Source organism: Schistosoma haematobium, chromosome 2 (genome assembly GCF_000699445.3).
Source record: "Schistosoma haematobium chromosome 2, whole genome shotgun sequence".
Classification (NCBI taxonomy): Eukaryota; Metazoa; Platyhelminthes; class Trematoda; order Strigeidida; family Schistosomatidae; genus Schistosoma; species Schistosoma haematobium.
Genome location: NC_067197.1, coordinates 35303276 through 35375364, shown reverse-complemented (window position 1 = coordinate 35375364; position 72089 = coordinate 35303276). Strand labels below are relative to the sequence as shown.

The window sequence follows — 72089 nt, the reverse complement described above, 5'->3', positions numbered from 1 at the left end:
TTCTTTTTAGAATAATAAGAAACCTGAAGACATTTTCCGAAAAAGGTTTCACCTTATCCCAATTTATATAGAGTTAAATAAGTTGGCTTTTGTTTACTACTTTCAGGAAACTAAAATCTTTGAAACCTTGGTAACAATGTACTTTAACCGTTAGTTTTTTTTTACCTCAATTACTGAATGGGAAGTAAGAGAACAAATGAAATTCATTTGATTTTTATTTAAATGGCCAATATCCTATAAAGTGATTGATTATCATTTGAATAATCATTTTAAAGGAAATAATCTCTGGAAAAAAGATAAATAAATACATGCTAAGCAAACAAAATCGAACAGGAAATTTATTACAGCTCCCAGATGAATTTTTCTTACTTAAATGCTATACACTCATTGATCATTTCATTCATCTATCACCAAATATACTTATTTTTGGATGTGATTTACGTATTCTTAAGTATCTATCTAGTGAGATTGAAGTGTGCTACACTAAAACGTCATTGACTTATTAATACCAGATTATGATATTGTATAGACAATGTTAAATGTGTAAGGATTAAAGTTATTTATCTTACCAAAGTTCCAATACAAATAAATATAATTATAATGCAATATTAATCGTCAAAAATAGAGAATATACTTCATTCAGTACTCTGTAGCAATGTTTGTTATCAATGCACTTCAAGACTATAAGGCAAGGAATTAACCTCAGAAAAGAAAGTGGCATATACTGACAGAGTGGACATCTCTAGTGGACTCAATTTCATAAATCATAACAAATACTATGTATAAGAGTTGATACAACTGTATCAGTTCGAACTTAGTGCTTCTAGTTAAAAAAAATATTTTCATAGCAATCAATGCGAATAAGCAGTTAAATATATAAATATATTTAGTAAATAATTACAAAATCCATGCCAATATACAGGTATACAAAGGTTGATACAATAAAGAAAGTAACACGTTATGGAAAAGATGAGACTATAATTTATCGACAACCATTAAGCGATGCAAAAGTGGTTTTGAAAAATTTTAGCCACTTACTAGAGTCAAAATAAGATTGTAAATGAGTGTGAGGAATTAGGACTAGAAGTTTGAGTTAGAACTTAAGGTTATGGATAAGAGTCAGGGTTTTCATAGTGAATTGACATCATTGATAATATTAAAATGTTAGTTAACCATATGGATGAATGAATTTCATGCCGAAACCCAAGAGTCACTATTTTATATCGGACTGGTTTGTCCAATAAATGATAGCACTGTCATTGAAAATATATATGAGTAACTAAGTTAAAACAATGTGTAATAAATTGTCTTGACAGAAAATTTATCAAAAGGATTTTAATGATACGTAACAGCAGTTAAGATCCAGATTTTTCTCAGCAAGCACAGTTAGGGTGCCTTTTTTCTAAAGAGGACTAATGTACCAAAGGGAGATTCCAGTATCCTTACAAGATATTTACATAAACTAGAATCAAACATTAATTTGCTAAAAACTGCTTCAATTATTATTGCACATTGTACAAACAAAATAATTATCAAGTGACTATGATTTAGTGTAGAATTCTGTTTAGTTTATTAAATAAGAGAACTAATTGATTATTTTGTGTAAGTCCGGAACAAATCAGAAGCGTTTATATGTATAACTCAAACATGGGATAAAAACGTACAATATTTAAAACGCGGAGAATGCTACAATATCGTGTATAATATAACAAAAATTTATTAGGTATCCAGAAAAATGAGCTTATCGAGAATTATCAGATTATATTATTTGGTATGTTTATTACAAATGATTAAATATACGTGATAGAGATTATCCATTATTATTGTTATTAGTAGCCGAATTAATACCACCCAAAAAACAAAAACAAACGTTTTTCACCAACTTATCAAGTGTGTAAATCTTATACCATTTATAAACAAACAAAACCAAACTTTTTAAAAGTCAGTTAAACGAGAACAAGTGAGGAATAAACAAATAAGAAAAAAGGATCTATACATGTATGCTATTCATAAATTGCGAAGTGACCTAGTTGAACAACAGAAGGATGAATTAAAAAATGAATTTCATATACTTTCACTAAGATAAAAATAAATTAATTTATTTAAATCGAATAAATGAATATAGAATAATACCATTCATAACATACGTGGGGGAGAGAGGGAGAGAGAGAGAGAGATAATACAGGTCATTTTTCTCATGAGTATCAAATTACTTTAAGCAGTACAAAACAGTGGTACAATAAAAAATAAGTTGCTTAATAACAAGGATTAAAGTGACTTTTAAGCAAATGTGAGAATCTCATGATAAAACTCTTTTCATTTGTCATTTGAAAAGAGAACGTTCCGCTGTATTGAAAGTGACAGTAATCTTACTATACAACATTTTTGTATAAATAGTTGACAAATAATGATAACGTAGTAAATAATAAAGACAGAAAGAGAAGAAGCGAATATGAACTCTACAGTTTACCATACTAAAAAGAGGCTTAAATCACACTATCTACCTCATATCAAACCCTTATCCTAGATCTTTTCTCTTTTATAAGAATACTAGTCAGATGCCATAAATATGGTATAATATGAAGGAACTTCTCAACTGGTTATAAAAAAATCAATAAGCCGAAAAGAACTGAAGCTAATGAATAATACATTCTCTAAAATTCAAGTATTCATATCTCAACAGACCATAAATAGATAAATGTGAAGAAAAAAACTAGAATGTAAATAAATCTTAAAAAGCTATTTGAATTTATGATTAGAACATAAATTTTAATATATAATTCATAAGAAATAACAGACTATAGTATATTGTAGCCTGGTTTCACGTTTCCATCAATATATATATATATATATATATATATATATATATATATATATCATTTAGCTTTTCATCATACTACTTATTTATGCAAGTTTTTTTGTCATTTTCGTTGCTTTAATCCAACTTGATTAAGTATTAAAGTAATTAACCAATGGATTAGTCATAAGATTATCTAAAATAGTCTTAATTATGAGATTTATTATTGGTTAAGTTTATATTCTAATTAGACGAAAATACAAAGTGAAACATTTGGGACTTCAGCAATTAATATGACAAAACAAAAGAACATAATTTATGTATATATATATATATATATATATATATATATATATATATATATCCTATATTCAATGACAACTAGGTAGAATGTTCAATAAATTTTTCTTTCAACTGTTTATTCATTTATTTTAACATAGAGGTAATTTAAAATTTACATTGGTATAAATCAAACGCATTGGAAATGAACTCAATCAACAATGTTATTAGTTATTATATACAAATCTATTATGCATTAAAACAATAAATGATTATATACATATATATATAAACATACCAAAAATATATGAATAAACTATTTTTCTTTAAAAAAAGAAAACTTTGCATTTATTGTGTAAAAACTAGTTGAATAAGTTAACAAAACTGTTTTTCTTTTACTAAAATTCTTTTTAGATAAAACTACCTGGTCTCTCATTTGAAAACATGGTATAAACTGGTTAAGGAAGAAAAAAAAGATGAACCTTCAAATACTATATATATATATATATATATATATATATATATACTGATTTCAGAGTATAAAATCAACACAGATCAGTAACAACAAAACAAAACAAGAATACCGCTTTTTATAAGTCTGTTGTTATGTGCAGATAAAATATAATCTATTTCATAAACCCAAATGATGTACACATTTTTACAATATATTGAAAGACAACCTAACAATAATAATAATAATAATAATAGAGCTGTTGTTAAACAGTTCAAATAAAAAGCAAATAATATACATGACGTTGTGTTTTTACGTGTCTGAGATAACATTAAATATGTAGTAAACGAATTTAGATTATGTCTAATTAATTCAATTTAACTACAACACTAAAATCTTATAGATTGTACTGAAGAGGAAATAAAGTTACAAATTCATTTTTGTACCATATTTATTTTATTTATACACTGTGTATGTGTGTGTGTAATTTCACTTAAAGCTAATACATATTTCTAACAAGATAAGTGATCTTTTTATTTGGCTAAGTTTCAGTTGAGAATCACGTTTTGTTTTCTGACGAAAATGTGAATATGTAAATTCTAGTAATTTGCCTGAATGTATTTCAAGAAAAAATGTAGTAATAGGGTCATGTAATGTGTTAAAATTAATGCATCATAAATGTAGCTTGCTTTCTTTCAGTTTGGAATTTTGTACACTTTTATCGCTTAATAAATTAAAATGAATTCATTCTGTTTCTTGGCTTTTGATTAGCTAAAAGTAACTTAGAATTACAAACAGTAATATTATTAGAAACGAAAGGTTCGACATACTCCATTTTGTATAAATGAGATAGATAATTAAAACGGCAGTAATCTTTAATTGGTTCATAGACCTACCTGGCTTTCTGACTTCCGAATATAATCTTAGAAACCTATGTCAGAAAAGCAGTAAATTCATCACGAGTGAAATCATCCAGCTCCTGATGAATAATGGACATAATCTAGACATCTGAAAAGAATTCAAAATCATTAACAAACAGCTAACGCCATTTTTACTCCGTTTCGTAGAGACAATTTCTATCAAATGTGTTCGACTTGAGCTGTGTACAGAAGTGAAGTATGATAAATCACTTTATCCCATGATAATTGTAATCCAAATGACTTTTTATCTCTGATATGATTTTACAGAAATTTGTACAATAATTTAATCTTGTCTCTAACCGTCCCGAGTAATTATCCAATGTTTTTTCTCCTCTTTATTATGATTATTAGTAGTTATAATATAACCTCCTCTATACTGTATTAATAATATTCAATAAATAAATCATGTGTCAATCTTATCTACGCTTATATATCACCAAATCTTTGATTATAGTTATGTAAATCTTAAATTGTTTACAATTAATGTAAAACTCTATGAAATTAGAATGAATTTATTTTAATTTGTAAATTGTATTATGCATATTTAATTGAGAATATTAAATAAACAATCAATGGATTTCACTGGTTGAAATCATGAGCCAATTGAAGCTAGACCACCATGGGAAATCTGGAAGCACTGAACGGCCGTTTCGTCCTAGTATGGGACTCCTCAGCAGTGCGCATCCACGATCCCGCCCCCCCCGCGAGATTCGAACCCAGGATCTATCAGTCTCCTGCCAGGCGCTGATAATCAATGGATTAATAAATGTTTCATAGTTTAATAATATTCTATTGAACTTTGTACAATTAAATGATATTATTTAATACAGTTGTATTACGTATGGAAAAAAAGAAGAAGAAGAATACACGCAAATACAATGATTATATGATTGTATATATAACTTTTATTTGAATTGAATTAATTAATGTTGTACCACATTAAAAATAAAAAGAAAAAGAAAGAAAATAACTGATTGTAAATAATGATAGTGAAAATATGAGTTAATTAATTAAAACAATAAAACTAAAAAGTATTTGATTAGAATGTGTATTATAGTTGGTTTTAAAATAAAACAAAAAACAACAATAACAAAAAATAAGAAAACATTTATCAAATTGTTATTCTTTTCTATTAAACTATAAATGAAATGTCATTAAGTTATTCCATCTATATGTAGGGTTATATATATATACATTGGACTGGTTTTTGGACGTATATTTAGTTAGACGTTGTTTTGTTTTTTTTTAGGAATTTCTCTTATTTTGTTTTCTATTTTTATATGAACTTATTTCATAACGTTTTACTACACATTATACTAATTGTAAATTATTCTTATTAAGCACGGATTAATGGATATACTGTAACCAAGGTGATCTCACTCTAGTTCTCTAAAGTTTATCGATTACGTAATTCGAAACAATGATCAAGTGATAAGTAACATGATGCTTTGGCATTTGGTGGTGGGAATAAGTTTGATGGGAATAAATGATCCACCCAGGAAATGAGCATTATTATAGTAAATTAGATAGAAGGCGATCCATTGATAACCATTTAAAATTTAACAAGTAGCTACCATATATATCACCTTATATTCACAAGTTCAATATCGGACTTCTTTTAAAGGAACAATCAGAATTGAGGGAGATCTAAAGATCTTCACAATATTGCTTCGCAAAGAGCTAGCTAAGATGAAAAAATGGTATAAAATGCTGAGGAAAAACGCCCAGCTCCAGACTCTTGAAAACAGTCTTTGAGATGAGGATGTTGAATAAGTTAAATTACTCTACGGGCGGTTGAATACATTCGTTGATATCACCATGTGAACATTGGTGCGACTCAACAACATAGCTTTAAACACAGCGAAGACCATGACTCAACAAATATTCCTAGTCTAAAATACCAACTCTCATAAACTGGACATATTTTACGCATAACTTTTCAACGGATTCCTTACACGTAGAAACATTTTCTGCATTGAGTGGTTACTCACTGTGCGACATTGTGGTACATAGTAAAGAATAATTGTTCTTCATTGACTTATTTAGACTAATTGGTACATTCTAAATGAAGTTCCAAAAGTCAATAGCCGTATTTACGGCTGAAGATACTAACAAACATTTCTCGAAATAGAAGTCCTTAACGTCTAGTTATATCGTTCGATTATTTCTTTGCTCACATATAAAACTATGCCATAGAAATGACGTAGTTTATCTTAGGACTTTTGTCATTCATTCTCCAATATTCTCATATATTTTGTAACTGTAACATGATCTTTGCTTTTATTTCTTTGCAACATTTTCATTTTATTCTGCGTAAAGTAGTTTCAGTTGTCCCAGTCATCCAGGTTTTATTGTTTTAATAAAAGGTAATATAAACACCAGGTACACAGAAATTTCAAAAACATGATTTCAAGGAAATCTCCTTCATTGATTAAAAAAAGTTATTTAGAGCATAAGCTGATTGTAATAAAAATATTTATACATATTTGTCAAACGATCTCTGATATAATTAACTAAGTGAGGAATTTCCCTTAAATATTCGAACCGATATATACTTAGAACCTAAGCTTAAATTGTGAGTAGACAAAAGTTGACAAATCAATCATTTTATACTAACTGAATTTTCATTAACACGTTAACAACGAGTTCACTAAACTAATGGAGTATACATCTTATTTATTAAAAAGTTGAAGCTTAAATAGAAATGCAGAAGCTTTAAAAGTTGATATATTCCAAACAGGATCCATTATCATTATTAATTATTAATAACGGCTTATGGAGAACTGTCATCAGAATTGATTACCTCTAGTGGCGTTCGTCAGGGCTGTCCACTCTCTCCATTCTTGTTCAACTTTATCGTTGACGTGCTTCTAGAGATGACACCTTCATCATCTAAACTTCCAGGCGTTGAACTTCCACGGGGAGATTTACTTTTTGACTTAGAATATGCCGATGACATAGTTCTATTTGGTGAAGACGCTGACAAAATGCAGAGTCTTCTGATCACTATAAGCAATAATGCAAGCATGTTCAGCATGCGATTCTCTCCCTCGAAATGCAAAATGTTGCTTCAGGATTGGGTTACATCGACACCCGAACTAGTGATAGGGAGTGAAGTAGTTGAGTGTGTCGACCGCTTCACTTATCTTGGAAGTCTTACCATCCCTTGTGGTCTGGTGTGTGACGAAATCTCAGCACGGATACAGAAGGCTCGACTAGCTTTTACCAACTTGCGTCATTTATGGAGTAGGCGAGATATCCGTCTATCAACCAAAGGACGGGTTTACTGCGCAGCGGTTCGTTCCGTCCTACTTTATGGCAGTGAAACATGGCCGGTAAGAGTAGAGGATATTCGTAGGTTACTAGTATTTGATCATAGGTGTCTTCGAAACATTGCTCGTATATACTGGGACCATCGAGTAAGTAACACAGTTGTTAGGAAACGGGTACTAGGTAAGGATGGCAAGTCAATTGATGAAGTAGTGAAACTTCATCAGTTGAGATGGCTGAGACACGTGTTACGTATGCCCAACGACCGACTGCCCCGAGGAGCGATGTTCAATGGTATAAGAGTAAGTTGGAAGAAAACTAGGGGAGACCAGACCAAAACATGGCACAAGTCCATGAAGTCACTGACAAGTGGGCTGAGCCATGTTGGTAGTTGTAGACTACCTGGTTGTGGACCGCGAGATGATAGCAACCGATGGTTAGAGACCTTGAATGACATGGCTCAAAATCGTTTGCAATGGCGCAAGTGCATCCACTCTTTGTGTTCTCCCAAATTCTAATCTTCTGAATCCTTCATGTCCCTTTTTTCCTCTTCCTAAATTTATTTCACTGGATTATACTCCTTGAATAACATCTTCAAACCCTAATCTTTCCGATTACTGCTTACACTCTTACCACCTCTACCAATACGGGATTTGAATCGACCACTGCATCTGTGTGCTAATGTGGTGTGGCAACTCGAACTGATGTATGTACGTACGAAGTTCTACGTTGTTACTAACTGAATGACTGAATGGTTTTATGCAATATTATATTTTTCGTACAATATAGAATTCTCAGCACAAAGTGTTTCAACAAATTCCCCTTTCTTATTTCTTGATCGATCCTGATGATAAATATTGAAATCTTGTACTGATAGTGAGCAGTCGTCTTGTCAATCATTTAACCAGGATTCTTGAATTGTGATTATACCACACCCATACATGTTTAGAGTTAGTAGGAACTGAAGACAGTTCATCTTGGCAATTAGTCATTGCTAGTTTGATGTTAGCAGTTCAGGAACTGACATCTTGATAATGTTCATTCTTTTCAATGCATAATACCAATCAAGACGATGCCGTTGAATGCACTTTATTGTAACTTGTACAGCGAAAGGTCGTTAATTTTCATAAAAAAGCCTGAATAGGTTGCGTTATTAATATGCATGATGATGTGTTAAAACAAACAAAAACAGATAATTTGTTGAAATATCTAGATGGCAGGAACAGGTAACCCGGAAATTCAAGCAGGCCGCCAGTGCACTATGGAATGCAGAACCGTTAACTACTAACAAGTAATAACACCCTAACAGTTACAGAGAAAAATTACTGTAATTGACGTACGAAAAAGTATATTTAAATTTCAAAATACCAAACTAATAGAAATGTTTATTGAAAAGATCATTTAGATATAGTCCATTAAAACAAACTAACTATAAAAATTAACAATACTATTAAGGAACTTATATGGTATTTTGTATACCAACAATACTGATTATATCAATCGACCTCTAAATGTTTTTATAAATGTTTACTGTCCTGATAAAAACAGTAAGGCCGATTATCGAAAATAAATCAAAAATAGAAAAGATAGAGGGTTACCGATTTAGTTTGTGAACCATAGAAACTTCACTGTTATAATTATGATAGTTGTCATCAGAAGAGAGATTAATAAAGTGAGGCGGTAGAGAGAGAAGTGGAGACAAATGAACACCGACATATGAGTTATGATTCACGAATTGACTATTGCACATGAATTTGACTAGGTTACAGATTCTAATTCGGTCATCCCTAAAATAGTATCATGAATCCTAATTTGTACATCTTTTCACAGCTATATTCTTATTTTTTATGAAAAATGAATTTATTTAGAATTATTTATTTCATTACGATTCAAAAGCAAAGCATTTTGTGACGATTTTAATTTGCTTATTAGGTGATCTAATCGTTAAGATTATTGACTAACCTTACTTCAATAAACATTGAAGACAAAGAAGCGCTGAATAGTTGTTTTATTCTCATATTGAACATCTCAGCAGAGCACATAGATGATGTGTAAAACATTAGATTCTGACTCAAAGGTCCAAAAATTAGGTGCTCGTTATGAGACTAAAAAGTCCTGGGTTTGATTCCCAAGTACGGTCTTAAACATAGATTATTCAGTGAACAGTAATACGTTAATCTCAGTTTGGTATCTAAAAGTTTTCATATTAGAATTAAGTTTCTCGATTTCAAGGAGAGACAATTATATTAATTCAGTCATGTAATCCACTAATCACAGAAGGCCCATCCAATTCTCAGTGAGAACCTAATCTCATACATAGTATTAAAATACATATCACCTGAATCTAAATGTTAACAAACTAAAAAGACGTTACTAGTATACATTGAACAGTACTCAGTGCTTAGAAACCAGCAGGTAATTATTAAGAGTAGCCAATGGACATCTATATTTCATTTACCTTCACAAAAACGTCACCATATTTGCATTTTTCACAACAGAAAAATCAAACTAATTACAAAGAACGTAGATATAATGGGCACCGATAGATGGAATTTTTCTTGAACATTATGTACGACAAAATAGATCATCTTTTTTCATGGGTAAGGTTCGACTGAAGTTCTCATGTTATGCATAATGTATTAGATAAGCGTTTTAAATCGTTTAATGAAACTGCAAATAATAGGATATCTTTAAGGTATGTCACAAAACTACTTATTAGGTCACTTATAAACACTGTAACTCCATCTGGAGCTCTTCTAAGGTTACCGCCAGACCAAAGGCCGGATAGAGCAAGAGAGTCGAGCATGGAGTCAAAAGCCCCATCACGTAAAAAACAATCTTTCTAAACAAACACCCATCAGATTAAACAAATTAAACCATTCAAACTCTGCTCTCTGAGATGAAGAGTCTTCGTTCAGAAGAATTATGATGCCTCATGATGAAAGCCGAGATTATTCAGAAGTCACAAGGCCGACTAACCTTCAAGCAACCACAGTAACAATTAATGTCCGAACAACGTGGGTAACCAAAAGGACCAATCAAATAGCCACAGCAATGAGGAGATACAACCTAACTGCACTCAAAATCAGCGAAACCCATTGGACTCAAGCTCAACGGAAAAAGACAGATTCGCGAGAGATGCTGCTGTACTCCGGTCACGACATAATGACAAACTCAACCAATTCAAGATAACTCTCAACAACAGGTCTCAAGCCTTACAAGATCTACTCACAGAAGAAGAAACTTCAATGGAGGAAAATTGGAAATGGATCAACGAAGCACCAACTTCAACGTGTCAGGAGGTTCCGAGCTGCAAGAAACATCATCATAAGGAATGGATCTCCTTGGAAACACTGCACAAGATTCAAGAAAGAAACAACAAGAAGATAGAAATTAGCAACAGTCAAACAAGAACAGAGCAAGTCAAGGCACAAGCTGTATACACAGAAGCGAACAAGCAAGTGAAGAGGAGCGTTAGAGCTGACAAGCAGATATACATAGAAGAGCTAGAAACGACAGCAGAAAAAGCTGCAAGAGAAAGAAATATTAGACAGCTATATGAAACGACAAAGAAACTGGCAGGGAAATATAGTGAACCAGAGAGACCGGTCAAGGACAAACAAGGCCTCTCAATCACTGAGATTCAAGGACAGGAGAAAGGATAGGTAAAGTAATGTGAGGAACTCTTGAATGTTCCAGCTCCATTGAATCCACTGAACATCGAAGCAGCACACATAGACATTCTTATAGATGTCACTCCACCAACAATCGAAGAAATCAGGATGGTCAGCATACAAACCAAGAGTGTGAAAGCAGCAGAACCTGACAATATACCAGACGAAGCACTGAAGTCAGGAATAGAAATAACTGCAAATAAGCTCCACATTCTATTCAGGAAGATTTGGGAGGAAGAACAAGTGCAAACGGACTGGGAAGAAGGATACCTCATCAAAATACCAAAGAAAGGAAATCTGAGCAAATTTGAGAACAACAGAGGAATCACACTACTGTCAGTACCAGGAAAAGTTGTCAACAGAGTGCTGCTAAACCAGATGAAAGATTCAGTAGACGTTAAGCCTCGAGATCAACAGACCGAATTCCGTAAGGATCGGTCGTGCATAGTTCAAATCAAGACACTACGGATATTCATTGAGCAATCAGGTGAGTTGAACTCGTCATTATACATCAACTTCCTTGACTATGAGAAGGGGTTTAACAGTGTGGATAGGAGAACATTATGGGAACTTCCTTGACCCTATGGTGTACCTGTGGGAATCGTCAAAATCATCCGGAACTCACACGACGGACTACAGTGCAAAGTGGTGCTTGGAGGACAGCTGACAGACACATTTCAGGTGAGGACTGGTGTCAGACAAGGCTGCCTACTCTCCTTTCTCTTTCTTCTGGTGGTTGACTGAATTATGAAGACCTCTACATCTGAAGGGAAGAACGAAATAAAATGGGAAGGTGAGATGCAACTGTACAACTAAGACTTCGCAGATAACATAACCCTTCTATTTCATAGACATCAACAAATGCAGGTCAAGACAAACACTGTATCAGCAGCAGCCTCTGCATCAGTAGACTTCAACATACACAAGGGAAAAAGCAAGATCGCCAAATAAAACACCGAGAACACGACCAAACCATCCAGCTCAGAGGACAAAAACGGAGAACACCAACACAATCACACTTGGTGAAGAAGCTCTGAAAGATGTGGAAATTTTCATGTACCTAGGCAGCATCATCGATGAAAGAGGAGGATCCGATGAAGACGTAAAGTCGAGGATTGGCAAATTAAGGACAGAATCCCCACAGTTGAAGAACATATGGAACTCAAAATAACTGTCAACCAATAAAGTCAGAATTTTCAATACGAACGTCAAGAAAGTCCTACTGTACAGTGATGAAACTTGGAGAACTACTACAACTATCATCAAACATGTACAAGTATTTATGAACAATTGTCTATGCACGATACTTAGTGTCCGTTGGCCGGACATCATCAGCAGCATCCTACTGTGGGAGAGAAAAAACCAATTTCCAGCTCAAGGGAAATTAAGAAAAGATGATGGAGGTGGATAGGACATACATTGCGGAAATCATCAGACTGCATCATGAGGCAAGCCCTAACTTGGAATCCTGTAGGGAAACGGAAACGAGGAAAGCTAAGGAACACACTATGTCAGGAATTGGAATCAGACATTAAAAGAATGAATAGGATTGCCCAGAAGAGTTCGCTGGAGAATCCTGGTGGGAAGCCTACACTTCTCTACGAAAGGTAACAGGCGTAAATAAGTATAAATAATGTATTTCAGATTCACATGTTAACAGACCTAGAAATATGTTAAATAAGGACTAATAATGATCAAACAGTGGAATTACATCGACTTCTAAAACTGCTAACAGCCCGTATTACGTATGTAAAACACTACAGTTTTCTTAATTAAGCCAAATGAAATTTAGACAAACTGATGGGTTAAATCCTGGAGTGATTAGGATGTTATACCTCTGCAATATTACTCCCTTCATATTACTTATTTTTCGCAACTTCAAATCAGTCTTTGTCAAATATTACAATACAAACTAAGTACTGAACAGGAGACATACCTCTGTAGTATGATGTAGTTTTTTTTCTAAATTATTCGCTTATCATCAATGCCCTACCTATTGAAATTGATGCAGTGATGGAAGAGCACGCTAGATCAGTAATCTATGTCATGTAAACTAATTGTTGATGAGCAAAATTGTTAGTAAGCTCGGAGCAGGATTTAATCGAAATTTATCAGTAACCAATACTTGATTTTTCTGTCTTCTAATTCTCTAGTTCTGATCACGTCAATCCTTTGTAATTGTCCCTTTGTTTTGATTTTTTTCATCACACTAATTGTAAAATATGACAAATCACACTAGTATACGTTTAAGTCATTTAAATTGTTTCCTTGTCTGGTTACTCTTTAATGCATCATGACACCACTTAAGTTTAAAACTGTTTACACAAATTTATCTTCTGTTATTTGATTCAGACTCTGATTCTTTCTTTGAATACTTGAAACACTAACAGATTACAGGCTAATGTCTACAGAAAATTATCAAAAAATTAAAAATAATACAGTCTTTATATGCATGAATTTTATGTTAAAATTATTTTATCGATGGTTATGAGAATTAATTTTAAAAAATTCTGTTTCACATATAACGTCCTGTTTTGATTTTTGGACGTCTTAGAACAAAGTAATTCTGTGTTATGTAGAATCTTAATTGATAAATTTAGTGAGAAATCACTTTGAGTCTACTACGAATAAAGCTGTGAATAAACATTTAAAATCCTAGAATAACCTGGTCAGTGTAATTATTATCACATATAAATCATTTACTTCACTCACAATTTTCTCTTTGCTTATTCTCTAGAAATATGAGGTAAAAGGATGTTTGAATAAAAACAAAATGTACGAAAGACTCCGCAACATCTTATCCAGTGTAAAAAAAATCATATGATGAAAAGACTGTACATACAAAAATGCAGCAAAAATACCTTCCTGTTAAAGGCACATAGTTATTAATCAATATCGTAAAAACCACTTTTCAATACATTTTTTGGTTATTGCAAACAATCTATATTTCATTAAATATTATAACACCATGCCATTATGATTAGATCTTTGAATTATCCTGTGGATGATCATGATTCAATTTTGATCAGTCTTTATTGGAACATGTTCATATTATGGGTTAGGGCCTTAATGTGAACATCAACACTGAGAAGCACGTACACTCGACTGACGAGTGTCAAATATGATAAAACGTACATCATGAATTTTCTACCAATCACAATCCACATATTCAAAATTATAACCTTATATCTATTTTCACTCTATCACTTTACACATTAATATTATATTGAAACATTATAAAACATAATAGTGTATAAAATGTCTATTTAATTAAATTTAGGTGGTTCGCTGTTTTATAACATTTTTATATAGAACTAATAATGAGAATTTTATGTGAATAAATTGTACATGAATCAATTCAGTAAATGAAACCCTAGTGTAATAGGATTTTAAGTATTCAAATTTCTGCTATTGAACATCGAATTCAAATCTAACATGCCTCAATTTGAAGTGTAAAAAAGAGTTCACTATAAAACTTTTAATATCAAAGATATGCAATAAGAATAACAGTTAGTATTATATATATTTAGTTACCTTAGGTTTTGTCCCAGAACGAACATCACTTATTTGAGAGAGTTCAAGCTGCTGACTATCCTATAAATGGGAATTAAAAATGTAAAAAAATAAAAACCAATTGAGATGTCTTTTTGTTTTAATTTAAAATTAAAAAAAAAAACAATAACTAATCTCTTATCATAAGTTATCCAACTATGATTTGATAATTTAACAAACAAGTAACTAAAAATATAATTAAAAAAAAGAGTTTTCAAAAAACTTTACAAATAAAATAATGAACTACCAAAGAACATTTTTAGTTATAATAGGTCATTCAAAAAAATGGACGAATATCATAATAAAGGTGGAGACATAGGATTAGTTAAGATTCTTCTACCCAAACAATGAAAATAATTTCATCAGTATCCTTCTTTTTTATTTCATTTTTTTGGCAATTTATGAAACCTTTCTACTATCAAACAGTTATCTAAATCTTAATGCGTCCTCATTTTCTTAGTCACTATTAAATGTTGTCTAGATCATAAGGGTTTACAGTCGGAAATAGATTAGTCAGTCAGTCATAGGTAATGTAGTGCCTGGTTCATATGTATGCCTATTCGAGTTGCCAAAGTACATCGTTATAGCAAGATGAAAACATTTCAAGACAAATGAAATAGTAGTAGAAGTGATAACAGTATCATTTGTAGTACAAAACATTCAGCATCGACATTGAATTTGTGAATTAAAAATTATAAGATCATTTTAAAACTCTGGATCTAAGTAAAAAGACAAAGAGTGAATGTATGTAAATCATTTCTCCACTCAACATTTTTAACCGTTGATTACGATAATCGAGCAGATCTAAACCTAGTAGTCTACATCTACCAACATGGTCCAACTCAGTAGTCAATGACTCCATAGACGAATACAAAATCATGGTTCGCGCCTCCCTAAATATTCATTTACCTTTCTACAGTTATTTTTGTTGTTTTAAAAATGACCAAGAGTACCCAATAAACTATGACACAATTTATTTCTATTACCTTGTTAAATTATTATTATTATTACACTCAATTACCATAATTATCACTTTATAATTTTTCATACCGGCAGATTTTTTTTAAAACTTCACTTAAATATCAAGATTTCCATTTCATAAACTATTTATTTGGCGACAAGTTTTCAAATGATTTCTGTATTTTAATTTTAATATAATTTCATTATATCTAAACAGTCAAAGAGCGACTTTTCAAGTTCCTTCTAATAAACAAATGTATGACTCTTTACTTTACCATCCAACTCGATTACCCAAACAAAAGGATAAAAATAGGTGACAGGAAACAATTCGTTTCGTCGTACACGTTTTCTTACCTTTCGCGTTTGGGAAATATTACATGTTTGAATACATATGTAATCATAAAAACCTTAGTAAAACTAACCATATATCCTTAGTTATTTAGTATTAATTAGAATAAAACCGACACTCTATAGACATTATTAACCTTACATTGTTTTCACTTTGCCAGTATATGAAAAAACCATCTTTATCTACTCGAACGAAACAGTTTGGTTCCAGAATTCCTGTTTCCTAAATAGTAAATAGAAAAAAAGTGTTAGTAATTCACAGAGCTATAAGTCCAAGTTTATTTAATTGATAAAATATTAAAGATAGTTATGCGCTTAAATTTGTATATTTTATAGCTAACATGTGAATTCCCCCGGATTGTAATCACATAATGTTTACACATTTATACACCACAGTATTGACCGAGTTGCATCTTGTGGTTATAAGTCATCCAAACGTAAGGAATTTTGGCGATACAGTTTTAATTTAATACATTTATTTCAGTTAATTAGAATTTTCGATAATCTTCCAAGGGTTAACAACTAATTTATATCAACTAACTGCATTGAGGCAATCAGGAAGTTCATATAACTTCAATGTAATTATTTGAGTTCACTGCTAATCAAAGTGAAAACCAAAGACACCAACATCTTGTTAGGAACAAGTTTATGAAACTTAATCGGTCACGGTAGTTTTGTTTAGTACATGACGGACTACAAATTAATGAGTGAACCAGTGGATATTTACTTACTGGCTGAGTTACGAGTCTAAAAATACTTCAGCAATTACATTTCGAAAACTAGGTGCTTATATTACGCTTAGTTCATAGCTTCCCTGAAAAAAGTTGGATACGAATTCAGTTACCGGCTACAAAGCTAGATAAATAAAGAACAGAACACTTAAAGTCAACTATACATCCCTTTTAACTTTATAACAACAGAATACAAAAATAACATAATGAACAGAAATCAACACACTAGATATAGTTCCAAATTACTAACTACACTTCAATTCCATAGTTGTAGCTCAAAAACAGCGTAAATTCATAACCAACTAGAACTACTAAATTTTAAACTGGTGTTAAATGAACAGACAGAGATCTCAAATTGTAATATTTAGTAAAATTCGTATCCTTTCAAAATACGGTCAAATGTTACGGATGGGATGATAGTCTGTTATACTTAAAAATCTGTAAAACTTCGTCGTTTTACCTCGACAATACGCAATGCGTTACTACACATAAGCATTACTGTATGCAATGAGATCTACTATGTTCCTAGTACGAGATTTCCACAAAATATTTGTTATTATCCGATAACATTGAGCTAAAATGTAAAAACGTAACGACAAAACTAGATTGGCGATGGTTTAGTTTTAAGTGGAAATAACTAAGAAATGATTGGTAATAATATAAGTCACAATGATACATTCGCACGCCATTATCCATTAGTAAGAGCTAGAGATCATCTCAAAAGAAATAGAGCTAGCCATAAATCCTAACAATTTCGATCCACGGATAACAAATCCCACATCTTTAAAGCTGTAAAATCAAATTTGTTTTATTACACAGACTATAAGACCTAGCAAACTAAGAAAAATATTGGGAAGTCCTTTTACATGTTTAAATTACTTATACACACATAAATCTTCAAGAGCTAGGAGTTGTGTTTAAACAGTAGTATTACTGCGACGACTAGGCCACACGTGGATATATAGCAGAAAGGTTTAATATGGCAACATAAAAGTAATGATATCAACTAAAATATGACTAAAATTATAAAGCATTAAAAATGACAAGCTCATAATGATATTGGTTGTTGATTTAGATATTATAGGGAAGTACAAACTTCATTGAGGTCATTGAGATAACAAAAATAAGCGGTCGAAAGCGCCAGGCGAATTGGTTAAAAATCAACCACAATGTGGCGGATGTATTCACTTTTTATTTTCGCCAAATTACTGAACATACATCCTATTTGCTGTTAAAATATCTTTCAGCTTTAGTTGGTTTTCTTTTCTGCTTCTACTGTAGTGTAGAGAATCTTAGAAGAATGCGCACTTCTATTTCGATACTTTTATCTGCTTGGTCCACGGAAAGGCCTAGTAAATTGAATATAGGACAGCTGCAGCAAGTTTTGACATTGTTGAATAACAAGTACTCTGGTAAAACACTTCAACTTTTGGCAATCATGCAATAATATGACATCGTAATAAAAGCCGGAGTTACTAATACTGGTATGAATAAAACACGTAGAAGAAAAATAGACATTCTGAACAAAGCAATTTGTAAACGAGCAGTCATAAAATATAAAATACTGCCTAAATATTTCTGAAATTTTGTAAGAAAACAAAATACTAGTTGGTAATTGTTTAATCTAAGACTAGGTTTTTAACAGAGCACTAATGAACGTTTCCAATTGCACTGCTTAGTTACCCCTAAGTGAAAAAAGCTTTTCAACATACTTAGTTTCATTAAAATAGAAAATTAATTGTATGTTGGCATATAAGCCCGGCATTATTTACATAATAAATACAGTCCGAGTGAATTATTGATCAAAACTCGTTTTTCATCTACCTTGGAAGTACCGCTTTTAACATAGTAACTCAGTTTTCACTTGGTCTGTAAGAAGCAAATCAGTTTGGGATACAAAGCACTAGCATCCTATGAGTGATAGGTTGGTGGTCAAATAACTGAGAATTCAACAAATATTAGGGTGTTTGAACCCGTTTCAATTATTGCAGTAAGATCAGCCAGGTAGTATAAGTAGCCCTCACACAGAAAGGCTCAAAGCCAAATACATAAACGCGGATCTTGTATATGAGTTAAATCAAAATCACAACAGATGAAATTCGATGTGGATATTTACCTCATCATATCGATCAAAATGCTCCCCAGTCTGCAAAACTTCAGGAACCGGTCTTTTCCAGATAAATTCAAATGCTTTGGCTGATGGAACAGTTCTCTGACGTTTAGCGATATCTGACGTCATTTATAGGTGCCTGTCACGGATTGTGCACCGATTTATAGATTATCCTGAACAAAATGTGAGAAATTATTAAACTAATCATAACCATAATGGCAATGCAGCTTTATAAATAATTTTATCTTTGAATTCAAAGCTACCAGCTTCAAAACAATAAACATTCTATCTACAAGATCTTTATACAGTTTTTAAGAAACTACTGCTAAAAGCGAGAAGTTATTATCGATGGACTCCAAGTCATAATTGATTGAATGAAGAAAAGTATCAAATTAGAAGATTCATAAGTTACATTTCAAGTTTATCAACAACTGAAATTATTCCTGTTATTAGCTAGTCAACCAGTTATGTTCAGTATGGAACCCGACACAAATATGTATGGACTAAACTGAACTTATTTTAAACCACCATACAAAGCATAAGAAGATTAGAGCAGAGTGAACACAACCTAATCCATCGGAAAGTTGAACATTAAAAGCGTTATTCAGTGAACATATCAAAATAGTAAGATGAGTGGTGTATCGAAGATATTTTTCAAAGCCCAAGAGTGACTTTACCGCTTTGAGCTACGTTTAAGATAATTAAAATAAGATTTAATGCACTTAAGACATCTTGACAAGGTGATCAAAAAGACGGATAATAGTAAAACTGATAGCGCGTGAGATACGTCAACAAAAAATTAGAAAATCAGAGAAAACAATCATTCAATTCAAAACCTGAAGGTTTCACGCTATTAGCAATATCAATGGGGAAAGAAGTACTTAAATCACTGAACTCAGTCTTCATACGATCCAAGGCTTCAATGATAAATATGAAAAATCACCTTACACGAACTCATATAGTGACGGCTTTATACACTGGAAACTAAAATTATTCGTAGTCGGACATAAAATTTAACAGCTTCAAGCAATTTATCATAATCATTTTTGTAACATTGAAAAATGTTAATCAATTACGTTTCATGAAGTGTCATGACAGATATATCAAAACCCATGATATCAAAAGCTCCATAACTGCGAATTTTAGAAATCATTGGAGACTTTAATCAGAAGGTAAACATTAAAGGGTTAACTAAACTATTCCTGATAGAGTGGGCTACAAACTAGTTCACTATGCTCTGATATGTTTGTTATTTTACAGAGGGAAACAGTCATGCATATGGATTGTGAATGAGAAACCCAAAGAGTGATAAGTAAGCGCGATGAAAATCTAGTGATACTATCATCTCTTTGAATGAACAGTGTATAAATCATATCTATCATTTTTTCCAAATCACAGACAATGCTATTCTTTCACTAGACAGTGGTAACAGCAGGAACATACAGTTAGTTATAGTACAGAAATGGTATGCACGTATAATGATAAAAAATAAACCGCACTAATCTTTACTCCTAATACGTGCGACCAGATACTTTTAGTTATTATTTGTAACACCACAGCTATGGTATTACGCTTCAAAACACCTACCGCATAGCTAAAAGATGTGAGACCCTCTTCGGCATATATATTCCAGATACCACGATAAACATCATTGAAACCTACGCTAAGGCTCATTTTCAAAACTCCAATGTAGTCCTATCACCAACTTCGTAATTAATAAATGGAAATTACACAGTACAAGGCAGTTTAACAAAAAAACGTAGTTCGAACCACTTTGTGAGTTACTGAAAATTATTTACCATTATTTCTTGAATTAAAATTATGTCTGAAACAGTAACAGTAAACATTATCGTAATTAGAAGAGGCGACGTAGAATAACTTGACAATTGAATACATCTTTGCGAACACAACTCCCAAAAACAAATCACAATATGCTAGTGTTACAGCTGATAGCCCTCCAAAACATAATTTGAGAGTCATTGGACATAACAAGAAACTACATAAAACACAGTCGACTTACATCTGGTTAGAAACAGGCGCCAGAGTACAATGAAAAATCTTGACGCACTTAGTACCGCTAAACATGAGATTCAATGTCGAATTACACGTAGGTTTTGGCATCAGAAGTACTTGTTAATGACTTTTCAAGTGGTTTGTCCTCATATTCTGCACCAAATTTAGATGATTCAGAAAATGAGGGAATATACGATGTTCTATGATTATCAGCACGTTTGGAAGAGATTTGTATAAGTTACTAAACCTTGGGACGCCAGTGAACTGACACTGAGCCGTAGCTAAATCATCCATAATATCACTGTATGTCGAACAGTTCATTGAGCCTCCTCAGTGACAAGGATGATTAACTTGCACCAATCGACTGCACGCATACACTGAGGCATTCAAAGTTCTTACTGATACATCTTCTTCTAGCAGTAATACTATCTATTCTACCCAGTCATCACAGTAGATGACTCACCTGACTGTCAGAAAACGCTAATCTGTGCTAAGTATTTGCCACTAGACGTGACCTCGGAGTTATTCAGGAGGCCTCAGCATTCCTGTCCAAATCAAGTAACCATAACAATCGACACAGATTATTGAAATTCATGAATAACAAATTTTAAATGAATAAAACAATAAATGCCAAAAAAATCGTAGAAACAAAATCAGCTCTTGTTGATTGAGTGAATTTAGTCCTATAAACTCATTATGGAATAAACGAGCTCTAGTCTATTCAGCATTCTGGTTTATTTTTTCGATTAGCATTTGTAGTCTGACGGGATTGACGTCATTATCCAAAATTACTACTACGAATGTAATTCATATCTGTATTATACAGTGTCTGTAGGATACTGTCTCTTATTTCAAGTTACATCATACCTCTTCCTTTCAGAATTCGATATGCAAGTAGAACGTCATTTATTACGTAAAAGTGTATAAAGAAGGTTTTAGTGCGTGATACATTCAGTTTCAGTGCGTTAAAAATCTAGAACGTTTAAGGTCGTGGTAATGGTCATCATGATGTGATATATCTCGCTACGTTTAAAGCAAAGTCTCTTCAAAAACGTTCTCAAAGCGTCTTCAGATTTACGACGAGCTGGTCGTACATACTATGCACCTACTAGATGAAATAGTGTGAAGGATTCTGCGACGACTTACACGTGAAAAGTTCAGCTTGTAATGTGATTAGTAAGCTCCAAAGAACGTTGAAAGTTTTCTATCAAAACACACTTTACCGTGCATACAAATATGGCGTGTTTATCTTAAAAACTCCGTGAAGGTTGAAGTATGTAATGGTCATGATCTCAAGAGTCATCAAGAACCTTGATCGTCTGCTGCAGTTATTTCTGCTGCTATATTTCAAATGCCTTAGAAACTGTTACTTTCTACCAATATCTTCATGACCTCACCGAATGATGAAGTGGTATCTTACAAGGATTCGAAAATATACACTCTTCTATCAGTAGAAGTCAGCATAGAAATTCGTAATCAACTATGAAAAGCCATGTCACCTCGAGTGACAGCAATTTTTGCATTATGCGCAAGACATATTCAGCGTCGTCAGTCTCTAGCCGGCTAATCAAATCGTTCCTACTCCCGAATATGAACTGTGAGCCTATTGAGAGACTGTCAATATTCGTCATGATGTAAATTAACTTTTATAACATGATAGTCAAATATTTTAAACATTTGAAAAGTTTGTTTCTTGTATCATCCAAGTGTTGCTATGATCCACCATTGAAGCACTTTTAGCTTAAGACCCAGCTAACAAAAGTACGAAGATCAACTCAAGGTGCCAAAATTTGTTCGTAAACTGCAAGCAATCAACCCAGGAATGCTTCCAAAATAACAAACCAGATTCAGACTGAAACCAGAAGTGTTCGCGATACAATTTATGGACAATCAAACTCAAAATCCCAGTAGAACAAATTTATTCACAACAGTGAGGTCAGGGATGACAGTTGTCACTCAATCAAATGCTTTCAGTTATTACTGTAGAGATTTTCATAACATTTAGTGTTGCCTCAGTGTGTAAATATATCCTTCAAATAACATTACGAAGTCAAACGTCTTACTACATCATCGGTCATAAGATAAACATGTTGATTAATTATCTACGCATAAGCGACGTTGAACAATTGAATTTTAGTTTCTAGTTTTTTTCATAACGGCAGCTATTGTTCAGCAACCACCAAGTAATTTCAGCTGGTGATTGGTTGGAACGTGAAAATTATAAAGTGATAAGTTGAACGGTAAGAGAAGACGGTTATCTGAAGAAAAAATTTAAAAGTTAGTTAATTGGTATTGCAGACCGTGGGAAAAGACGAAACTGACAGAAAACGGAAATGATCATAAGAGAGGTCGGAACTAGTTACTGGTTGTGCCGTGACGAAAACTGGGGTAATTTTTGAAACATGCAAAGGACAGAGCTGACGCAAGGGAATCTGTATTTTGCGCTTTGTACCGCGAGAAATTGATCAGATTCAACTAATGCCAAGGTGAGTTTGATAAGCCTTCTTGTTGTTACCTTGTAATGTTATTGGATCGTGACTACATGATCTTTGAAGCTGAACATATAGATACTGAAAAGATGTAAATTCAACATGCAACTGTAGCGGTAAATAAATCCCCAAAATAAATAGCACTAAGTTTTCGACATTGGATGCTGACCATATGTTTTAGTAGACTCATCTAGCTGAAGGCGCTCGGTCAGGCATCCGCACCAGATCACGTGTGGTAACGCCGTGCTCAACATCAACCGCAATCGCTAGCCAGATTAGATCAGAGAATTCCGATATATTGGTCATCGCCAAATATACTCTTCCGATCTCCTCGACTCTGTCTTTTGATTTCTCTGGGTGGGAACGAAATATATTAGAAGGTGTTACTGGTAGAAGCGTTGTCAAACACTGAATACCTGTGACATCATCATTAGTGAGACCGTCGTGATCTGGTACACCTTATTGCAACTGTGAGTCTGTTCCTTTTTGGGATTTTTATATATCATCGCCTTATTTATTATTTTTTTTTGAGCATTGTGATTTTATTTCGTGTTTTTTCTTGGATATATATATTTTTTCCCCTCGTTCATTATCGTACTTCATATTTCATCATGACTGAACAGACACCTAAAGTACTCAAGCTTAAGACCTTGTCCCCGCCTTCGTTTCAACTCATGCCTTTCTGGCCCGACAACATCGAAGCCTGGTTTTGCTATGCAGAAGCCGACTTCTCCGAGCACGGCGTGATCGACACACGTGCACAATTCCTCGCAGTAGTCAAGGCACTACCGCGCGAATTCAACAGGTACGTAACACCTAGTATGTTTACTAGTGATGTTTCCGATCCTTACGGAATCTTAAAACGCTCGATTCTTAAACGAGGAGACCTAACCGATCGACAAAGGTTAGATCAACTCTTCAACAATATCGACCTGCAACACGGTTCTGCGACGGACATGTTGCAACGGATGAGAGAGTTTATAGGCCCAAGAACTTTCGACGAAGGTCTATTCAAACAACTCTTCTTGTCAAAACTTCCCCAACAGGTGCAAGCAGTTCTGGTCTCGTTCCAGAACAACGCCTTAGACGAGCTAGCTGCATCTGCCGACCGCATTCTAGAAATTACGAAACCTTCTACTACCGAGGTATTTTCAGTCAAAGAAAAGCCTCACACGACTCAGAATGATATAACCAAGTTATGTCACACACTCACGCGTTATCTTAGTTTTCGTACCGACCGTAAGAGATCGCGCACACCACGTAGAAGCATTTCTCGTAAGCGATCTGTCTCTAGACCACGAGAGACAGATAACCCCGACTGGTGCTGGTATCATAACCAGTGTGGAAAGTTTTCCAGAAATTGCAGAAAACCCTGCAATTTTCCCAACACGAAACCGACTGATTCGAAAAACAATTCGGGAAACTTCCAAGCCGGCACGCGTTAACGGCAACCGTAGCCGGCGAACATAGCCGTCTGTTATACGTCACAGATGTGACAACGAGAGTTCGCTACCTCGTCGACACTGGCGCAGAAGTTAGCGTTCTCCCAGCGAATCCTAACGATCGACTTCACGAATCGACTCTAAACTTACAGGCGGCAAACGGAAAACCGATCGCTACGTATGGCAAAAGGTACGTTTACCTTAACGTGGGTTTACGCAAACCCATCCACTGGATTTTCGTCGTTGCAGATGTTTCTATGCCAATCATTGGTATGGACCTTCTACAACACCACAATCTGATCATCGACACTCGCAAACGGAGGCTAGTAGACGGAAACACTAAGTAGTCCGTTTGCGTAACTTCCTTTTCTGGTTACAGATTATCCCCAGTCACAGTTAAGCATAGGATAGACCCACTCTATCAACCATTACACGATAAGTACCCTGGGATACAACAAACTCAACCGAAACTACCATGTGTAACCAGCAACGTTACACATCACATCACGACTACAGGACCACCTGTATTTTCTAAAGCACGCCGACTAGCTCCCGAAAAGCTGAGGTTGGCGAAAAACGAGTTCGACCATATGATAGACTTAGGAATCGTACGACCGTCAAGTAGCCCATATGCATCTCCGTTGCACATGGTCCCTAAAAAGGACAGCAACGATTGGCGTCCAACTGGTGACTATCAGCGATTGAACGCGAAAACCATTCCCGATCGTTACCCGTTGCCTCACATTCACGATTTGACAGCTACCTTGAAAGGTACAACTGTCTTTTCGAAAATCGACTTGGTTAAAGCGTATAACCAAATCCCTATGGCTACTGACGACATACCGAAAACAGCTATCATAACTCTGTTCGGACTCTATGAATTTTTGCGAATGCCTTTCGGTTTAAGAAACGCTGCTCAAACATTCCAAAGATTCATAGACGACGTTTTTCGAGGTCTCAACTTCGTACATGCGTATGTTGATGACTGTCTAATCGCAAGTCCGGACAGAGAAACACATCTCAAGCATCTGGATCTTGTTTTCGAACGACTTCAAAAACATGGCATTACTGTAAACGTTCAGAAATGCCAATTCGGAACCGACTCGTTAGACTTTCTGGGGCACACTATCGATGCTCAAGGCATTCGACCTCTTAGGACCAAAGTGGCGGCCATTCTGGACTACCCAGAACCGACCACCGTCAAGCAATTACGCACGTTCAACGGCCTCGTAAGTTTCTATAGACGTTTCATACCCAAATGCGCATTACTTATGAAACCTCTGACCGACCAACTTCGTGGAAATGCGAAATCCATTAATTTGGACTACACTGCACGAAAAGCATTCTCCACAGTTAAGGAACTGATTGCTAAAGCAACAATGCTCGCACATCAGGACACCGAAGCACCCATTAGCATCGCAGTAGACGCATCCGACTCAGCAATCGGAGGAGTCTTACAACAATGGGTTAACAACTCCTGGCAACCCTTGCCATTTTTCTCTAGAAGGTTGCTAGACACCGAATCGAGGTACAGCACATTCGGTAGGGAACTCCTAGCTATGTATTGTGCTGTACGGCATTTCCAACACTACATCGAAGGCCGTGAATTCACTCTTTTCACGGACCATAAACCGCTCACTTTCTCGTTAAGCTCTCCTTCGGACAAGTACTCTCCCCGTGAGTCTCGACAACTGGACTACATTTCGCAGTTTACTTCAGATATTCAACACATCTCTGGAGCAAACAATGTAGTTGCAGACGCCTTATCTCGCATAACTTCCTTGAACAGTTTCCAAGGCATCGACCTTCTTAAACTCGCCCAGCTTTAAAAAGAAGACACTGATCTTCAGCACGAGTTATCGTCCACAACACTTAAACTACGCATCAAACAGATGGGAACAGGTAAGGAAACCTTACTTTGTGACACATCTACAGGTAGGGATCGCCCAATCGTGCCGAAACATTATCGACGCAATGTCCTCAATACATTGCACAAACTTTCTCATCCAGGTGTTCGTGCAACCATCAAGCTTATAGCAGAACGATTTTGCTGGCCTGGAATGAATAAAGACGTGAGGGAGTGGACACGCTCCTGTGTAAGCTGCCAAAAATCTAAGGTTATCAGACACAATAAATGTCCCCTAGGCTCGTTTAAAACTCCCGATGCTCGTTTCGACCATGTTCATCTGGATTTGGTAGGACCTTCACCAGATTCAAATGGATACGCTTACCTCTTAACCTGCGTAGACCGTTTCACTCGATGGCCAGAAGCAGTACCTATCAAGGACATCACTGCTGAAACAGTGGCCCGCACCTTCGTCGAACGATGGGTAGCAAACTTCGGCTGCCCTTCAACCATCACTACAGACCGCAGACGTCAGTTTGAATCTGAACTTTTCCGTCGTCTGACCACAATACTAGGAAGCACTCGCTTCCGAACGACCGCCTACCATCCACAAGCAAACGGGTTGGTAGAACGTTTTCACCGACAACTAAAAGCTTCACTATCAGCTGCAAACATTTCACAGTGGACCGACGCTCTTCCACTCGTCTTACTAGGTATCCGCAATGCAGTGAAAGCTGACATTGGATACACTGCGTCTCAACTCGTTTATGGAACGACACTTCGACTTCCAGGAGAATTCGTGGATCCTTCATCCTTTTCAATGAACATGGATCTAACCCCCTACACGAACAGGCTTACAAACGCAATGCGTTCAGTTAAACCTGTTTCCACTCGACCTCAATCAACTGATGTTTTCGTCCAACCTGACATACGATATAGTACACACGTTTTCGTTCGTCGAGACTCGCATCGACGACCATTCGAATCAGCGTACGAAGGACCTTTCAAAGTTCTTCAACGTGAATCTAAGTACTATATAGTCGATAAGAACGGAACAAACGATAGCATCAGCATCGATCGCTTAAAAGCAGCGTATTTAGAAGGAAAGCCTATTCACGTCGACTTTCCTTTGGTACAATCGCACAACACGACTCCTGGACTCATAATTCCTCAACCGACAACGAACACTAGCGATGATACTCCGAATGTATCTGAAAATATACCTAAAACGACGCGTTCTGGAAGAAGAGTAAGATTTCCAGAACATTTAAACGACTACTGCACGTAAGACACTACTCGACATTTTATATTATCTCGATTTTTCTTTTGACAATATATAATATTTTTAAAAAAATTTTAATATGCCTATATGTTTATATTTTTATTTAAAAAAAAACAAAAAAACATTTTTAACGCTATTACGTGTGCTTGAGTTTATTTTCCATTTTTTTTCCGCCGACATTGTGTTTTTACGCACATACGAGTGTATTTCGACATGCACTGACACTTTCTTTTTTCTTTTCCAGGACGGCTGGAAAAGAACGATTCAGTTTACGAGGAGTCGAAATTTTCGTTGTAACTCTTTCTTTTTTTACTATGTTGTACCTCGGTCCCATATAGTAAGGAAAGACGACCAGACGCTGCTACACTTAGTAAGCTATCAGAAGAGTGTTTACCAACGACAAACTCGTTGGGTTTAAACTTCTGGCTGGCCACGTCTTAGGGTCGTCACTGCCCCACTAGGGGGGAGTGATCTGTAGCGGTAAATAAATCCCCAAAATAAATAGCACTAAGTTTTCGACATTGGATGCTGACCATATGTTTTAGTAGACTCATCTAGCTGAAGGCGCTCGGTCAGGCATCCGCACCAGATCACGTGTGGTAACGCCGTGCTCAACATCAACCGCAATCGCTAGCCAGATTAGATCAGAGAATTCCGATATATTGGTCATCGCCAAATATACTCTTCCGATCTCCTCGACTCTGTCTTTTGATTTCTCTGGGTGGGAACGAAATATATTAGAAGGTGTTACTGGTAGAAGCGTTGTCAAACACTGAATACCTGTGACATCAACACAACTATTGGTGAAAATCTAAAATGGTGAACACGAGAACACAGGATTGAGGTGGCATGGTCCTGCTATGTATATGTAGTCATTTTGTAACTTATGCCTTTTCATAAAAAATCCACTATTCCATCCTCAGCCAAAAAACGTCCTCCAGAAATGATAAACAATTATTTGACTTTCACGTAAAACCTCACAGATTAGGTATTCACATCACGAGAACTCCACTGTTTCGGAGTTATATTTATAATGAAAAGAGTAAGAACAAAGACTATAGCAGAATAGCATGAATTCATTTTATTTTGTAGGTTCTCGTCAGCTGCCTACATCCTGTGATATTTAAAATCGTAGTTGCCTAATGTATTTAAATAATTTAAATGGAAGAGTTTGGTTGGAAGTTATATTGTAGGCCATATACGTATAGTATAGTAAGGGAATAAATAAAATTAATAGACTGAATATATTGAATATATTGAAAGAACATTCTACAAGATTGATTGTGACAACCGTTCAAACGGCTAGAAACAAGTGATTACTTGTTGAATAAACATTGATAGTAATATGGTGAGTAGACCTCAGATGATAAGATAAGATTATTAATTTGGAAGATAGTTGAAATAAAATCCAATGATGTATTAAATGCAAGGAAAAGTTTTAAGAAAAATAAAGAAAATTGAGACGCAGTAAAAGAGTATTTGTCACCAAGGCAAGGATAGATTAATAACCGTCTTCTTTCGAACACATAGGTCAGGTTTTTGACACCTGATGGCAACGGCTTCAGCAGACTTCAGAAGACTGGGGTTTGACTGCTTACTAACCGTCTTAAAGGATTGCAAGTTATCTACCTTGTGCTGAGAATTCTATATTGTACCAAATCATATTATTGAATAAAGCCATTATTAATAGTAATAAATAAATAGCTATCCGATGTCCTGTATTAGGGAGATGTTTGGTGATTGCACCGTTTGGAGCCCTTCTTCCTCTTGTTCTGAGACTTTCTGAAACATGATCAGAAAATATAAGATATGCCCTCCTTTCTATTTGACCGATGTAGCTGCTTTGGCCAGTACACGTAAGTTTATAAATACAGTTGGCGGTAAGATGAAAGGGGTGATTGTCGACCTTTGATTGAGTTATTGAACATGTTGTTTTATAGAGAACTGAAAGTTCAGCCGCCGGATAAGTTCTGGCTATCTCAGCATTCAGTCTCCTGTTGATTATGTGTGCGACATCATCACCTTTGAAGTTAAGATGTTTGGAGTTAAGCTTTGGACAATTATCCTTACAATGCCCTCCCATCCCTCTCTCTAATTCTATCATATGTAGCAACATTAGCAACAGTCAGTAATTTCGTGAGTGATTATACTTGAGTTTTGGCTTTCATAATCAAGCGTTTGACTGAGCCTGTGTTGAACGAATTTAGCCTACAGGTGGAGATAGCTTCGCTTATTTTCGATGGGGTCTTATCCTTCGCCTTTGTCATTTTACTTGATATAACTTATACACAGTTGATAAACGAACCAAGACTGTGGACAAGGCTGATTTACATGCACATGTAGTACCACCTAGGCACCGAAATTTCATCGATAGTGAACTCAATCGCTAAAGAAAAAACATTCAAATATTGAGTCTCCGGTTTGAACGAGGGACAAGGATGCGATACAGTTATCACTTTTGTGTTGTTTCTCCCCAATAAACGGCACAACGAGCTGGTGGCATTGATATAAATACTTATACTACTTGATGGGCTAAGAAGTAAAGTGTGAAGGAAGAACGCGAGGCGGAATTTTCAAAAAAATAATCTAGATAACTGAATATGAGCTACGAGAGAACGAAACCTGAGAGACAGTTAAAATTGCATTGTTACCTCCAACCGGCCTAGCAAGCGAATTCACATGGATCCAGTAGCTTATCTACAAGTCATATATTTGTAAGAATATAAATGTGTGTAATTGATTGAGATGGCTCGACATTCCGCACAGAGGTTCACCCTTGATATGATTATGGTCAGATTGCAGTGAGATTATAATTTACGAACAGCCGGGATATTCGATGTTTACTGAAAGATAAGAAAAAATGTTAGAATGTCGCGATCAGCCTTAGCACAGCAGGTACGATGGAACGCTACAGGTCGGTTAGAAACACGTGTATTGATATGTCTTGTGGGATTGAATGCTACTTGTTATATCTGGTCGTGGCTGTTTGTTGAAATGGAACGCTTATCACTCAAACTCGGAACGAGGGATCTCTGAGATCCCAACAATGTGTGCGTAAGAACACACAGAATGGTTTGAATAATGATTTATTAACCATCAAAACACGACAACGACGACAGTAGTCAAAAATACACTCATTTATATATTGATACGTACACTCATTTTGATTAGTAATCAGGATGAAATCGCATATATAAAAAATACTCAGTTATAACAAATCATATGCTGACCATAGTTTTTGTCATTTGAACACACAAATATCGTGTGTTATACAAAATAAAATATCATATAGTGTAAGATCCATTTTGAATGTTTTGTGTGTGAAAATCCTTCCATGTATACACTTGCAATTTGTTCCTATTGACCTCTTTAGTTGTACATAGTTAGTCTTTTTGATTCCGTTTGAGTTGTTAGTATTTGTATTTTATCATAGTTTATATTTTTCTTACGCCTTCACTAAGTTTCCGTGTTTCCCCCTGAACTACATTTGTGTTGTTCTACTTGATGCTTAGTCTTAGAGGCAGACATATTGGTTCGCTCCTTCTCTATATTGTGTTGTTGTATTGATTGGAATTGTGAATTTTTGATTGTCAACTGAGGCACTCTTCCAGAACTGGAAACATTCAGTGTTATAAAGCAACCATATACTGTCTTTTGAACGATTCTGTGCGTGGTCTATCCACACAAGATAGAATAGCATTTATTTGTTTTGATCCTTTGTTGCATCCTTTGTCAACTTCCTTATTTATTGTAATTTAGATTTGACTAATTGAACAATTATTGTTTGGATAGTTGGTTGGTCATATTTGTCTACGTAACAATGTACATTTAAATTTATGATGAATTATATAACCGTCATTTTACCCGATCACTTTGTTTTGGATTCAACCGAACAAGGGCGCGTATCTAACCCACCTAGTTAGCTATTCTTTAGTTCAAACCTCTGTTTGGGAAAACGAAATAAATAGTATACCTAATAATCCTCACATTGAATCAAAACGGAAGTAATGTTAAACAAAACCCATAATGAATAAATCAGTCGAATTTTGACTTTTCTTCTCTAGATATGACATGTATAATGAAAATTCCGTGATCTCAGAGAAAATATAAAGTCATTTTCGCACAATCTGCACTCAGGCAGCCTAACAGAATATTCTCGTAACAAGTTACAGAACAACGATGCATCATTGGATTACCAACCCAATTAAAGGATGAAGTGAATTTGAAATGGTAGATTAAGATCAGGAAAAAGCAGAGGCTACGGCTAACTATTTTGGTTCAGTTTTCACTCAGAAACCTCTCCCTGACAAAAAACCAGACCCAAATACAGGGTGAACAGACCACCTGCCCACCGTGGGCTTTGATCAAGACGATGTACTTAAGGCCCTTGGCACCTTGGACGTGAAAACGTCAACAGAACCAGATGAACTACACCCCAAGATCTTGAGGCACATTTAACAAAATATCTCAACTCCACTGACTGTGATGTTCAATATGTCACTTGAAAAGGTGTGTTACCCATGTACTGGAAGGACGCAATCATCACTTCCATACATAAAACAGGAACGGAACAAATTTTATCGAACTACAGAACTGCAAGACCCACCACTACAGCTTAACATTACCTGTGCAACTTTTAAACTGAGACTTCGTTTAAACCCTTGTTTGATATTCGATTCTTAATGAAAGTTCTTGAATAAATTTTCAAATCTAATGCGACTTTGTCTTATCTACTTAATCGTTGCAAGAAACTTGTGATATACGAGCTTCTCAGTATCTAGTTCATATGTAGTAAATTTAAGTGATTTAGTACATATCTTCGTCATTTTCTTGAGAAACCTACAGACTCGGGTCATCTCATAACTTATTATAACCACCATGGGTTGTCACGGCAGCTGATGGATGGACACGCGTTACACATCCTAACCGTACCTGAGTCTAATCTTATAGCTCCTTATTCAAATGCTATATGATAAATAAACAATGCCCCTGCCCAAACTAATGGAACACTGGTAACTCAAAGGCACCCCGTATGGTATCTTACATTGGTCTACGCACTCGATTAGCTCTTTAGTGAGAACATTACTACAGTCCTGCTAAAAATCCCATGAACCCCCTTATCTCCATCAAAACAAATAAGTCTGTATTTGCTGCATATAGCAATTTTATTTTTCAGAAGATATAAGTTAGAATTAGAGTAAAATGGCAGTATATAGCAGATGCACGTGGTACATGTCTTCCTAGATTAACTGACATAGAGAATACGGATATCAGCTTAACAGGCTTATTTAGAAAGACTAGTGTCTACTTTGAACTTACTGCGTGAGAAAGTTATACTGGAACTACGAATAATGTAGGAATCTAGTCTCCCAGGGCGTAAGAGGCACTCAAACTGGAAGACAGTTGTCCAAAAATAATTCGAATATGAAGGTGAAAATTTGCAGGTACTTTTCATCGTAAGGGTGAACATATTACGTAATGGTTGACACCATACCGTAAAAAAACACAAATCTGCGAGTGGTGAAATACGATATATAAAAAGTGAGCTTAATAACAGTGAATTACCTTTTTACTCCCTGATCATGACCCTTCGGCTTCCTTTTATGGCCAAAACAGCAAACATATACTACACACTGATAGCAGATTTCCGGCTTTTCAATGCTAAGCCCGCTTTAACGCATGACGTGGTGAGTACAACCCCTCTATTACTGTCATATGGCATATTTTTCATAACAAACGCTCTGCAATATATTCGTAGCATCTGTGACTTCATCTATAGTTATCGGAAGTCTAAGTCCTTTCGAAAACAATACTGATATCCCCTACTGCTGGGCACTCTGTATTAGTTTGACTCGTTGGTGGGATAGTGTTGTCCATAGTACTGAAGAAAAAATTGAAAACCGGAGATTGTTTCTTTTCATTTTGCCGATAACATCATAAAGGATAGTTAGGAACGAACATGCAGACAGTTAGTCACAGGCGTCAGCAACAATTATTTTAACTAAAAAACGAGCTTCGGCTTTGGATATCTAGAAAACAAGCCAAAACAAAACCGATAAGACTAGCCAGCCTGGCTGAAGAAATACATTGACTTCAGTAACAGCAGCCGGAACCCAAAAACAAAGCAAATTGAGGAAAAATTTTGCTCTAACATTCAGAGTATTACATTAACTTCTGCATTTTAGCACAGTGAAACATTAAGTTCTGTAGCTAAACAAAAGAAATAGCTGAAAAAAAGCACAGAACGAAAAAAGCCAACCGCCATTGTTTACAAAGATGGCGGATATAATAATTCCCGCCTCATTCTGATTGGTTGCTAGGTTGAGGGCCACATTAACGAAATTGATTTGCGTTTAATAGCAGCCGGTTCTGTCCTAGGTCCTTTATTTTTTATGATGTATGCAAATGTTCTCTCCAGTATAATACAGTCGCCAATGCTATTGTACGCTGACAATGTAAAAATCTGGCGAGTAATAACGGGATACGAAGATGCATGTGCACTTCAGGCAGACTTAAACAATGTGATTAACTGGTCGAAAGAGTGGCTGAGGCCTGTCAACGAGGAAAAGTGTGTCTACATGCACATTGGGGTTACAAATTTCAATAGGTACAGCATAGAGGAGGTGGCTGTACCAATGGTCTGATCTCATAGAGGTCTTAGGGTGACAGGACAACGGCCCATTGCCAGGGGGTCGCAGTTAAGGGTTTAAGAACCGTATGATCTTTAAAAAGGACGTTTATTAAGATAGATACTACCATGTTCACTACAGTATAAACAACCTTACTGAGAAATAAGCTTGAGAACTGTGTTCAGAATTTAAGCCCCTGTCTGAAACGTGACTCGGGTATCTCGGAAAAAGTACAGAGGGCAGCTATCCGTGCAATTCCAGAACTCTGGGGTTTACCATACAAAAAGCGGCTTGAAAAGCTGGACCTCATTACTCTGTTCTATCACAGACTAAAGGGAGATATAATTTTGTTGTATAAAATACTAAGAAATGATTTTGAACCTAACGTATTCCTTTTTTTTCTCACTAGATCGGGATATCGCAAAGGAAATAGTAGGCGAGTAGAAAAGCCAAGAACGAACAAAATACCTGTGATATACAGGTTTTCACATCGAGTCATTAAACTTGGAACCCGTTACACGAAGCAGTGGTGCCCGCACTTCCAATCGACTGGTTCAGAAGAAGACTGGACACTCATGGAATAATACTAGAAGGGAAATAACATAGTTCGTAGGCCTTCTGTCCTTACTAGATAAATTTGAATCTGAAATTTACAGGTGAAAAGGCGTGACCTTGAGACCACACACCTACTCACTAGGTTCAAAAGTGGTCTATAATTCGGAGTTAGAATTTAAGAAATGGTTCCCGTGACAAACTGATTTCATATATATTGTTGAATAAATTTCACTTCAAAATCCAAGAACTGCTATACACAGTTCAAAAACCATGTATGCTTTTTTATTTTACTGCTAGACTATAGCCTAGTGCAGTAGAAGTACACACATGTTGCATATTTAGGACTTCTTTTTTCACACTCCTTTGTGTACTTAATAATTCCTTCAGAAATGTTTTCCCCATCCTCACGAATTGTTCCTAGATTTGATATATCATTAGCCTTAATCACTGAAGGTAACAAAATTCATCCACAATTTGTGCCAACGTCAGCAAGTTCACAAAATTTATCACAGTTATCTACAGAGGTAGTATGCATAGTATGCAATCACTTTGTCACTAGAATCTGTCATTTCTCAATTCGACTGTGATATACGATTCTGTTTTATATAGACGTTCTGTTATATCATCTCCATAAATAGTAATATTCAGTAGCAATGGTGTGTGTAGCTGCAAACTCCCTGCTTAAAGAACAAATACGAACTTAGTTAAAGGTTTGTGATTTACACGTTAAGCGTTTACGAAATCATTATTTTCCAGTCTTCATATCCCTATCTAGAAGTCTATAAGTGTAGAAGATCATAAACTGAATGGACATAATTGGTAAATTTAATACTGATTTCCCTTACGATACAATGAAAAACTCAATGGTTTCCCACCATAAGTTGAATGCTGCAACATTCATTTATCAAAAAAACACATATGAAAGGAACTATAACTCCATTCCAAGCATCAGAAAAAGGAGAGTGAAGATGCCACAGGTATTCGGAGTTTGACAACGCTTTAACCAGTAACACCTAATATGAAGTGTACCCACCAAGTGAAATAAAAAGACATAAGCGAGGAGGTTCAAAGATATATTTGATAGGCTATCAATATATCGAGGACCATCTGATCTAATCTGGCTAGCGATTGCAGGGTTTGTTGAGCACAGCGTTCCCACTCATGATCTGGTGTGGATGCATGACCGATCACCTTCAGCCACGTGAGTCTATTAAAACTAATGTGACCAGCATCCGATGTCGAAAACTTACAGAGCTGTCTATTTTGGGGATTTATTTACCACTACAGGAGTGTTTGTCAGTTTAAACCTGCTTGATATTGTTTCTAGATCGGGTGCGAATACGCCATGAAAATCTAGATAATCTTGCAGCAAACCAGTGAGGATTTATCGATACCTATGCTTCAGCATAAGTAGAACTTAGTACAAAATACGAATAGCTCTCTATGTTATCAGTCCCCAGCCCATTACCCCCACGATAACATGTGATCCTTCCACTAAAATGACACGGCACTTACCACAGCCTATCCTTTCATGCTTCTTAACTACGTACTTAACATCAGAATGAACAGGTGTTACATTAATAACCAAACATGCAACTCTGTCACTGCATCTGACGTCATCCCATTGAAGTTGGTGAACTTCTTATCATCCAATATATTTACTGTGAACTTATGTATGGATACTTTTTATGTAATTATCAGTAAACCCCTGGACATGAAGTAAAAAATGAAGTATACTAATTGTCGTATGATTGAGACGATGCTTTTCAGTTATTATGAACCGGTCTACACAACTCACATATAAATACATTCCCAGCCTCTGTGTAGTCAAACAAGTTTCTTGAGTGATACCGTACGGTTTGCATATGTAACAAACGGTAATGTAATGTCCTATACGCTATAGAGTATGCCTAATCACTTTTTCCTATTCTGCATTGTAAGTTTGCCCAAGCTATGTGATGGATCTTTATTGCATCGTTAAAGATTCTTCTAATGAAAACACATTTGAACTTACAGTCCTAATCACTATGTGCATTTTCTATCTCCAACATCCATTTTTACACATTTGATGTTTCTAAGTCTCTGTCTGCCCAATGTACAAATGTTTTCTCAATTCTTTGACACAAGCAGTAAATTCGCTACTATGACAAAATCTCACGTCACAGTTGTTGGCTCACTCAACGTTGACCTATCTGTGTAATTCCAAATAACCCTAATGTGTTGTATTCCTAGATTCACGAGTACTATTCCAAAGCTAGGAGAGACAGTAACTGGTTCGAGTTTTCTTCTTGGTTACGGGGGTAAAGGGGCGAATCAGTGTGTGGCTTCCAGAGTACTGGGATGCAACACTGTACTAATAGGAAAAGTCGGAGATGACTACTTTGGTGAAATGTTTGTTCAGCACTTAAAACAACTTGAAGTGAACACTGGTAAGTGAAATCTAAGAGAAATGTCAATGACTTAACAATATTTGCACAAAACTAATTACTATCTTCTCCTACACCCCATTAATGTAAACAAATAGCCAATACTTTCGAAACAATAATTTATATCCTGTCAACATTAGTTATGCAGGCGTCGTTAATTAATTTGGACTGTTTCGAGAAGTAAATAAGATTTCTTTTAACAACACGTCTTATTTGGCAACTCATCTTGGTTGCATTTACTCGCCTTTATCAAGACATTCCTTACTAGTTCTAGTCCTAATCACTCCTTTATAAATAGTAATTTAGTTTCTTTGTCCAGTACATTGTCATATTGTATACTAGTATATTACTTAACAATATTCTTATTTGAACTTAGACGGTATATCAAGAACATCAATGAATAGTACTGGAGTTGCATCGATTACAGTTGAAACAAGAACAGGTGGAAATCAAATTATCATCGTCCCAGGTGCAAATATGCTTGTATCAGAAAAAGACATTTCTCTTGCTGAGAAACTAACCCTCTTGGATACAAAAGTAATGGTTTGTCAGTTTGAAGTAAGTTTATAGCAATCATGATTTGACTAGTTATCAAGTAAACCGCAAAACCTAATATGTCTATTGAACTTAGTATCTTTTCACATGATGTCAACGCTAAGGTTCACTGTCTCGACATCCCAGTAAACAATCATGCAAATTCACACACTAAGCAGAAGCGTCTTCAACTTCATCGACAACAAAAACGGAACATGTAGAGAACTGTGGACTAGCCCAACGTTGCATATACACACCTCGTTAGTGTTGTAATAAGTTATAAAACCCTGTCTGTTTCAAACATTCACAAAAGTAACGACTTTCCGGTTTCAGAGTTTAACCAAATTGTTCGTTATCTTATTGATGAAGAAACTGGAATTTTTATTGCCTTGTGTAATAAAGCACATATTTCTTAGCGAAAGCAAAATAAATATGTAACATTTTCACATGCATTTCTCCTCATGTATACTTGAGAGGACCCACTCATGGCTTATCCGAAGTCATCTTTAGCTTCATCTGACCGCAAAAGTCCCAGTTTACACCTTGTTCGCAAGAGTAGCTCTATTTTATTCTTAACAGTGGCAATCGTGCTGTAGTTTTCAGCCGTAATTATTATGAGAGTAAAATGAACTTCCCTTTCGTCAATTTATTTTTCAGTTTATTGCCCTGGGTTTTTTGTTGTAACAGTTTTCTGCTCTACATTAAATTAATGAATACCTGTAATAATTGTAGCATGATGCATCAAGACTGACTCAAACAGAAATCCGAAAAAATCCCGACGTCGGAGTAGAAACTTCAAATAGGACTTTCGAGTCTTTATCACCGATTACTGAGTATCCAATTATAACAAGAAAATGTAGTTTAACCCGCCAAATATTTCAGTACTTCGAGCGATCTCACTACGTTTACAACACTTAGTTCACCTTTTATAGAAAATTGTTTGTTCAGTGTCGTTTCGGCCTTAGCGATGGATGCAAAACTAGCTTATAGTAATCCTGCCGAACCCATGAATCTACTTATGTGAAACATACATTCAAAATTGACAAATTAACACCAATCTATAACTAACTTGTGTAGAGGTTTCGAGAACAAAACGTACACAACAGCAATTACTTTTACTTCTAATTAGACCTATGCGTTTTCTACTTGCGAGAAGTCAAATTTAGCAAACACAGAAGACAACTCTGTATATTGTGACATTCGCTGGCACCAACTGCTCAGAATGTCAAGGCCGTCTGTACAACAGGAAGTGTCCAACAGAACATGCCATTACTCATGTTGTGATGTTTTTAACTGTATCTTTGAATTGTAATGAGAGTTCCTGATATGACCTTCGTTACGTAGCGAAATACTAATTGCCTGGACCTTCATCCCCATCTACTAGTTAACTCAATTATCGGTCATTAATTGGCTGAAGTGTTGATTTTTTTGATAACTTTAGATCAATCCAACAGCAACACTCTATAGTTTGAGGCTTGGCCGTGCTAAAGGTGTAAAGACAATTTTAAATCCTGCACCTGGGCCAGTGGCTTCTGGAAATCCTAAGAAGTTGGGGAATTACGAATTTATGGAAGATATTTTGTCAAACTGTGATTTCGTATGTCCAAATGAGTCTGAATTTTGTTCTATAACTGAGTCTGATTCTGAATCCCTTTTTTCCAAAGATGAGATTGGCTCACTGAATATAGATGCTTTTATTCCTGGTCTTACCTATTTGCTTAAAAAGAAGATCAAATACCCCATAGTAACTCTAGGAAGTAAAGGAGTTATTGCAATTTTATCTGAACAAGATATGGAAAATATATATACCAAAGACGCTAGCGAAGTGGCTCGTATTACTTTTGATAACCAAAAGAAGTTGGTAGTGCACTTCTCAGCACCAAGTAAAATTGATGTAGTTGATACAACAGTAAGTTAACTGTTAGAATTATTCTTCAGTTCTTCACTAGAAATGACAGTTAGGGATGAGGCTTTTTATAAAATACCAACCTTAACAACTATTAACCATTATGTAAATCAAAAACCCAAACTCATCCACATTAAACACAGCCAACAAATTAACAACCACAAGTCGTTATGACTTTCATTGTTTGGATGCAAATCTTTCCTTAAAAACGCTTGACTGTTCTATAGACAGTCGACGTACGTAGATTTCACAAGCGAGTAACTAAACACTACATTGAACCCGGATGTGGTGTTAAACGTAAACGTGCTCTGAGTTTCATTTTCAGACTCCCCAGGTAACGTACAGCCTGTAATTAAATAAGTATTTATATCTGGCTACACGACCCCCGAAACTTGTTATCATAACATTGTCCTCAAGTATATTGGCTGTTGTGGTTTACAGACAAAAGTAATACGTTTGAGCTATTCTCAGTCTATTGTCAAGTCTGCGATTCCTGAAATTAATATTGATCTATTAACAGCTTCAACAAACTTGCATATAAGTCTAAGTCTACAGTGAACACTAAAGCAATATCCCAAGATTGCTAAGTACTCATATTAAGCGCTTTTAGTAAGGTGTAGACAGACTTGAAGTAAAATTTTATATTTGCTGGGTATCGAATTTTGCGAAAATTTAACCAAATATCCTAAAAATTACTTGCCAAGAAAGGAAAGCTCCAATCCTAGAAGCAATTTTCGAGTTTGATGGAATTAGAGTAAATTATTTTAGTATAAACGACCCAATGTTACTATTTGGATGAAAAATGCCAGTAACGTCCCAGTATGGGATTGCAAACAATCTAATACATTTATTTGGAATGATCGTCGATGGGGGACTTAATTTATAGCTATCGGAGTTATCGCATCACAAAATTCGACAAGACCGTGATGCTATCTAGCATGTTCTACAATTTTGAAGGGTGCATCGTCACTTGGACCCAAGTCCAGTATATTTCAACCTGCCACCTGGCGCGTAGTCATATTACTGATTTATCATACGTCTAAGATGAGTATGTCGCCCTTTATGAAAATGGGTCTTTGCATGTCTCTCCTCTTGAATAGCTTTTACTGACAGAAAAATAGGAGAGTGTGCTATTAAGCTTGCTACAAACAATTGATCATGCCCTGAATATCGGTCGAAAGCAGATAACCAACCACTTAGTGACTTGAGAATCATTAACAACAAAAACATAGAAATGCACCATAAATCTCTTTTAACGCTATTACTTATTACTCAACAGAAAAAAGGGCGCTAAACTGTATTAATTTATATGATTATATATAATCTCTTTTCGTAGGGAGCAGGAGACTGTTTTGTTGGCTCACTAGCTTACTTCGTCGCATGTCACGAGGACATTACTCTAGCTGAACAAATTAGACGATCGGTTTGGGTCGCCAGCCAGTCAATCCGTAAAAAAGGGACACAATCTAGTTACCTGAAACGTGATGAACTTCCTGATACACTCTTTACATTAGAAACATTTCAGTGGCCATAGTAGCTAAAATCAATAATTTTTTCCAATATTGTTTGCTTTCTAAAATACTTGGTATGTCCTATATCCCAACTTAAAGAAATATAAAAGATAATTTACACTGAAATAAGTATCATTCAGAATCACTATCACAACTGATTTTGCGCTTTTTCGACTGAGACACCTTGAGTTCTGAAAACAATGTAATAAGAGAACCATTAACAGAGTTTTTAAGAAAACCATTAGGGTTAATTTTAATCTAACCATTACTGCTAGCAGAGAAACGCGATGCTGAAAACAGATTAACATACGTGTAGTGGATATTTCAGTCCTAAAACTTACATATGCCAACCAATATCTTCGCAATCAGCTGGTAGTTACCCCAGTTAGTCACGTTTTCACAACCTTGACCGTTCACAATGAATATGTGGGATAATATATTGTCAAGATGGTACCAAACTCAGTCAATGGTTCGATTGCGGAACATCTTGTAAGTTCTGGTCACGTTGCTCCACCAAAAATCTCTTTTAGGGTCATTCATAGAGTCAAACAAATTGGTTCGAAGGAAATACAAACAATCCGCAAATATGAGCTTAATCCATGTGCAAAAACAATATGTTCTACCTCGTTTCTTGTCCCCTTCCATACCCAACAGACAGTTCCTACTGATTCATCAGTTCTTCATAATTAATAATAAGCTATTATTACAACAACAAACTACTCAATTCTTCATGTTCATCTAGCGAGCAATTATCTCTCAGCTATAAACTATCTTCATCGCAACATCTTTTTTATTATAGAACCTACTTCTGGTATTAGATATTTTCTAACAATTCGCGACCCATTGCTACACTATGTTCTAGTAGCTTCAGCAGATGTCATCGTAAAAAATAAATTTTCTTTGTAAAACCGTCTCTAATCCTATCCAGAAACAACTTGATTTCAGAAGCTTCAGTGTCTTTTGAGAAAGTGTAGTGTCTCAGTATTAGTTTAAATATAGTTTATAAAAATGCTATAAAATGAAATCCATTCTCTAATTTACCATACATTAGCTTAGAAAGTTAAGTAGTATTACTATTCACACACCAAACTGGCTTTGTATTTAAACCTGTATAGGATTATCAATTTGTTATTACATTTCATAGAGCATACTGCCCACCTGCATATTCTCAGCTAGATATACGGCAACCTATTTAACATTATGTATATCTCAACCCAAACGATTTACGAGGTTGTGTTTATCGGAGATGTAACCCTGTGAACTAAATAGCAATCAAAATAACTATTTATGACGACACCAGTATATGGGAGCATAACGACTTGCCCCTTAAAGCATTTAGGTGTTTTTAATACAGACTGACGGGAATTTAGTCAACATTGCACGATCAAAATAAGCTGGTCTATTAATGTGATATGATCGTTGTGTAGATTTTCCTGTTAATTGCTAGGAGTTAATATTATTCTCAGTTAACAGTTCTCCCAGTTATAAATTCCGATCTCATGTTTTCTTTGATGAGCAACCAATGCTGACAACCTCATTTTACGATATATTATTGCTTTCCTGAAATCGTTCCACAAATATTTTGGAGCTTTCAACACTCAAACCTTGTTGAATAAGATAAAAGCGTATTCTGTTTCTCCAGGATATGAATAAAAGATCTAATCCCGGTCATTCCCAAAAACCTTACCACGCTGAATTGGTGAACCAGTGATTCACTGTACACTGATCTAAAGACTTGTTGAGGGTCAATAAAAGAATCAGTTCTCTCTTAAAACACGTTTATACTCCGGCCATGTTTTGAGTATTTGCTAAATGCAGGAGAGTTTAATCAAAAAGACGGAGCTCAATTTGAAAGTAAATACCATGGACATGTTTGGACCAAACAATTAATCCAACAGGTACTTGCTTATCCTGGGGGAGCCTAGCGCGATTTGCAGTTCTCTGCAAAAGCCAGCAGTGTGATCTCTATGGAAACTAAAATAAATGGTCAAGAAGGACCAATGAATCTTCTACCAAACTAGTAAATCCTTGAGAACTTATTTCGAAAGGTTCCGAACATGAGAAGCGAAGGGGACTTTAATAAAAGTAGAAAGTTTACGAGATGATCAAGAGCAGTGGTAGATAATGAAAGCAAAGGAGATGGAGTAGCAGTGGTGACAGGTAAGAACAGATAACTCTCTAGATTAGTTAAAAAGTTAGCTCTTAGTTAACCATGATCAATTTTCAAACAAGGTGACTGAAATACTTTGGAAAAAAATTCAACTGGCCTCTAGCTAATATTCAGATGCCTACTACTTATCAATGGAATCTCAATTAAGTGTAAACGCCCATAACTAAATGAGAGCAGAAAATTAGATGGTCCCGATAGGTTACACCTAGTTCCTCCAAATGGTTGTTTGAAATTACTAACAGAACTAAGATACTAATCGGTTTGAGGGCTAGACAAACTCTCATCTGATCGGTTCTAAGGGTTGATGGTGCTATTCCATTGGGGAAGGACGGATTTCTTGTTACAGCTTTAAAAAGCAGTTCTGCGTTCCTGATCTTGTCAATATCCTACTTTTACCGTGCTAACATGGGGTGGTGTCTTGACTTGGATTGATATACAATTGTGTCAAGTTCTACGTAGATGACTGATTGAATAAATCTACATTAACTCCAGAGAAACATGTTTGGGAATGTATCCTTTCAAAAAAAGTAAATTCAGCATTTATCAAGGTAAAAGTTAATACAAGACACATGGACAAGTTATGCGCTTTAAGCTTACTTCGACCAATAGTCTTCTTATCACGTTTACGTTCAGCGAACCAGTCTACTCTCCTTTCCACACATGAGAGCGGTGCCGTTTCAGACTTCATACAAGTAACTAACTCCTCAGCCTTGGATAGTTGACTTTGAGCGGCCCTCAATTCTCGCTCCTCAGCTTCTGCAGCCAAGATTTTTCCAATTATAGGATCCAAGCGAGTAATTTTGGACTGATAAGTAGTAATAACATCTAGAAAATATCCGTAGAAATTGCACAATTGAATTCCCCGAAGCATTTATAGATGAAAAACTGAAATCAATAAATTATGGATCTAGAACTTTCAAAACATATAGGCATTCTTTTCAAGGTATATCCAAAACTACTATCTCCTAAAGTTGTGTTAGGACTACATATGAAACAGTTGGGAGACAACTTTGTGCTGTATAATCCCTAGTATCCTTATTTAACAATTATCAGAATGATGTAGACATGTAAGCGCTAAACGTCACATTAGATCTTTCTATTATTCGTATGTTTCGTGGCTTTTAAATTAAAGCAGTTGTATACATTACTTTTGATGGCACTCAGTAAGTAATTAATTAGTCAAGAATGGGAAAAAACTAGTTAGTAATTGATAGTTTGAAGCTTACTTAGCAGTTTACAAAATGCATACTTCGTATAAGTGACTAGTTTCATCTTCCTTTCTAATGTGTTGTTTTATGAACTACTAAATAAGTTATCCATAAAGTTATATTTATAAAAATCGCAGCGACTGAACTTTAATGGTAGCCTGAAATAAGTTTTTTTTCAAAAAATCTTAGAATGACTGATTTGATTTTGATTATAGGGTAAGGTTGGATTTAGATAAGCATTACCTAAACACCTTTATATACCACAACTCGAAGACATTCTCAAAAAAGTGCGTCACTTTATACTTTAAGCTAAACTCAACACCTGTATGTGATTTGGCCCTTGTTTAGCACACAACTGCCTTTATGATATTATTTTTATTTAGTAATTTTGACTATTTTCCACGAAACGTTGGAACGGTAAAATTATGTTATGCTGATCGTCTTAAAAAGTTTTTCAGGCAATCAGTAAACGGGGTTTAGATATAAAACAATTAAAAACAAAAAGCAATCGAATTGCAGTGAAATAATAGTCTTGATATGATTAATTAGCACTTACGTTTTGAATTATTCTTTATGGTAAAGGGAAAAGGTTAATTTGACACCTCAGGAATAGTTTAGTGCTGTGAGTTAGGGTTGTAACCTTAAAGGGTTTTTGTTACTAACTGACATCAGCTGTGAGGTAAAAAGGTAAGGGTTAGGTATAAGGAATAAAGCTAGAGTTGTGAATTAGGATTACGAGTTAGGCTTAGGGCTGTCACTGAGAACTGACATCGACCGTAAGTCAGTAATCCTGTTTATAAACTTAGAAATAGAATGGAGAAACGTTTTCTAGCGACAAGAGCACCCTTGATTATGCTTTAAATCACATCAAGTATTCTTACATAAACTGCACCATGGAACTTTTATAACTACTAACTAAAACTAATGAAAATGTGGTCAGTCAGTCAGTCAATTATAAGCGACGTAGAACCTGGAACATATGTGCAAATATTCAAATTACCACACTACATAAGCACGGCGAGGTAAATTGTCAAAATGAATATCAAAGTAGCAGTGATAGCAAAAGAACATTATGCATAGAGAATATGATTCCATAAGAACGAATGAATCCACAGAATAAAAGGTATGAAATAATTTTCGAACACGGGAACCAAGGGACGATAAAAAAATGAACTCATCTAGACCATTGCGACTGATTCTGAGACGTTAGGTTAGTTAAGAATGTTTATTAATCATCAAACAGAGATTATTGAAACTAACCTGATGCTATAACTCGTGCTTTAACCGGATAAGGTGCTTGTTTCATTATTTCTTTCATCACTTTGCGATCATCCTCACCCACTAAAGACACTGCTCTTTAAATGAAATTATCAAGTAAAGTTAGTAAAAAAATGACATAATGTAATCGAAACAATTATAACTCGCAGAATTTAGAAATCTTGTACTATCTAGTAATAGTAATTAAGCTTAAAAGGAACGTAATCTCGTATTTGTACAGAAACATTGCAACAAGTAAAGTGAACTAGACGCTTTCCACCTCATTCCTAATTCAGAATTGATCTTTAGTTTAGTACATTCTGTTACTTAGACGATTTGACTTACTCGCTTGATTTTTGTACGTAAGATAGTGAGTAATTTTCATACAAACAACGGTAATATATAGCACTTGAACACTCTAAATTGTCAATACAATCATGATTATAAGTTTTGTAAGGATCAAATAAGTCTTAAAATAACAAGGATTATCAAATTCGACGAGAGTTTGTTTATTCATTGAAAAGAAACGACACAATGTCTATTGAAATAGCTGAGTAATACGATATGAATTGTTGAGAGATGGGACTAAACTAAATGGGATATAGTTCGATAAAGCTCTAAACGTTTATAAGCAGATTTGATTTTTGTCTTGGTATATCTTTTTTCAATTATTATCATATTGAGAATCAGTTATGATAGTTTACAAGTTTTGATGTAAGGAATAATTAACTGATATGAATGTTTACCTTTTGCCCCTAGTAAGAGTAAGCAAAGACTGACCGGATTGTTCATTTACTAGAATGATTAAACAATTACTCAACAAGCTATAATACGTGCCATAAGAAATACATCGCTGAGTTATAAGAACATGGCTTTCTATTAATTATTAATTATAAACGTCCAAAAAGAAGACATAGCTAAGTGATTTGCTTGTGTGTTACTGTAGTTGCTTATCCGTAAACAGAAACGTAGAAAAAACATTACAATTACTGGGAAAGCATGAGCTTATAAACAGGAACTCACCGACCAACATTCATAATTCTAGCGGTACGACCAACTCTGTGTACATACTGTTTCATAGTTTGAGGTAAAGCATAATTGATAACCTTAAGATTAAAAAAATCTTTGTTGTTAGGTTAATAGCAACACTAAACCTTTTATTGTGGTATCTAACAAAACAATTATAAGAAGAAAGATTCTCCAAACAGTAATCAATTTGTGAATAATACATCAGAAATGATTCTTTAACCAATGATATTTCTAAGTACTGTTTCTACTGATTCACTGAACAACTCAATTTGTAATTCGAAAATAACTAAAATGGACACCACGGGGACCATACACTTATTGATTTAAGTGTACCCAATCCACACTATAATCACATTATATATTCTTTATTAAATTTCTAGCTTTCATTTGATGGTAAATTTTTTTACAAAATATATTATTTTAATAGTAATAATGTACACATAGCCAGCAGGAAATTAGCGTACACAATACTACAAAAATGTATTCCTATGATTTTCATGTAAGGAGATAACAAACAACAAATGAAACTGAGTATCTTTCTCATCATTAGAATTAAGATGTTTCGTTCTAAATTTGCTACAACTAAAATTCTGATAGTAGATAAACATGAGTGACTACCGATTCACGTTTGCATAACTACATATATACCTCACACAAACCCAAAATAATAGTGATTATTGTGTAAGCCTACTAATTCTAAATACATACTATACATAGGTCAATTGTTAAGACAATCTATATCTACACGTAATCTGTTAATCATAGGAAACGTAGGACCTGGTACATGTGTATCGGCACACCATGAAACACTTTACATCGGAACAGAAAGGGGAGAATAACCAATCGGAAACCGAAAAAGAATGGGACTAATATATATTCCAGTCCAAAAATGACACCAATAAGTCGTTGATTTTACCAAGCATCAATGTAGTCTCAATTAATCTTTGAAGAAACTGAAGGCCAAAAATTGTCACCATTTATTTTTGAGAATCTGTAGCATTACACGCCTGAATGGATTATTCTAACTTTTAGACGGATGAACTGATCTAATCTTTCCAAGTAACTGTGTACACATATGTTTGGTCAAGTCGGTTAATTACGTATAACCTTGATCATGCTTTATGCATGTGTGTATGCTAGCAGGTATGTATATGTACACTTGTATTTCTCCTGTGTTTGTAAATACTGAGTCGGACTTGATAAAATCGAGTTGTCTGAAAAGCCTTCTCTAATGTTGAGCTTCTCACCGTCTTTCTGTGTACATAAATGCCTGCAATAAACTCTTCTAACTCAAACCGTATTTCGCTTTTATTATCACGGTTGTCCAACGGGGTTGGTCTAAGTATAATATGCGAAATCAGACAGACGATTGTTTTATGGTTCACTTATCGTCGTTTATTATGGAATCAGACTGCAGGCACTAAAAATACAAAGTAATATGACGTATATTTAGTTTAGCTTTTTACCCGAGTCTTACGATTGCCAAGTTAATCAATTAAATTCCGAAAATGAAGCGCAATGAGCATCCAATAAAGGATTTTTTTACATATTCAGACAAATCTGAAGTAGTTAGACGTGATCAAACGATGGAAATGTTTATAACGTTCGCCAAAACGTGATTGACTAAAGGTTAGGTTGTTAGAAATAACATGGACATAGTGATTTTCAGCAAATAACAAACATTAGAGTTTACTCGTGGCAATATTATCATACGGAACACTAATTAGTCCATCACTTGAATATGGAGGGTGCCACAAAGACGTATTTCTTGATAAACAATCAGTGGATTGGTTAAGCTGAAATGTTGGCGTTTCGTAAAACTTAGCAACCTTGCTGTTTACTTTAAGCACATTAAAGTACATGATACACAGTATAACAATTGAGACAACAAAGGCACAATTGAAACTTACTGTTTGTACATTGGGAATATCCAAACCTCTTGATGCTAAGTCAGTTGCCAAAAGAATATCAACAGGGCGTATATCATGTTTATTCATTTCAGAAAGCTGATCAATTGCGCTTTTATTTTTACATTCATCACTTGCACCAACAAACGAGAAACGCTTCAAAGCCTCCAACCTCTGTGCTTGTGTCATATTGCCATGTAACTCAGTACATGAAAGACCAAGTAAACCTAACATAATATGCATTTTGTGACAATCCTTCTTAGTTGGTAAGAAAACTATGGTCCGTTTACGAAAATGACGCATCAGCAAGGCTACGACGATCGCTCGTCGATCATCCTCTCTATGTGGACGGATGCGAACAAATTCTTGATGTAAACATTGGGCTACAGCAGTTGCTTGATTGAGGAATATTTGTACTGGGTCGCGAAGCGAAAGTATAGCAAGTTCTTTAACCTGATCCAGAAAATAATGTCATGATATAAACTATCTACACAGTATTAAAATCACAAAAAGAATTATGTACATCAAAATAACTATATGCATGTAGAATTACATGGCCAATTGCATAAAGTTCCAGAAAATAAAATAAAAACCGATTGATTTACACATATACCCGTAAAAAACAGCATTATACGCATGATAGTAGAAAGCACAGTAAAACTAAACAGTGATTATAACCATTTACTGAGCTAGAAACAAATATCGGAACCTATGTACGTCCACTAAATACATAGCCGTAAAGTATTACAAAGAGAACTGAGGTGCATTGTACTGGTCCTTTGATAGACAGACTGAATCCTCACCTGTGCCACAAATTATGGGAGTTGATAAAATCCAAATGTACTTTCACAGCAATAGACTGAGTGCGCTTAACACTAATATTGTTATTACCTCTACTACTCTGGGACACCCTGACAATTTTATCTCGCTGCAATAATAGGATGTGGTAACGTGAACCGATGTATACATGTACCAGTTTCTACATTGATCTTTATCTACCAAGCTAAATAAAGGAAAGGCTAATTTTTCAGAGCTGAAGTCGAAATTCATGGAAAAACAACCCAAATGTTACCACAAAAGTAATTTGACAACTTACACTTTCCGTCATTGTAGCAGAAAATAGCAAGGTCTGTCGTTTTGTGCTGCAGAATTTAATAATTTCTCCTATTTGCTCTGCAAAGTATTCGTCTAAAAGCCTTACAAAAATACAATGAATATGGTACTTACTTGTCAGCCTCATCCAATACAAGGTATTCGATGTGTTGTAAGTTAAAACTAGGAGCATTTGAGAGGTGGTCGATCAGACGTCCCGGTGTTGCAATTACCAAATCAGGATTCAATCTCAAGGAAGCCTCCTGTGAGTGTAAATCAAGTCCTCCTATTTATCCATAAATATATCTCACAATAGAGTAACTCACCAGCCGCTAACTGAATCCTGAGCTTTGGACAATATTTAACTAGCTTTTCGGCGACGTTGAAAATCTGCACAGCTAACTCCCTAGTCGGACTGATCACAAGGGCCCGAGTAACTGCATGGTTAAAATCAGTTGGCTTTTTTGCTAGTCTCTCCAAAATAGGCAGCAAAAACGCTAACGTCTTACCGGACCCTGTCCTGGCACAAGCACATATGTCATGGTGAAGTAAGGCAACAGGGATGCATGCGCACTGGATAGGAGTTGGTTTGTCTAAGGACATTTCAGTAAGTGACTAATGCTGAGAATAATTTATTCTGCACTTACTTTAAGTAATGGTTTAGCTAAACTGAGTTCTATAAATGACGACACCTGCTTGTATTTTGTAACAGCACGAGCAAAATTAAATTTTTCTGACTTTTAACAGATGGTAAACAAAGACATACGTTTACCTCATCCTTTTTCTTGCGAACACGATTACCTTTATCTCGAACGACGTCTATAATATTTTAGTTAGAATGACGACACAATTACCTGTAAACTGAGTAGTGGAACTTTCATCTTCTAAAACACCTGGTGGAATAGCATCGCTGCAAACTTCAACACTTTCGTCGGAGCATATGTCTTTGCGATAGGTCTCTATTAAGGTATCTACTAATCTATTAATTGATATATGGGTAGATGATAGATTTTGAGCATCCACAACTGGTGTGACATCCTGGAATACCATTTGGTCGACAAAAAATGAAAAGAACTTACAGGAGTATCGAATGAGAACTTTGGATTAAATATCATTTGAACAGAAATAGGATTTACAAAAGACTGATGTTGAAAGCCTGTAAAGATCAAAAACTCTACAGTACTGATTCAAAATTCAGAACCAATTGTAAATTATCATATAAGATTCATATACTGGGTTTGTAACAGAAATGATATGACAATAACTTAGGCTATTACTTGACAATATATATGGAGGAACCGTTTTACTGTATTATATACTCAGCAAAGTGGTTGAATGAGGACTAAATGTGAAACTGAACAGAGCTACCCCGTCAAACCAAAATACTGACTTCACAATTACTTCGTAGTGACAATTTCAAGGATAACAGTCGGAAATTAGCTAAACTGGCTAGTGATTTTATTCCGTTTACTGTTAGAGCTAATGAAGTGATTGTTCACGAAGTCTAAAAATAAACTAAAAAAAGGCTTACCTGATACTTTGAAAACTGCAAAACATGAAACCGCAGTGTCCAATTATGGGTTAAAAGAGGAGGATTGTGTGCATCAGTTTGACTTGCGATATGATACGACCATACGACACAATCATTAAAGGTGAAATATGACAAAACCGCGGATGATCACATTTGTATCATTAAAGTAGTCCTAGTGTTTATTTTTATTTATTTATTTATTTTAACACATAGATATTAGTACAAGGAGGTACCAAATACATATGCGCCACACAAATCTCATTTGATATGTGTGAGGACTGTGATAATGCTCGAGTGCCCAAACCGAAGCAGATGGTCTTCTTAGGGGGTCACACCCGGAGCCTTCGACCTAAAGATCTAATCTACAAGGCAGTGGAGCAACGTCACGATATGCAGTCTCACGGTAGCCGGTGACTAACGATTGGTTCATATGCCACTTGTTCCCTTAGGATAGTGGAGCCCATGTGCACCAGTGGTTTGGAATCAGGGTTTTTCAAACCCCCCCCCAGGTGAACTCTCCATGTCCACTAACCCGGTTAAAGCGCGCGGACTCTCCCCACTCTCGGCCATACCAGGGTATTTGGGGTGATTTTGCTAGTGTCCCGTCAAACTAGTGGATGGACAATATGGCTGCTAGACCTAGTCCTAAATAAGTACGCAAACTATTCAGAGACAGAATTTCTGGTGGCTAAAAACATAATATGGCATTCCAATACTAAGTGAGCTACCAATTTTTGCTTAACTTTTCCATTTAACTAACGGTTTCTTTTCTAACGCCAAATACCTTGGTATGGCAAGTTCGCTATTTTTCACATGGTTGCACGTTTATATTTTCTTTAGGGGAAGTCCAATTCAGTCATTGGTTCCTTGTGTTCAGGTACCCGAACAGTAATCATGTCCAATAATCAAAAGACAGGTTATAATTACCCTAGACGTTAATGCTCAATTTTTAAGAGCCATACCTAATATATTGTATATAATTTTCCTTTTAGTTTGATCTACTCTGTTTTCTTTTCATGTAGAGTGAACAAATTTCGCTATCGGCGAGACTCTAATTTAAGGACGACCTTTGAACGAATCTTAAGCGACCTTGACAATTATTAGCCAATCAGAAGAAAGTATAAAGTGAAAATATATTATATGAAAGTAATGAATTACAGTGGATATTCTTCTTTTACATGATTTAAAAACTTGTTAAGGTTTGATTAAGGTTCAGAGGTTCTGAATTCACAATGCATATGGAATAGAAACTCGTCCAATGGGTTAGGTTTACGGGTAAGGTTAGGGTTAGGGTTGTAGCCTAGGGTTAGTGTGCGAACATGCGATCAGTTTACAACGGATTTTAGAGGTTAGGGTTGGTGTAAGGGTTATGGTTAAGGTTGGGTTTGTAGCCTGTCAATAAACACCTCTTCTCTAAAATCCGATGTAAACCGTTCGTATGTTAGCACCCTAACCATAACCCTAACCCTATGGACGAGTTTCTATACCATATGCATTATGAATTCAGAACTTCTGAGCCTTTTGATCCCATTTTTATGTCATTAAAAAGCTTATTAACAGGAAGTATTTCTGAGAGAACTGTATATTCGGTGCATTCTGTTACGATTTCTCTTGTTCCATCTATACATCTTATCATTCCATCTTCTGGGGTACATTCTGACATATTAAGGCTCAAAGTTGAGAACATTAACGAGTACCTGATCGATGAGCCACCTAAATTTTTATGTTTCATTGGTTGTTTACCTAATTTGATAAGTCTGTTCTGTTTGGGAATATTGTAACCTAAAAGTATGAAGGTTCAAAGCCGTAAGTTTGTTTGCCAAATGTATGGAAATTTTAATTATCTCATATAATGAAATTCCAATTCCTACTTTATTATTCCCCCACTCATGTTTTTGATAGCCTCAATGAAATAATCGTTTTAAAGTGCCTGAATTTCACGTATGTTACGTCTGCTATCTTCTACATAGGATTCTGACCACAAATCTGCATACTTGGCAGACTTTTTTTTACCGACTATATATATTTGTAGCCACACCTGAAAATGTGTTTGACAACTAGATTATGAGGATTTAGAGTAATCGATTAGGATCATACACTACCGCTGACTTGGTTATATTAGCAGAAATAATTTTATACAAGCACCAAGAAGCGGTGATTTTATGGTTGATATTACTAAGCATCAGTCACTGGTTGAGGGTCAAACCACTTTAGGAACATTAAAACGCATTTCCTAGGATAGCTTAATGAAATCACACTAAGTAACCGAATTATATTCACTAGACGCACCAAAAAGAGGTAAAAAATATCCTCATACCAGATTTTAGGGTTTTGTGCCTTTCCCCAAAATAGTGAGATTGAGATGTTTATCTGCTTCATATCATGAACCTTAGCTATGGAACTGCCAAGCAATAGTTTCCGTAGATTGCACCTTACGAGTCTTCAACACCACACTATATTTAAGTATGATACATATCATATGAAGTACACAACTTGAACCAAACAATTAAGTTCAGATTTAGTTTTATCAACTTTTCCAATCTCCTGATTCTGGAAGAACTTCATCAATTAAGGGAAAGCTCCAGATGAAAACTTAGGAGAGGTGAGTCAGTCAATCAGTCAGCCACAACGTAGGACCAGGCACATATATGCATCGGTCCAAGTTGCCATACCTCATTAATACAACAAGATGGACACCGGATTCATATAAGTGGTTAATTCAGAGGTGGTAATATATAAAAGAAGGATTGCAATAAGGATATAGTACAGGAAGAAAAAATTAGTTCGCAGAAAGAAAGATATGAAGCGATTTTAATCTCTTAGTTTAAGAGAAGACAGGGAGTGTATACACCGACGCCATTATGATCGATTCTGAGCCATGTCACCAAGAGTCTCCAACCATTGGTTACGATAGTCACGCGGACCCCAACCAAGTAGTCTGCATCTACCAACATGGCTCAGACTAGAAGTTGGTGACTTCAAGCCCTGATGACACGTTTTGGTTTGGCCGCCCCTAACTTTCTTCCAACCATCTCCAACACCGGTTAGCATTGCGCGTCGTGGTAATCGGTGTTCGGGCATACGTAACACGTGGCCCAACCATCTCAGTCGATGAAGATTAACAAACTCGTCAACCGATTTACCATCATTCCCTAATACCCTGCGTCTAACCTCACTATTACTTACCCGGTGATCCCAGCAGACGCCAGCAATATTTCTAAGGCATCTGTGGTCAAATACTGGTAGCTTACGAGTGTCTTCTACTCTTAAAGGCCATGTTTCGCTGCCGTAAAGTAAAACAGAACGGACTGCCGCGCAGTATACTCGTCCTTTTATTGATAGACGGATATCTCGCCTTCACCATAGGTGACGTAAGTTGGCAAAAGCCAATCGAGCTTTTCGAATCCGTGCTGAGATTTCGTCAGACACCAACCCATTAGGGCTGATCAGACTTCCAAGATAAGTGAAGTTGTCAACGCGTTCCACTACTTCATTCCCTATCCTTAGTTCAGGTGTTGACACAGACCAGTCCTGAAGCAACAACTTGCATTTAGAGGGAGAGAAGCGCATTCCAAACATTCTGGCATTGTTGCTTAGTGCTACCAAAAGACTCTGCATTTTGTCAGCGTCTTCACCAAACAGGACTATATCATCTGCGTATTCTAAGTCGATAAGTGGACCTCCTGGTAGGAGATCAATACCCGAGAATTCAGTCGACGAGAATGTTATTTCTATCAACAGGTCTATGATGAAGTCAAATAAAAATGGGAAAAGTGGACAGCCTTGACGGACACCACTTGAGGTTGCAAAAGTAGAAGACAGTTCGCCATAAGCCCTGACTCGACTAGTAGTGTTAGAGTAAAGAGCCTTCACAAGGTTTATGTACTTCTGAGGTACGCCTTTCAATGACAGACACTGCCACAGAATCTCGCGGTCTACAGAGTCAAATGCTGCTTTTAAATCAAGAAAGACCACCATTGTCGGACGCCGATAAGTATGCCTATGTTCTAGAACCTGACGAATGGTGAATATATGGTCGATGCAGCCACGACCAGGTCTGAAGCCAGCTTGATTCTCTCGTGTTTGCAGTTCACGAGTCTTAGATAGGCGTCCGATAATTATCGAGGCTAGTATTTCAGATATTATATTAGTTAAACTAATCCCTCTGTGGTTGTCACTTGGAGAGGTGAGATCAAGAAAAAAAATTTCCCGTGGTCTGAGGAAAACTAGAAAATTTTTGATGGCATTAGAGAAATGTCCAGATTTAGACATCGATGTCAAAATTAGGTTATAAGAATTATCTTGAAAGAAATATAAAACAAAAGTACAATGCTACACTTATAAAAATTATATTGAAATCACAAATCAACCAAGTGTAATATGAGCTATTACGAAAATCTAGAGAAAACTGAATTACTACCCAAGTTCCCAACTTTGTGGAAACCCCCAACGTCTGGGGAAATTTTGGGAGTTTTGTGAGATTTCTCCTAAATGGGTCAAATTTTCCCCAACATTCGGAGCTTGGGTAACCCAATTATAATTGGGTTCCGAAAAATTGAGGCTTATTAAAATGCACTTTAGAGACCCAAGGCTTTCATGCTACTTAAAATGACCAGTATTGCCATATAGGAAATAATATAAGAGGAAATAACTTATGGATCATTACTGGAAGAACGAACCAGACCTATGTGACGGTAGCGCGCAAAGCGATTGCCGCTGTTCTAGAAACAATAACTTGATCTGAGAAAAGATAAGTATATATTCACTATATGTACCACTTGTCTTTGAGATTGTTCACAGAGGTCAGTGCCAAGATGCTGGGGATCTATAAAACTGTTATTTTATTTTGCTACATAATCGTAAATAGTATTTTCATAAACGTCATAACTAAAGGATTTTATAATTAGTTCAGTGACATTCGGTCTGTTACCTGGTAGGCCATGAAAAAATAACTTGAGAAATTAGTTTAAGAAGTCATATTTCACAGAATGACGTTCTGTGCATCAAGTAAACTGAATCAAACCATTTAATTCATGTTTCATAACAGATGCCGACTCACTTTAGAGTGTCAAGAAGAGAAACTACCGATTTGATAGCAGAACTTTGCGACATGTCCTACAAAGAGCAAACAAAAGACACAGATCTCACCAGAAATAAAAATGGCAGTATGCTAATATCAATATAGAGTTGTGCAGCTTGTTGACTTTTTATCGAGATCATGAAGCCATCAAAGGTGGTCGAACATTGATAATTCATGTCAATACTCTGTATCCTAAATAGTGGCATCACTGTTGGAATGTCGTTACTTTCTGTTACCTGAGTAACTAAATATCAATGCGGCCGACATAAAACATCCAAAAGTATGACTGAGATAAATTGGGGAGACGATTTTTGTGGCGTTTGTACGAACTAATGATTTCTTTGTACTTGATGATTGCGTGATTTCGAATCCAAAATACAATGCTGTAATAAGGTTAAAATCATAACGTGTGATGTTGTTAAAAGATTTTGTTTTCTTTCTATTGCAGGGCAACCAAGAATGAATGCTTTAGAAGAAGAAGAGCAATCCCTGCATGCATTCAACTTACAGGATGACTCATAAGACCGTTTTGTAAACTGGCTCTCCTTTCTGTACATAGCCCGCGACTTTTAATCTTCAAATAAACGTCTGGTGGTCTCCATTCCGTGTTCTCTCTGTGGTGTGAAGTGCTCAGTTAACATTGTGTGTGTTGTGGCTTTAGTTCTCCGCTCTCCAGTGACTGTTGATTACACGTTTTACAATACATTCGTTTGTAATCACTTGGTTCGATTTGACATTATTTGAGTTATTTTGGGAATTTCTAGTTCTCATAATGATTCAAATACGTTTAATCGTCGCATTAGTGTCGTGATGCAGCCTGTGATAGAAAAGTTGGACATTACAGTTCTGATGCTCTTGAGGATTATATTGTAAAGGTTCGAAATCTGGGCTATGACCAGGGAAGATGTTGATAGTGTGAATATTGTGGCTCATTTCCTTACATTCATCGCGAAAAAAAGTCTACAGCTTAATAAAAACTTTAACATTTCGAAAAAGCGTATTTCACTTTCCTATGGAACTCTCAATGAACTATTACTTGACCACGTAAAGTGTACTAATTTTGACTGCTGTAAGGGAGAGAATTTCCATAAACTGATTCGTCAGGACATGAAGGATTCCTGTAAATTACTACGTCATCCCGATGCAGTGCTTACTTAAGGTTATCCAGGTAACATCATTGGGGAGTTGATAAGTTGGTCACGAAGATGAGTTCCGGTTGGATAAGAGTTTGTCATGTTGAATTTCACTCATATAATCCACGTGTATTTCATAATCCTAAATGCCTTAAATCGGATAAAATTTAACACATTCAGGGTAGCTTATAAAACTACTGTTCATTCCCCTGCAAGTGATGCTAAACTTTTCAATTCCGACCTAGTTAAGTTGAATGTTTCCAATGAACTATACTCTGATCACATTCATGATATGATTTTGCCAGATATGCGTCAGATGTGTGGAATAAGTCCCAGATGAATTGAAATCTGATTGCAATCCTTACATTGTCACATCAGATGTTATTTGTCATCACAATGGATTTATCTTTAGTGATATCCCTAGTGAATGTGACAAATATGTTCCGAATGTGTCGAATTCTAGTCACATCTCTGACGTCATTGTATCGGATGTTGGATATTCTCACAACCAATGTATGACGAACAGAATCCCTAGTCAGTTATCTGATGAATCAGAGGGAATAAAAAGTTTTATTGAAGCAGTCAGAGAACCAGTTTATCTAGACATGAAGCTTGCACATGCACAAAAATCTAATCACGTTCAAGATTATCCCAAGGAGTCTGAGGCAGATGCATATTTTCCATTTGATTGTTTTGCGGGTGAATCAAGCCCAGATGAATCACGTGTAATAATTGCACATATCCATTGCAAATAGTTTGTCATTCATTTAGTACGCGGTAAAAAGTCAAATTACCTGTCACATAATATGCACCAGGACATGACGTAGCTGCAATCGGTTTACAGTCTTGAGGAATCCACGTCATTTCGTCAGAGTCACACGCAGCATGAAACCTAGCACATACATTCATCAGCTAAGGTAGCTGAACCACACCATCATAGAGCGATACCAGAGTAATATGACTAGTATTGGTAATAGAAAAGACAACATCTTTCTCTGAAATGGTACCAATGATTCTCTGATTTCCAATAGCCATTTATCTAATGTCTGAAAGTTATCGATTACTTTTATTTCCCTCTGCCTTCTCTATATGTTTCTGTTCCACTGCCAACCACTACTTACGTTATTTATCTACCAAGCTCAAAGTGTTGAGTTACTCAGTATCTTTTATTTCATAAAATGCAACCAAAATCGAGTGATAACTCCCAACCTTTTGATCTTATTCATTGATAAATAACACTGATGCTCGCTAGAGATTATGCCAAGATATTTCAAGAGAGATCTCATTTCGATGGTTATTAATTAATTAGTCATATGTTTGTTCCTGAAACATAATCCCAAAATTTTAATTATTAAGTAAAAATTCAAGAGGCCTTTATTATGTGGATTTTTTACGTCCATCAAGATTAGAAAATAATTTTGCTAGTACTAGAGAATGATCAGAGACTAAACACGTACTCCAGAACGAGAGACGATCTTCTATAGAGCACGGGTGATGGTGATATGGTCTATTTGAGTCCATGATTGATTTCATTTTGAGTTGCTATATCAGACAACATCTGACATTTTACTTAAGTCTCTTTCCTTCTAGAAATAGGCTGTTTTCTGGTCATCATCGCAAACTTTGTCTGTTTAACAAAAAATTACACTGTAAAATCCACTTAAATATCCCTCACTTCTTTTCATACACTCAAGCACTGAAATCCCCTGATATGGTTAAGACATCTGAGAGTCTGGCTTTTGAATGAGAGCAGAAATCCTTCTATTAGACAAACATTTATCACCATATGAATTACATTCGGTGGAAGTGTAGATAGATACAGCGAACAGACAATGGTGTTTATCCCTATTATTCCTAAGAAGGACTTAAGAGCACAGAAATGACATTTAGGTAACTGGAATCGCTAACATCCATGGTTCATGGTGTCAAACTTGTATGGAAAGTGTAGATAATATGAATGGGAGAAATATTAAGAATTTACTGAGGTAACTGATCGTGAACAGGAGGATAGGGAGTGCTTCAGGAGATAAAAAGACATTGGAAGGGAAAAGTAAATAAGATAACCACTAACTAAATGTCAAACAGTAAGGCCGGACACATTATCATAATCTTTTTTCAGTTAGTAAAACTTATAAAAATCTCGAAACCCTTGATTGAACCGAAATGAAATGTATTTTCGATTGGGCACAGGCCCGCAGGCCTTGTGTCCAATCTTCGTTGCAGATGTCGCAGATGATTATTGCTGAGAAGCTTGTGGTGGACCAGACAAAATATGAACGCGAAAAGTATAAACAAAGTTACTAAAGATCAATAGTAATATATACAGTTAATTGTTACATATACAATAAAAATTAGGGACCTTACTTAAATTGACCAAACGTTGCGTGTTCTGATTAGGTCCGGTAATGTAAATCCACAGTTATAAATGCTTGATGATTCTGAGCAGGTTGGCGAACTCTCTAGTGATATAATCCCACGTAGAATGTGATATATTCCAATTACAGTCTATAAATAATGATAATATTTGATTTAGACTTCAGCTAACTCAATCAAAAACGAAAATAGAACGAGGGATGTGTGAGTAGTAATGTATTTGTTAGCCAGCAAGAATATGTCACGCTATGTTAGAATCACAACGGAAAGTGTGTTCAAGGTCATTTACTAAAACAACAGTTACAGTCATTTAAGGTTAAATATAAATACAGTGGAAGGTTGACAAAATAAATACAAATAACAATGAAAACTATTTACAAAATAAGGTTGTCAGGCCTATCTCCACAAGCTACACACTGGGACAAAACAGTTTCACAACACTTCCGGGCCAAATATTTTCACCCTAAGGCGTTGAAACTCAATCATCCATTAAAACATATAACCATGTAAGGGAACGATGACCAATTATTGCTCTCCTACGCTATTTACCTAAATCGTAGTTTTTAATACTATGTCAGGCCTACATTGATTATTCCTTCCTCCGGACAGACCGATTTATTTCATGTCACATTTGAATATTGCCAATCATTCGCTTATTAACCTTGACTGTTTCTATATGGGAATAAATGTGTTAGTTGCTTACCCTATTCATCACGTGTCAGTAGCATGATTTTGTATGGCTATAAATAACGAGTAACACTTGATCAAAAGAAGTTGACTCACTTTCCTGCCCTGCTTCGCTTCCTGCTTCTTATTCTAAATGTCTCTCTGGACGAACGAATGCTTGAAATAAATTTATCCAACTAAACCCGAATTCGGCTTCTTATTACCGCCGTCACACAAACGAGGTTATTCGACGTAAAATATAGAGTTAAATGGAAGATTTATGTTCATAGCGACTTCGTACGATCTAATTGATAAAAAGGGTTTCAAAAACTATTTATTTCTTCATTGTTGTTCCTTATGTTTCCTCTAACAATCAATTCTTTCCTTCCTACTTACGTTTTATCACTATCAACCTCATCGTTAACGATGATTTACTTCAACCTCTGTCTTTTGTGTTCATAATAATATTGATTCTTATTCTACTTATAAATCAGATATAAAAATCTACGTTTATACTTACTTTTCGACGCTGACCTAATATATTTCTAAATTGTACATAAGCTATTAATAAATGGTGAATATTATGTAAACATTATCGGAACTATTGTATTTAAATCTATACGCGATGAAACCCAAAATTCTTATTTATAGTACTTTATTATAAGTTGCTTGTGAATAATGGTAGTCATAATAATATTAATAAAGTATAGACTAGCAGAGGTGAGCATTATGACACATTAATTACTTCATCATTTAGGTTCAGAAAAGTAAAAGCTCTGTGGAGATAGGTCTAACAAGTTTATTTTGTAAATAAACTTTTGGAACAATTACCTTTTTCAACCTAGTCACAACACAGCTTAAGAATGATAAATATGGTAGCTTATCTCAATTCGTAATCCACTCAATTATCATGACATACATGGAGGCAGTCCGCTACATTCGTCATACCTTATAGTTTGTTACTGTTATAAGCTTTTGCCTGTTTAACATCATTTGAAGTATTATTAGCAGTGAATGTATTATATAAGCCAACTAGTAAACACCGCAATGGCCACAAGTGAACCACCATTCAAGGACGAAATAAGACTATGTACATGTGAATGCATTTTATGAAAAACTCAGATTAGACCTGAAATTATGCACAAACTAATCATAATTGTGTACAAACATCACACTTGTTTGCTTCTAAACATATTTATATCGTCCTAATAATGTTTACAAAACAGACAAATCACTGTAGTATTCATCAAAAAATGGCGACTAAAATATATTGCAACATTCAAGCAAGTGTTTAAAAGCTCTCTAAATTGGCTCTGTTGGGGATGTTAGATCACAAAAACCACTTGATAAAAATATTGCTGTAGTAATTTTATTTCGGAAATTTGAATTTCTCGTTTTCGCACCAAAAGCGCCCATTCTTACCCTCAGATTTCATTTCCCACTTGAAATGACCCTAAATGTCACTGGTTGGTTGCCTCTTTCAACATGCTATTTTGTGAAGTTTCCCAAGGAAATTTTTAAGCTATACATATAAGCTTGAGTTGTGTGTTTGTGTCGTTCGAGCTTTCTTTTTGATGGCTTATTCTGTCTTGTTAACTGAAAAACTGGACAGCCACCAAATGAATAAAAATTTTCTCAAATGATGCATCTTTATATCATCAGTTATGAAATCAGCTGTGTCTCAATTGATAATATAACAGATAACAATATTTAGATTTATGTTTGTCAATCGATCTATTATACTGGAGGATGAATCATCTGTTTGGTCCCCAATCTCAGCTGCTAGTATTTTTTTTTTATTCATTAGACATTTTTCAACAATTTAGTTCCTTTATAAAATCATTATCAAACAGACATGAAGGGAATAAATGAGCTACCAATAAAACCAAGTAAATTATTAGATAATACTATTAAGTTCTTAGCAGCTTGTCTGAGACACTTGATTTTACAAATTTTTGTCGCTTGAGCTCTCAAAATAACTATAAGGTTAAGTTGGGAAGTAATATACTTTCTTCTAATCCAACGATAGAGAAAAGAATAAGTATATTGTATAATCAAAGTAAACATCACTTGAAATGACATGGGAATAAACAAAACGTATTGTCATAAATTTGATTAATTTGGTAATTTGCGGACAATCAAAGGAACGATTATTTTCAGAACAATGATCATAACAAAAATTAATGACCAAACTTTTAGGCTGCATAATACAAATCATATTAATGAGTGAAACTGAACTGATTGTTAAGAATAGGATTATCTATTTGGTTAAATAATTACATGAAAACTATCTTTATCAGACAGAAACAGAAGTTTACTTCACATTCTTACTGTCTGCATGAAGCATTTTAGAAATGCTCAGTGATAATGGCTTCGGTAAAATCTAATGAATGCCATTCATACGTTGTGCATCTAAGCTCTCATATATTTTTCGGCACTAATTTGATTTTCAACCGCTCCTAGAGTGGAAATATACCGTGCACTTTGACTTCCATCACTTATCACCTTTCATTCTTGCTTTTAATATCTGTTAAAATATAATTGACCTTGGTAAAATTTTACAAGAGCACCAATCCTGATGTCATTTGCTTCACAACAAACTCTCTTTGGTACTTCACAGTTGGTAGCAGTCCTAATAATGAGTTGTTTTCACACATGAGGTAAAATCAGTGATACTTTGAATCTTAATTTTTCTGGTAACAAGAATTTTACATAAATTATTTTCATTATGGGGATCTGTGGAGATCGTAGCATTTTTACAATTGAACTCAAGAGTCGATCAAAGCTAAACCACCATTGAAACCTGGAAGCACCGTACGTACGTTTCGTTCCAGTACGGGGCTCCTCAGCCGTGCGCATCCACGATCCCGATGTGAGACAGCTATCCACCTCAGGTAATGGATGAAGGGTCGTGTCAGATCACGGATAAATTATTTTATTTCAAAATTATTACACTTATCATGCCAATGCCAAAGTTGGACTCGGCAGTTTCAAATTAATTGAGCATTGTGTAGAAAGTTAATAATAAATATTTTTTCTACTCACTGGGATACTACAAAACTATATTTATTATCTATTTTGTTAGGTTATCATCTAATTGTTTCAGTTTCGATTTCATCTTAACTCTAGTCCAACAGCCTCACCACCTATATCTGTACCAAACCATCGGCTTGAGATGGAAGTAGTTGTAGAATGAAATCAAATGTACATCAATGAGTAATCAAAGTGAAATCTGGATGTCATCGTGTCCGTTGGAATGTATGGCTTACCAAATGTACATAATACTGGTTTATCACTTCACTCAGCCCTAGATATGGTCAATCCATGGCATCTCTCTCCTCTCTCCACATGTCTTTCTATCAACTTTGAATAATGTGATTATGGACCAAACACGTACAGTAGACGGTAAAAAATTTCGCTTGTGTCATTACTGATAACACATCCACTGAGATATTTCCGTTCGTAAGGAGGTTTTTTTAACCACCAACCCATAATTGATGATAAAACTTCCGATATATATGAAGTCGACAACATATTCATCAAATAAAAGCTTAACACTGAATCTGATCAGTTTTGAAAAAAATCATATCAAATTTAAAGGGCAAGTAATAAATCTTACAACATTTTATGTTGATTTTCACAGCTTTCAAAAGACTATAGACTTAGTCAGCATCTTTACTGAACAGAACAAAATGACCAACGATTAAACCCAGTTAGACAGAATTACATCTAGCATCTAAGCTCCTCTTAATCAATATAGCTATTAAAAAAGTACCACAGTTCTTAAAAACTTTATGCCGCGTTATTTATGGTCTTTATGTTATATTCTAACGAAGAATAAATGAACGGTAACTTCTAGGAATTATTTATGAACTATTATTACATATATTCTTATTGGATAACTATTAAATAAATTATGTATGTTTATATTTCTCTTATCGTGAGTTTTCATTCGACTTATTGACTACTATTACATGATTTATTACTCTTAAGTTATTTCCAATTTATTAATTACAGTATCTCACACTCAGACACATTTTGCTTGATCTCGTGTAATTGTTATTTTCAATTTATGGTATGATGCGGTCTGATTAGTTTGTATATAAACTGTGTATGTCTGAAACACATGATTTATGCAGTAGAAGCTGAGATTGTGTTGTGGATCCAATGGATGAGGCAATGCAAAGCGAGAAGAACCACTAAAGACTGAGAGTTGACTCTGGACTGCTCGTATTGTTTGATGCGTCATTTGATCTAGGTCTCGAACCGATTGATGTTAAGCCACCACTGTAAACCTTCAGGCACATGACATCCGTTTCGTCCTATTGTGGGACTCCTCAGCAATGCATATCCACGATCCTGTTCGCGGGTTTCATACCCAGGACCTATCGGTTTCGCGCGCGAACGCTTAACCTACTTGACCACTGAGTCGACATCCAATGGTGTTAATTTCTAACCTCAAGCAATCTACGAAATTGCGCGACCATCTTCCATCATACTGAGGTAGATACATGTCTCTACCCGAAACGGAATAACTCCACTGGTCATGGCTTCTCACTAGAACTCCGAAAATTCTCCCACGAAGTTAATCACTAGTGGGCACATGGTAATTATCAGTATGGGGTTGTGGAGATTATTAAGTTATTGGTCGAGATCTTGAAGCGATTAATGTTAGACCACCATTAAAAACCTAGAGGCGCTGTACGGTCGTTTCGACTCATAAAATATTATTTATTTTTTATTAGTTCGGCTAGTCTACTGAAATAATCCCCAAATGCCATGGTATGACCGGGAGTGGAGAGAGTTCGCTCTCCCTCTCGAAATGCTCTCACATGGCCACGTGCATACAATCACTGCAAGGGAAGTCCTACTCACGACCTTCTCGCGGCGGGAGTGTTGTTTACGAAATTGAGAAAACAAAAGGCGAATGCCTGGCACTTTAATCGGGTTGGTGGACACGGAGCGTCCATCTAGAGGAGTTGGAAAACCCTGATTCCAAACCAATAATGTACATAGTCTCCAGAATTCGAAGGAAACAATTGACGTATGAACCAACTGTTGGTCACTGTCTACCATGAGACTGCATCTCCCTACGTTACTTCATTGCTTTGTGGATTAGACCTTTATGTCAAATTATGTTTTCCGGCTTCATTTATATGAACATTAATACTATAAGCAAAGATAGATAGTGGCTAGCAGTGGAATCCAGAACTCGCGTTTCGTTCTAGTTGGGACTCGTCAGCTGGATGTGCCTGAATCTGAGTTGATTTTCACCCCGGGACTCGAACCCAGTACCATTCGCTTCAAATGCCATCGCGTTATCCACTAAGCTACTGAAACGAAACGGCCATCCAGTGCTTCCAGGTTTTCAATGATGGTCTAAGATTAATCGGTTCAAGATCAATAAACTAATAATCTCCACAACCCTATACTGATAATGCGTCACTTAAATAAAGCCAGAACAAACACTGATGAAGAATAGTATGAATTCATTATATTTCGTGGTTTCTCGTCAGCTGCTTACGACCAAATATGTATTAAAATTTCACATAGAGATAAGAAATAGTATGAAACGATTGACATAAGTGAATGTAATTGTCAATCGTTCCATATTGTTTCTTATCTTATGTAAAATTCTAATACATATTTGGTTGTAAGCAGCTGATGATAAACCACGAAATATAATGAATTCATATTATTCCGTATCAATATTAGTTCTGGCTCTATTTAAATCCATAAAAGGAACCAATTGCATGAAATGCATCATTTGTTTAACACAGTGTCAAGGCCGTATAAGTCAGTGTTTTGATTAGCGATCTTGTCACATGATAGTTGACAAGGTATAGGACATAATACTTTAATATTCCTCTGAAATTTAGAGGTTTGATATCTATCACTTATTTAGTCTATTGGTCATTAGTGGATACGAGAGTTTCTAGGACCAATTTAAACTTTAACTCAGTGTTTGGCTTATCATTCCAGCAGCTTGTTAGATTGCAATCAAGGTTCCATATTTTTCAAAGCTATTTTGCCTAATAACTAACTTTTTAATTTTATTGCCTTCGATAGATCAGAGTATTAACTGATGTTATTTTACTAAATAACTTGATAATAAATTTCAAATATGTGATCCATTGATAATCATTCAAAAGACTGAAGTTCTGTCTTAACGACAACCAACCAGAAACATAAATCTCTATCGCGAAATCATGTAACTAATCCTAATCAATGTTGAAATACAGTTAACCATAATATCAGGTCATACTTTCCTTGATAAATTTCAGTTGTATTAAGTAAACACAAAAAGAAATCATTATAAAAATGTTTTGTGAATAGGTGGGATGTAAGAAATAACAAACGAATAATATATTTAAAATCATATTATTAGCATAGATAATAATGACAACACTAAAAAATGAAGTTATGTAAGAACAGAATCAAAATTAAATTCGCTTGATGTTGTTTACTTTTAACTTCCCATTGTTATTTAGAACTGCAATTGATCAGTCTGTTATTGGCATATGTACATCCTGTTAAGACTGGCCTGATATTGCCAGTAGCTAAGTGGATAACGCGATGGCGTTTGAAGCGAACAGTACTTGGTTCGGGTTCCGAAGTGAACATCAACTCTGAGATTGAGGCACATCCAGCTGACGAATGCCAAATAGAACGAAACGCGAGTCCTGGATTCCACTGCTAGTCACTATCCATCTTTGCTTAGAATCGGGATTAATTTCATTTGTTAATTAAAAAATTATATCTTGTGGTTTATCAATAAGAAAATGGAAATATACAATAGAATCAACACTCAATTTCACTGCAGATTTTTTTTGTAAAGTTTTTTTGAATTCACTTAGGAAATGTTGACTTATGGAAAGATGTTAAATCAAAATAAATATTCCTTATCCTTACTCTAAAAGATTGTCTTAAATTAATCATTTCTTTAATTAATCTAATCAGTCTATGAGTTGAGAAACAGTACTCCTTATGGAAACTTCCATAATGTTATGGGTGATAAGTAATGAATACGTTCATAGTTTGAACGTAATTTGGTCTGTTACTAATAACTCAGTTTTTAAATCACCTGGTACAAGCTGAACAATATACCTTCAAACAATAACTTAGATGTACTTGAAATCTGAATTTATCATTATCATATACCGTTGATTCGTTTGTTGTAAATAGAACCAACAAAATGTTCATGTTAGATGAACTAAATATTGTCAACTGAACTTTTTTAATAGTCTACATGCTTCACGGGCCAAAATATTCCTGTCATCCCTGTAAAGAGTGGGAAAGATTTAATGGAACTATCTAAGACTAGTGTTTAGAAATTTAATTTTCATCTCTTCATAAGTTTCCTTAAACTTGATAGCTACATATGTTTTATTTCAACTTAAATAGTCTTCTCTGTAATAAAATATTAATAATCTGTAGCTTGAAATTAATCCTAGTTTTAAAGCTCTCAGTTTAATATTTGAAATCGAAGTGTTAAATACACAAGCCACAAGCTCAACTGACACAGATCTCAAACCTTGAACTTAATATGTAAAATGAAGTATTCTGAATCATGTAATCTACTGTGAATGAAATTTGTATGAACATTAAAATCTGTATTTAGTTTTTAATACCATTTGTTTTATATCTTATCCTTGTTAATTACATTTTTCCCATGTTTCAGATAGATCCACTTCACTTGAACTGGTAAGGTTATTCAGCTTAATAATTTATTATTTGCTCTCTTTATTGTTTCAATAATTCTTTTCTTTCGGATTACTTAGTTGATGAATTAATTTTCTAAGCAAAAGTGATATATATTAGTGATTGTATAATCTGAGAATAACATTGTTGAACGGGGTACATAGTGAATATAATCTTTATGACTTCATTACGATTGATAAATATGTGAGTTATTGATTACCTGAAACAAAAAATATTAGAATCTACATCAAATCCGTCATAATTATGGTTGCATTAACTTTCATAATGAACTTGCTCCTCAAGTTTAATCTTATGTAACTGGAAACATTTTTTTTTCAATCATAGCATAACAAGTGGACTTGTTTTCAGTAGGACTAAATCTGCACATATGCATTTAGTGAAAGTTTCAATGTTGTCCTGCAGAATTATCATGTCAATCATGTAACTCTAAGTCACTTCACTGATAATTATTAAACCAATACTTCTGAGGATAAAAGCACTATGTTATTACTACTTTAATATGTTACATTTCTACATTGATTAATCGACCGATAAATATAAGCCTATAAAGCGAGGTTTCCTTAATATGATGCAATAATGGTACGTCTACTTAACTGCTGTTTTACTATACCGCATACCGCTTAAACGGATAAGGTCAAATCAACATAAATTTCTCAAAACATACCCAGTCTTATTTTAGGCCCATAATGGAAGGTGGGCAGATAGGACGGACTTACTGTCTTTGCTCATTTTTGATTGGTTTTCTATCGTTTATATGAGTCTGCAAAATCACACTACCTATTGATCAGATTATAATCAATAAACTACAAACACCATCCACCTGCCATACAATATCTTGTTTAAATTTTCACAGGTTTGTGCACATCTACCTACCTACCCACACCAAGTATTTTAACGAGGCGGCCAAAATACTGGTAGAAGCATACTGTTTAACTGCTTCATTACTAAATACAGTCAACTTCAGGTCAATAAATCTGCCTCTAAGATATTAAAAATTAGTTTAGTTTTAAAAATGATAGAAAAAACCATCCAGTCATTAATAAAATATATCAAACTAGCATAATGATTATGATTAATTAGGTAACCTATGTGGTGCTAACAATCACTGCTCATTTCAGTTTTGTAAGTATGTATATGGGCGTACGTTTATGTATTGTTAACCATATTGTGTATAGTAAATAGGTAAACAGAATACTAGAGATTGAACAAAGCATAAGAAATATCATCACTGTTTACTTAAAATAGTACAGTTACAAAAAATAATAAGTGGAAGATTTACACCAAAAATTTTAAGAAATTAAGTTAATTACTCATAACCTACGAAAAACAGCCATTTCCATTGGTTTTGTGACTACATGTACTTAAGCCCATGGATGATCATAATTCGAGATCAGGTTATAAAATCAGTGTTCGTAATATTCAGCGTATATCTATATATCTATATATAGTTTACCCTGCCGTTATATGTTTAGTAGTAAGTCTGTGAAGATAAATGTGATACATTAATCTAGTATAAGTAACACTAATTTACGAAGACGAGTAAGTACTAGATAAAACATTATGACGAATATCAGTAGAGAATTCTGACGCAGCTGTTTGATCATTAGAGGCATCTTTAATATGATACGTATCATGAAGTTTTACGTGTTGTTTTTAATCATCAGCTGTACACTAAACATTAAGCAGTTCAACTGGCTTTCATAAATAATTAAATAATGTATGATAGAGAGAAAAAGTCTCCGCGTATAGCTCTTCTAGAGTTACCGACGGTCCAAAGCCCACACAAAGGAGGAGGGTTGGGCATGTGGCCGCCAACCCCATTCCGTAGAAAATAATCTTTCTAAACAAACACCAATCAGATTAAACAAATTAAACCATTTAAACTCTGCTCTCTGAAATGAAGAGTCTTCATTCAGAAGAAGAATTATGCCTCGTGATGAAAGCCGAGATTCTTCAGAAGTCACAAGGCCGACTCTCCTTCTAAAAACCACAGTAACAATCAATATAAGTACATGGAATATCCGGACAACGTGGCTAACAAAAAGGACCAGTCAATTAGCCACAGAAATGAAGAGATACAACTTAACTGTACTCGGAATCAGCGAAGCCCATTGGACTCAAGCTCAACGGAAAAAGACAGATTCGCGAGAGATGCTGCTGTACTCCGGTCACCAAAAGGAAAATGCTCCACACACTCAGGGAGTTGCTCTGATACTGTCCAAAGAAGCACGAAATGCACTTATAGAATGGGAATCTCATGAATCCAGGATCATCAATTCATCCCTCAAAACAAAGAAGGAGGGTATCACAATGAATTTTATCCAATATTATGCACCCAACAATGATAACAGTGACGACGACAAAAATCAGTTCTACGAGAGGCTGCAATCAATAATCGAGAAGTGCCCAGGAGAAACCCTGACCATCCTGATGGGACTCCTAAACGCCAAAGTCGGGATGGAAAACAACGGTTATAAAGATATCATGGAACGATATGAACTGACTGGGAGAGAGAAATGAGAATGGTGACAGATTTGCAAACCTAGGTGCACTCAACATAATGGTCATAGGTGGCACAATATTCGCACACAGACGCATACTCAAAGCTAAGTGGGTCTCACCAGATCACACCACGGAGAACCAGACAGATCATATTTGTGTCACTAAAAAATTCAGAAAAACAATGGAAGAATTGAGAGGAGCTGACGTAGCTTCAGATCACCACCTGGTGGTTGCCAAGATGGAACTGAAACTAAGAGAGCACTGAACAACTGGAGAAACAGCATTACAAAGTTTTAATAGAGCCTTCCTTCGACATAATGACAAACTCAACCAATTCAAGATAACTCTCAACAACAGGTCCCAAGCCTTACAATATCTACTCACAGAAGAAGAAACTTCAATGGAGGACAATTGGAAACGGATCAAAGAGGCACTAACTTCAACGTGTCAGGAGGTTTCGAGCTGCAAGAAACATCATCATAAGGAATGGATCTCTTTGGAAACACTACACAATATTCAAGAAAGAAACAACAAGAAGATAGAAATTAGCAACAGTCAAACAAGAACAGAGAAAGTCAAGGCACAAGCTGAATACACAGAAGCGAACAAGCAAGTGAAGAGGAGTGCTAGAGCTGACAAGCAGAAATACATGGAAGAGCTAGAAACGACAGCAGAAAAAGCTGCAAAAGAAGGA

General features: G+C 35.3%; 3 protein-coding genes across 6 annotated transcripts in view; 1 reads left to right on the top strand and 2 right to left on the bottom strand.

Annotated features, from left to right (window-relative positions):
- PLCB4_1 (1-phosphatidylinositol 4,5-bisphosphate phosphodiesterase beta-4) overlaps positions 1–21143 on the bottom strand; it is a 129081-nt gene extending 107938 nt beyond the window's left edge. The window contains exons 1-5 of one of the 2 annotated variants that reach the window (XM_051215054.1): positions 21113–21143; positions 19099–19265; positions 16394–16474; positions 14926–14985; positions 7645–14124 (exon numbers count right to left, since the gene is read on the bottom strand). In XM_051215054.1, coding sequence (XP_051068233.1) covers positions 14047–14124; positions 14926–14985; positions 16394–16474; positions 19099–19221 — 342 coding nt within the window. In that variant the 5' untranslated portion in view covers positions 19222–19265; positions 21113–21143 and the 3' untranslated portion in view covers positions 7645–14046. Of the gene's footprint in view, positions 1–7644; positions 14125–14925; positions 14986–16393; positions 16475–19098; positions 19266–21112 lie in introns of those variants that run through there. The other variant, XM_051215053.1, reaches the window with a different exon arrangement.
- A 14206-nt stretch (positions 21144–35349) lies between these two features.
- On the top strand, positions 35350–41851 carry MS3_00006814 (uncharacterized protein; the record flags this gene model as incomplete). 3 transcript variants are annotated; one of them, XM_012939430.2, is made up of 6 exons in its annotated part: positions 35350–35620; positions 37479–37544; positions 37581–37777; positions 38151–38332; positions 39750–40217; positions 41551–41748. In XM_012939430.2, the coding sequence occupies exons 2-6, from the start codon at positions 37492–37494 to the stop codon at positions 41746–41748; spliced, it is 1098 nt and encodes a 365-aa protein (XP_012794884.1). In that variant the 5' UTR covers positions 35350–35620; positions 37479–37491. The 3 variants fall into 3 exon arrangements, with proteins under 3 accessions (XP_012794884.1, XP_051068231.1, XP_051068232.1); XM_051215051.1 differs by lacking the exon at positions 37479–37544 and having other exon boundaries at positions 41551–41851; XM_051215052.1 differs by lacking the exons at positions 37479–37544; positions 37581–37777 and having other exon boundaries at positions 41551–41851.
- Positions 41844–56631, bottom strand: DDX27 (putative ATP-dependent RNA helicase ddx27). Its single transcript, XM_051215050.1, has 12 exons — positions 56586–56631; positions 51468–51544; positions 51243–51426; positions 51161–51207; positions 51036–51125; positions 50715–51003; positions 50393–50674; positions 49300–49749; positions 47384–47466; positions 46364–46458; positions 44493–44720; positions 41844–41916 (listed from the first exon to the last, which is right to left on the bottom strand). The coding sequence occupies exons 7-12, from the start codon at positions 50579–50581 to the stop codon at positions 41858–41860; spliced, it is 1104 nt and encodes a 367-aa protein (XP_051068230.1). The 5' UTR covers positions 50582–50674; positions 50715–51003; positions 51036–51125; positions 51161–51207; positions 51243–51426; positions 51468–51544; positions 56586–56631; the 3' UTR covers positions 41844–41857.
- Positions 56632–72089: the final 15458 nt, after the last annotated feature.

Excerpts from the sequence above, each read along its gene's own strand:
- DDX27 (XM_051215050.1), bottom strand. The coding sequence starts at position 50,581 with ATGCTCCTAGTTTTAACTTACAACACATCGAATACCTTGTATTGGATG. Across the intron at positions 49,750-50,392 it reads CTGCTACAATGACGGAAAGT|GTTAAAGAACTTGCTATACT; the intron begins GTAAGTTGTCAA and ends TTTCTGGATCAG. Across the intron at positions 47,467-49,299 it reads ATATTCCCAATGTACAAACA|GTTATCAATTATGCTTTACC; the intron begins GTAAGTTTCAAT and ends TTTAATCTTAAG.